This window comes from Arachis hypogaea, chromosome 20 (assembly GCF_003086295.3).
Source record: "Arachis hypogaea cultivar Tifrunner chromosome 20, arahy.Tifrunner.gnm2.J5K5, whole genome shotgun sequence".
Classification (NCBI taxonomy): Eukaryota; Viridiplantae; Streptophyta; class Magnoliopsida; order Fabales; family Fabaceae; genus Arachis; species Arachis hypogaea.
The window spans coordinates 21,507,342-21,562,703 of record NC_092055.1 but is presented as its reverse complement, the minus strand read 5'-3'; the positions used below and the strand labels follow the sequence as shown (position 1 = coordinate 21,562,703).

General features: G+C 33.5%; 2 protein-coding genes across 2 annotated transcripts; both read left to right on the top strand.

Moving 5' to 3' along the window:
• Positions 1 to 21,676: 21,676 nt before the first annotated feature.
• Positions 21,677 to 23,027, top strand: LOC112785582 (replication protein A 70 kDa DNA-binding subunit C-like). Its single transcript, XM_072230982.1, has 6 exons — positions 21,677 to 21,826; positions 21,942 to 22,156; positions 22,276 to 22,392; positions 22,491 to 22,619; positions 22,703 to 22,786; positions 22,880 to 23,027. The coding sequence occupies exons 1-6, from the start codon at positions 21,677 to 21,679 to the stop codon at positions 23,025 to 23,027; spliced, it is 843 nt and encodes a 280-aa protein (XP_072087083.1).
• A 2,536-nt stretch (positions 23,028 to 25,563) lies between these two features.
• LOC140182994 (uncharacterized) lies at positions 25,564 to 29,072 on the top strand. Its single transcript, XM_072230981.1, has 8 exons — positions 25,564 to 25,751; positions 25,988 to 26,907; positions 27,326 to 27,638; positions 27,722 to 27,779; positions 27,937 to 27,940; positions 28,060 to 28,215; positions 28,328 to 28,431; positions 28,491 to 29,072. Exons 1-8 carry the CDS (start codon positions 25,564 to 25,566, stop codon positions 29,070 to 29,072), a joined length of 2,325 nt encoding a protein of 774 aa, XP_072087082.1.
• Positions 29,073 to 55,362: the final 26,290 nt, after the last annotated feature.

Genomic DNA, 55,362 nt, shown 5'->3' with positions numbered 1-55,362 from the left:
TCTTCTCCTCACCACCAGCCACCAGCCTGAACGAAGAACCCAAACGAATTTCAGGATTAGGGCAGCAATGTAAACGACGTCGTTCTGGGCTCCAGGGACTTATTTGTCCACTTTCCAAATGCTCAATCTCCCTAACATGCCATGTTGGCAGCCGTCATGCCAGGTAAGCAGAAGGGGAGCCACGTCAAACTTTTTCGTTGGGTCTGACGGTGACTTTTTGACGCAGGGACTGATTCGTCCTATTTTTAAGGAGGTCAGGGATTTAAAAGTATTTTTCAATGGTCAGGGACGAAAATGTCCGCGGGATAAAAGGTCAGGGACTTATTTGTCCTTTTCTCTAAATTAAAAGTCTAATGGTTTCTCCATGGGCTTGGCCCTTGACCATCATATTGTCTTTTCAATCTTAGTAGTACAGGGATCCGTGCGGAATGAAAAAAAATTCATGTAAATGAATATATTATAGTAATAAAAATGAAGAAATAACATATTATAATACTTATGTCATGAATAACTTATTAAATGTATGATTTTTTTAATAAATGTAGTATTAATATTTTTAATTGTATGAATTAGATTTTAATGAATAATTAAAATGCTTAATGTAACCATATATGTTGCTTATGTTATTTGCTAAATCAACAATGTTTCATTAAAAAAATGATTTAGTGTCAGTTTGAATTGGCTTTTTAGTAAAAAAAAGTATTTTTTTAAATAAAATAATTTTATTTAATTCAAAACTTATTTGGATACGTCTTTTAGTTATTAAAAAAATAAATTATTTATTTTTTCTAAAAGCTAGCAAAATCTTATTTAAAAAAAAAACAAAACAAAAGACGTTTTTAATACTTAAAAATTCTTTTTAAAAAGCCTATATATCTAAATGTAAAGGGTAAATACCCTTTCCGGCCCCTGAGCATTTTAAATTGGGACATGTCGCACCTTTATCATCCAGAAACCTCAACCAGGTTTGGACTAGGGTAAAATTTTTTTCTAGGGTGGCAACTAAGGGTCGGCCAAAAACTAAGAGGGTTGGAGCTGATCTGGACAAGTCAATCAAAAAATTAATGCGGAAAAGAAAGAGAAGTTCATCCCTAGTATGTGTTAGACTTATTTAAATTTTAACATTTGTTGAGGTATCGTTATGGGTACTTATATATTTGATTTATTCGTGCTGTGTTTTCTTTAAGATGTTGATGAATCTTGGGTAGACAATGGTGTAGATGCTACTGCAAACGAAGATTTCAATGCTCTTATTAGGAAAAATGAATCGCAGGATCTCGACGGATTCATGTCTCTACTAAACTCTTTTAGGAATAGTTAGACGACTCTAATTTTGTTTTGTACATGCTTTTGTGTTGGTGCTTTACTTAGTTGGGTGTGGTGAATTTCGAAGAACAAGTATTTGATTTTTTATGTTCTTGGATTTCTTATTACTCATATGAGGCAAGCATTTACAATCCATAGTGAAACTAACATCCATTTAGTATAACAAAAGAAACATCCAAGTGCAAACCAGAAGATATATCCACAAGTCTCAAAAAGTAACATTCAGGTTTTAAAAAGAATACACACCCATTAAAGAGACATATCCACACTAGGCGAAGCTTCCAGGACTTAACCAAAAGAAATTCCACATGAGTCTCAATAGAAACACCCACTAATAAGTTCAATGAAGAAGAAAAATCCAGGTCTTAACCGAAAGACACATCCAAAAGTCTCAAAAAGCATAACTAAGTTTTAAAAAGAAGACACATCCATTAAAGAGACATCCAAGCATTAATCGGATAAAACAAAATAAATGTTTAACAAAAGTAAAAAGATACATTGATGTCTTAACAGAGAAGATACATTCACACAAGACAAAGCTTCCAACACTTAACCAAAAGAAATTCCACAAGAGTCTTAATAAAAATACCCACTAATATGATTATATGAATCCAAAAGAAACATTCAAAATGTGTAACACAAGGGGAACATCACTATGAGTTAAATGTAGCTCAAATGGAAAGGGTATCATAAGTCTAGTTAAGCAAGAATGTTCTATGCAACTTTCTTCTTCTCTTGTCTTTCTCCCTTGTAGGTCTTTTTCTTGGATAATCTGTTAACCTGCCGAAGCATGTTCTTCATGCTTGGTGCTTTGAATGGTGTCTTAACTTCTTTACGTTTGTTTTTGGGATGATTGTGGTGTATAACAGGTTGAGGATGACTTTCACAGGCCTTCAGTGCTCAATGGCTGAATTATTAGGATCCGGGATGATATCGAGCATTATTTCCTTCCTGAATTCCTTCAGCTTTTCCTGCATGTAAAAATCAACGTTGGATAACGGCGTTAGTTACGAATAATCATGTATGTTTAGTGAAAATTAGTTTTTCAGAGATAGGATTGGGAAGCTCACATATCCGATTCATGCAGTTTACCACCTTCAGTCTAGTACTCCATGAATTTTATGGCGTAGATGCCACAATCCGAACTACGTAATGGAAATAATGGGTTTTAATAGGACACTATGCATAAATTTCAAGTGAAATAAAAATTAAGGTATTGATAGGTTTTGAGGGAACTCACCTGTTTGGTTGTATGGGGACAGTGGCGTATACACGAGGTAGACCGCTTTAAGTGGGCTCATACGAGCGGATGGTCCCTTTAGCTATGTCTTCAATGAACCTCTCCTAAAAAGCAGATACAATTAAATCGTTATAAAATGTCATGGGTTAAATAGATGACAAGGGAGACTAGAGATCTTTTTTTTACCGCATATGTATCTATCGCCATCCGTGATGTATCAGGCAGTTTAGAGTGTAAACTATCTAGTACGAATAACCTTTTTCCTGAGACATTGAATGCATACACCCACCAATGACCGGACATACAGATGGAAAAGAACTACTGCAATAATATACATATCTAATTAGACAAATTACGTGCAAAGATTTAAAAAAATGACACATCCCATTTTTCCTTTACATTGATGATAGTATTTTGTCATCTAGCAAATAGACTTATCCAACTTCTCTTTGCGGCTGCTGCCTTGTCAAAGTACTTGGTGCCGGCACCGAATTGTTCACTTAAATCTACATATATGGGAGTTGGCCCGTCCTTAAAGTCCTTCAAATTTTTTGGGTGCATTACCGTTTTCTGTTCAAACAAAACTAGTGAGTTTTGCTAAGATTGCTATGTAAGTATCAATACCTATATCCCCAGATGCACGTAGGAAAGTCACGCATGAATCTTGATGATACTAAGTTGTTGAACGTGAAACACATCCATTACAAGACCTGCATGACCAAGTTTTCATATATGAATGGTGCCAAAATCTGAAAAAACAAATCGAACTGTTAATTTGACTACATACGTTGTTATTGACTCAGCGACAAGTTTGCAATGTGCACAAGTCCTCCCTTAACAGCATTGGATGTGGTCTACCATCATATGACACCAATGTTTGCTGTTTCTCGAAAGATGTGTTTACAATCCATCCTCGAATTTGTTGCTCATCACGCTCTATGAGTTTTCGTTCCCAAAGTAATGGATGCACGGTGCGAGGAGGTGACGATGTGGGTGTTTTTGCCAGCTGAGTCATTCCAAGAGAGAAGGTGGGGAGCTGTAGACTCGGTGTGTGGCAAGATGAACATTTTGGAATAATGGTTTGGATGGAATCCATGCTAATGGCTTGGCGTTGTAATACCATTCAATATGATACCGTTTGGTGGAGAGACAGAGACGAAAAAACTAAGACTGAGAGATAGAGACTAAGAGACAGAGATTGAAATAAATCTCAGTATTCTGTTTGGTGTAAAGTGGGAGACAGAAATTGAAACAAGAATAAAATTCTAATTTAATTTGTACAAAAGGTAAAATTGGAATTAATTAATTGAAATAAAGGTATTTTAAGTTTAAAGTGTTATTAAAGTTTCGGTCTCCATCTCTGAAAATTTTAATCCCCTGTGTCCCCACTTTTGGGAAGTACTGAAATACTGAAATTTTGGGGACAAAGACAAAAATTTTAGTACCAGTCTCTGAACCAACAAACATGATACTGAGTCTCAGTCTTCCAGTCTCTGTTTCAGTACCTCAAAACAAACGCTACCTATATGCAAATATTTTTTGGCACTCTAAATCTCGTTGAGACAAGATGTACGGATTACTGCGTCGAAAGAAACTAGTATTAGATGTGGGTAATCATTATGCATTTAAAGGAACAGAGATAAAAATATATGCATAATAGCCAAAAATAGATTTTTGCATCAGATACTTGCCTTTCGAATTCGCGAGAATAGTCATCCCATCCTGAATATTACACTAGTGCTGTTGCTGGAGTCTTGAGTTTGGGAATTTGGGGGTCTCTTGGTTTCTCTGGTGTTTTTTCCCGACGGATTTGGCCCTCGTCGCTCCCTGGCCTATGATGTTGAGGTGTTCTTGTTTGTTGAAAATTTCGGTGTATTCTCATGGAAATGGGCTCGTTGTCCTCGTCATCCTCGTCGAATACCACTAAAGGTGCCTCTCTGCGCACTAAGCTTTTGATAACTCCCCCTCCCCCATTTATCGCATCCCTGTATTGGAAACACCCAAAGAATCAGACAAGAAAACATCAAATTGCTTTTAAAATAAACAACTAATGAAAGATACATTAATCCAACAATACGATCATTGGTAACATGTCATCATACACTTGTAACAACATGGCATCATCTGCTAACTTAAAAGATAAAGAGCGAAAATTGTTCACACGGTAGTTTGCAATCATTTTTAGGGACCCTAAATGTTTTTCTGCACGAAGTGAGTCTTATTTTTTGGAAGATTGTTTCATTGTGGCCTTACGTGCGCGGCCTTTCACGACTCCACCCTTGTTCTCGCTGGTGCTGATGTACCCCTGTTTGGAAACACCAATTATTTAGAAAAGAAACATCGATACAGGGATATTTTGAAATGAAGCGTCAAACATCCATATATCCCTAAAAGAAATATCAAACTATGAATCCAAAACCTCTAGTTTATTCTGAATTAAAGATCACTTAGTCCAACCAAATAATCATTAGCTAGTTACCTAAGGATATTAGTCATGTAGCAAGAAAGTTCCATGTACAATAAAAATAAAGGCCCATTTAAGTGAATACCTCAAAAAGAAAATTTGTTACCCTATTCTCGAGTTCCTTGGCAGTCCATGTAGAAAGTCATGGCCCCGGTTCTCGACACTGCTTCAGTTGACCATGCTTTAGTCTTTGTAAGTACAATATCTGGAGTAGGGGTGTCAAAAATTTTCGGGAGGCGGGGATTCCCGCGGGGACTTCCTTGAATGGAGCCCCGATGGTGGGGAATTTTCCCTGCAGGGATAGGGATGGGGGACAAAATTCTTCCGAAGCAGGTGCGGAGACCTGAGCGAGGATCCTCGTCCCCGTCCCCACATTTTTCGCATTCTCCGAATATATTAAATTACTTAAACACCCTTTGTAGTTTATTATTTACTTTGATTTTTTAGTCATTTCCCTTTCCATATATATATTGAAAAGTTGAAAACCCTAATCCCTTTTTTCACTCACTAGCGCCGCTCACCCAGTCACCCTCACCTTCTTGCGACACCCCTTTTCTGCGTTCTCTCTATCCTCTCTGCACCTAGCGAGTTTCCTCTGAACAATTCCCTCGCCACTTTCCATCTCACCTTGTCGTCCCACTCACTGCGCCATCACCGGGAATCGCGGCGTTCTCTCTCCCGACCCTTTTCTCTGTCCAGCATAGTGCCATCACCGCATCGTGCCATTCCCCCTCCGCACCGCGCTGTTTCCTGCCTCGCTGTGGCATCCCCGTAACTTGTGGAAAGCAACCACCAAAGTGTCCCCCCCAATTTGTGGAAAGAACTCACCGTCGCGTTCCCCAACTCCTCCAACAAAGTCGCCATTGCATTCCCCCACCGCAGCCGCCAGTTGTCCATCCTCCTCCTCTTCCACTTTCACCTGATTTCAAGTTTGATGCTCCTTTTTCCTCTCTTTTTTTGCCATTTTTTTGACACATGGGGCTTATAATTAATTAATTATAAAATAGTTAAGGTTTGATTCTCCTCTTTTGTATAATCTTTGTTATATGTTCTCTGAATAATCTACTTGATGAATGGATTTTTGCTAGTAAAGAATTTCACAATAAATTCTCGTTGCTAGTATAGTTTCTAAACCAACAAAGAATCCTTTCATACAAAAATTTGGTTGTCACAAGTAACAAATCCCTATAAAAGTAATAACTGAAGTATTCAAACCTCGGGTCGTCTCTCAAGGAATTGCAGGGAAGTGTACTTATAATTGGTTATAAGATTGTATTTTTTTGGGGTTTTAAATAAGGAACAAGAAAAGTAAATTGCAAGAATTAAACTAATAGCTAATAAAGCTCTTGGCAAGGTATGAGAATTAGAAGTCCTATCCTAGCTATCCTTATCAATTGTGATGAGAATTGTCCATTGCTCCCACTTAGTTAATCTCTAACTATAGAGGAAAGTCAAGTGGATGAATCAATTTGATTCCTCAAGTCCTAGTTAACTCCTAAGGAAAGACTAGCTTTAGAGGGATCCAAATCAACTAGCAAATTTTAATTATCAGTCAACAAAGGAGTTTGATAACTCAAGAGTCTCCAATTACTCAACCATAGCCAAGAGGAGAAAAATCTACTCTAGAATCCAACCAAGCATTTTATCAAACACTTGGAAGGCATAACATAAAAACATAGAAATTAATAAGAGATAATAAATCGAAACAACCAATAATTGCAAGCATAAATGATAACAAATAAAGCAAGAGCCAATAAACATGAAATACCTCAAATTACATTAAATAAGAAATTGAATCTAACATGAAGGCTTCATAAATTAAATTGGAAAAATAAATAAACCAACAAGAGAAATAGATAAACTAAAGTTCTAGAAATAAGAGTAGAAGAAAACTAAATTAAAATAAAATAGAAATCTGAATTTGAGAAGAATTAAAGCTAAGAATCCTAAAACCTAGAGAGAGGAGAGAGTCTCTCTCTCTAGAAAACTACATCTAAAACTTAAAATTATGTGAATGAAAGTTGTATGAATCAACGAATGATTCCCCCACTCTGCAGCATCTAATCTATGTTTTCTGGGCCGAAAACTGGGAGCCCAAAATCGCCCCCAGCGTTTTCTGCGATTTCTGCACGTGGCGCATGTCACGCGTACGCGTCAGTCATGCGTACGTGTCAATGGTCTTCTTCGCGTGTCACGCGTATGCGTCAGGTACGCGTGCGCATCGCTGTGTCGATGCTCGCTGGTCATCTCCTTTGTTTCTTGTGTTCCTTCCATTTTTGCAAGATTCCTCTTCATCCTTTAAGCCATTCCTGCCCTATACACCCTGAAAATACTTAACGCACGGATCACGGCATCGAATGGTAAAAAGGAAAATTAAAAATATACAATTTAAAGGCTTAGGAAGCAAGTTTTCAATTATAGAACAAAATTGGGAAGGAATTGTAAAATCATGCAAATTATATGAATAAGTGTGCAAAGACTTGATAAAAGCCACTCAATTTAGCACAAGATAAACCATAAAATAGTGGTTTATCACTACTCTATTATGTTTTTTTGTTGATTTATTGCAGTTTATAATTTATCCCTTTTCTGTGTTTTGTTGTCGTTTTTGCTTATTTATTGCAGTTTAAAATCTCCTTTATATAATCTCTATTATGTATTCTCTGTATAATCTCCTCTATTATGTATTTTTTTGCTGATTTATTGCAGTTTAAAATCTCCTTTATATAATCTCTGTTATGTGTTCTCTGTATAATCTCCTCTGTTATGTGTTTTTTTTTGCTGATTTATGTATTCTTTTGTATTTGATTTAGTCTTTTTTTGTTTTATGAATTTTTTCTTTGTATCTAAAGTTAAGCTAGAATCTAATTTAGTGTTTCTGTATTAAATCTTAATTTTTTGTTTCTGTATTAAAACTTACTATTTATGTACAGGATGGATAATTTTAGCTCAACTCCTATTGAAAAGAATAATGAGACAGAACCAACACAAGGTGATGATGGTCAAGTAGTTGAAGCAAATCTTTAAGAAACACAAGAGGAAAGATAAGAAGAAACACAAGAGGGAGGACAAGAAGTTAGCCAAAGTGTGCAAAATAGTCCTAACAAAAACGGATTAACTTCCGAGAATTGAAAGCATTTTAGGAGGGAGCAAATAGACGAAAAGTGGCAGGCAATATGTAAATATTACGAAAGAAAGATCAGAGGTGACACAAAGCAACGAACTAAGAACTTGCATAATCACATTAGAATTTGCCCGATTCGTACTATTAGGGGACCAAAGCTATCAATATTAAAAACAATGCAACAATCAACAGGCTCGACAGGAACGGGAAGGCCAACGAATTCACTTTTGGTTAGAAACTTCACATTTAGTCAAGAGGTAGCACGACGAGCACTTTCAAGATGGGTTATTAGGAATGAACACCCTATGTCATTTGAATTTATGGCTGGGTGTCAATCTTTATTCAAATTTCATACAAGAAATACACTGGAAAGTGATGTTGAGAAGATGTATGAAGCTGAAAAGGCAAAGCTTCTGAAATTGTTGAGAAAAAATTCAAACCGCATTGCTATAACTTCTTACACGTGGAGTGCTGATTGTCAAAACAAATGTTATATGTCGATTACAGTTCACTTTATTGATAATAATTGGAATTTGTAATGTCAGTTTGTGAGGTATTATTCTAATTCATTTGTGCTTTTAATATCTTTTAAATATTTGAATTTTTAATGTCATGATTGTTTATTATATTTACATTACTTTAGGTTTGCATTTGTGCCTACACCCCATACTACTGAAATTCTTAGTAATGCTTTGGTGAATTCCTTGTATGATTGGAACATAAATAGAAAATTGTCAACTTTAACGGTTAATAATTATAGTACAAATAATGTCATGATTCATCTTGTGCTTGATAAGATTTCACCATCTAACATTATTAAGAGAGGGAAATTTTTTCACATACGTTGTTGTACTCGTATTGTTAATTTGATTGTGAAATATGATATGAATGCAATATATGGTTCCATTGAAAAAAATTAGAGAGTGTGTTTCTTTTTGGGTTGCAACACAGAAGAGCGAAGAAAAATTTGAAGAGACTTGTAGGCAATTGAATATTAATTATAGGAGAAAGCTTGCACTTGATTGTAGAACTAAATGGAATTTAACTTATCTAATTCTTGCTTCTGCATTGCCATATAGAGAAGTTCTTAAGCATTTAAGATACCGTGAATCTTTGTATAAAGTTGTATCATCTGATGATGAGTGGAGAATGGCAAATGAACTTGTTGATAAATTAGAAGTCTTTTATAGTATGATTGAATTGTTCTATGATACTTTATATCTAACTACAAATTTGTACTTTCCTAAAGTGTGTGAAATGAGATTGACATTGAATGAGTGGATGCTTAGTCCCAATAACATGATTCATAGAATGGCATTAAATATGATTAGTAAGTTTGAAAAGTAATAGGATCAAATTAATGAAGTCAGGGTTGTAGGAGCTATCATAGACCCTAGATATAAGATGTTGTTGAAACTTTTTCCCTAAAATATATGGATCTCAAAGCAAGAATCATCAGAGCAAGGTTATGAATATGATGAAAGAAGTAGTATGTGAATATCAACTTAAGGCTAGGGTTAAAAGAAGAGCTCCAAATGATGATAGTTCAACTTCTACTTTGAATGTTGGACATGATGAAGGATCTTCAAAGAGAAAATTTAACTCTATCTACTTGCAATTTGTGAAAGATACATCTGAGGACTATGCTGCGAAAACTGAGTTAGATTTCTATTTAGAAGAGAATGTTATGGTAGATAAAATAAATTTGAAAAAAAATTGACATTTTAGGCTATTGAAAAAATATTGGAGTGAAATATCCAACTTACAAAAGATTGTAAGAGATTTTTTATCCACTCTCATTTCTACTGTTAGGGATGGCAATACCACCCGAACCCGGGGGTACCCATCCCGCCCCTACCTGCTCGGGGCGGGTAATTAGGGGCAGGTTCTTGAGAGGGACGGGGGCGGGGTCGGGTTTAGGTAATACCTGCCCCACTATATATATAATATATATGAATTTAATATATAATATGTATAATATATGTAAAATAATTAGTAAATGATTAATAATATTGTATCATATTTAAATTTTTACTTTAATTTATGTTATGTATGTGATGATAGTTATATAAATTTTAAAATTTAATTTTATTTATTGAATTTTAATAATTATAGGGGCGGGGCGGGTACCCGCAGGGGCGGGTTAGGGTTCAATGTTTTACTACCCGCGGGTAGAAACAGGGCAGATTCTATGCGGGTTGTTGTACAGCGGGACGGGGTCGGGTAGAGCAAAAACCCGCCCTTACCCTCCCCGTTGCCACCCTTATCTACTGTTACCTCAGAGTCTGCTTTTAGTACCGGTGGTCGAGTTATACATCCACATTGCAATAAATTGCAATGTGAACTTGTTGATGCATTAATTTGTACTCAGCATTGGATATACTCTTTAGGTGAAAGTACTAGTAACTCAAGTTTTATTTGGTATTAAAGTTTAATTTTATGTTAAATTTAACTCTCGTGAATTGTTGATTGATATAATATAGGTAAATCAGGGTCAAAAATTCCAATTTCTCGGGACTATAAGATGGATGTGGGGGATTTAGGAGTTTAGGTAATTAAGTTTTTATTATGTTAAATTTTTATTTAATATATGGTATTCTTGTTTGTGATGTATGTTAACATATTCATGTTTGTGTTGTATTTCAATAGAGAGCATGGATATGTTTGTTGGAAGTTGTATTTTGACAATAAAAAAATATATATTTTGATGTTGAAGACTTTATTTTTTGGTTTTTTTTAGAATGGAAGTTGTATTTTAAGATTTTGTTTTATGGACTATGATTTGTTATTTTGTATTTCTAGACTTGTAAGTTGTAATCTTTAATAAGATAAGTTTGTGTGTTGTAATAATTTTTGTGGTTTTTTTTATTTTTTTTTAATTTTTCACTATAATTTCTATATAAATATTCAATATGATGAGATGGAGAATGGGGCCCCGCGGAGAATGGGATGGGGGCAATTATCCCCCCATGGCGGGAATCAGGGCGGAGACGGGGATCAAGGAGGCATCCCCCATCCCCACCCTGTCCCGCCCCATTGACATCCCTAATCTGGAGAGAACACAGACACAAGATATGTATTATGATGTAAATGTTGAGTCCAATCAAGTGGTAGTTTATATTAAGAAAATTACCAACAGGGCGAACATGCAACCCTTACAGGTTTTGTTATTTTTACGTTGATACTTATTGATCACCTGTTCTAACCACTTGAATATCTGCAACGGCCAACAGAATTTCTTTTGATCAGAAACATCTAGTATTGCTGGGATGTGTCATGGCGAGATTACATGTTGTACTGTTGGGCACAAGAATATATTCAGGACAACTAGGATGAAATGTTGCCTGAACTCCATCCTGTCCACTTCGGTTTACATGGGCAGCATTCTTGCTGTTGAAAGAGGGGAAGTCGTCGACTACAACATAGAGGTTCGTCAGTTTATAAACATTGGTACGCTTAAGTTTGGTAAAGGAGATGCATACATTTAACGATAGGAAAAAAATCATGGAAATTGAACGAATTGGTCCATAGAATGCTACTTAATATGGAAAGCAGTACTCACCACCGGAAGGGATCCCGAAAATACACTCAAATAGCTCAGCATTAATGCAGATGTATCCAGCATCTATCTGCAGTGTGCTTGTATCATGATTGTAGGACCTTACCAATGAAACCATGATGCTCTGCTTCACAGGCCACTTTGGGATTAGCCTCAGGAACCCGAATCCTATTGATTCTATTTTTGCTTGCTTCGCTTCAGCTTAGTTTCTTTCTAGATTGCTCATCATATCATCCATGTAACAGGATGAGCACCTTAACTCCAATAATTTGTGTCAATATAGGAAGCAACTGTAAGAAGCAAATATAATCACTAATTCAAAGGCAAGCACATAACAGTGACCAATAGAGTACCTTTCTTCCCATTTTGGTAGGCAATTTTAGCAACACACAAATAGGTAGGTTTATAACCAGTCAACTTTCGACGATGGTTGAGAGTACAAATAAGAGAATCCGAAAAATGCAATTTGAAATAAACATCTAATTAATACTAAATTAAACATACATCACAGCTCAAAAAACAACAACCCACATGTGGTTTAGAGAAATCGGCTTATTCATTAATAACCATTCAACTGCACGCACAGTAAAAAAATAACTCAACACGAAGAACATAAAATCAGTATCCAGAGAAACGTCAAACAAATTTACATAATTCTAACCATTGAATCTAAAATCACTAAATTATAAACCAACATCAATTCAACAAAAAAATAATCTAAATTCCAACTAATCTTTTTTCAAAGACTCCAAACTACTGAGAAAGTATCAACTAACATGAACATGGGAGAAGTTAGAACATATTATATAATCATTCATATAAAATGGCTTAAAAGAATCCTCTAGTAAAAAAGAACATAAAACCAATTAAAACAAATAAGCATTAAATAACATCCATTTTCAAAGGAATCAAAACCAGTAGCAACGAAAATCTGAACCACTAATTCATCAAAAATCAAGGTACAATAATAAGAAGACCTAAAATCATTCAAAAGCAATATCCATTAATCAAACAAAAATCATAGAACATCCATAAAAACATAACTAACTTGAAGAAATCAGTCAACATTAGTTACTAACAACTATAGATAGATTCTAAACTATGGAACGGAGCAAAAACATCAACATTAACCTAAAACCCTAAAAACTTTCTAATAAAAAATTTTACTTTCATCAAATAACATCCATATGAACCACTAATTATACTAAAATCAAGGAACACATAAAAAATTACTAACCAATGAGTTGAATTGGGAGCAGCTACATGTGACGGGAAAGGAAGAAACCCGACGCGGCGTGCATGGAGACAGAGCAAGGGGAGGTGCGGTCGGATGGTCGATTGGAGATGGTAGCGCGACGTCAATGGTTTCTAGAGAGGATGACTCGGCGTGGCGAGGGTGACTTACATCAGAAGCAGCAGCGGCTGCGGTTCCGAAGTGGCGCGTTTGCTTGCAAACGGAAGCGACGACAACGCTGATCGGGGTTGTCAGCGGTGATAGACACGACATCTAAAGGAGGTTGGTCGGTGGCACGGCTGTCATGGGTGGGAGGTGAAAATGAACTGCAAACTGGTAAAAATTGGGGTAGGTCAAAAGTCAATAGTAACTTCTGAATTAGGATGAATTAAGGTAACTATGGTAATTGAGGGATGTTTTTTCTATATAAGGGGCTATGGGGTCCAGCCCAATAGGAGTTGGGAGTTGGCTGGACCCCCTCTTAGTTACCTAGTGCGATTGTAAAAGAATTGATATCCAAATACATTGATCACATGGTGTAATTATGAAGAACAACCAATATTCAATTTGTTAACAAAAAGGAAAATAAAATTCATAATAAACTAATACTCAAATATCTTGAAAAAAAATTAAGATTTAACACAAAATCAACACAAATATTAAGAATTGAAATGGAAGAAAACCGAAATTATTAAAAGAATGGCACACAAAAAGTGTTAAAAAAATATCTTAATAGAAAGATGTCATCATCTTCAATTCTACTATCTCTAATTAAGGTGTCAAATTTAGCTAAGTTATCGTTATCCTCACAATCAAAGAAATCGAGTTCACTTGTTTGAGAAGAATGAAATTACAAAATATAGATGGGTGCATAAAACCAAAACTACTTTCTATGTATTTGTATGTGTTAATTTTTTTTATTTTATATATATTTATTTATTTTCAACTAAGATTTTAAGCCCAAGAACTACTGCTACTATAATTAATAGGATATAATGATAAATCTCAAGAAAGATTTTGTTATAAATCAGTTAAAATTTATTCATTTCTATTAGTATTTAATAGTACTACATATTGAATCTTCAATTTAAACAAAATCTAATGAATAATTGATGTGTTGATTAGGAAGTTAAGCATTATTCCAAATTATTAGTGGCTAGTGCTAACATATATGTTTTACTAAATTAAGTACAATGTATGTAATCTTTTTCATGTTACTGTTATTAAATATTTATATGTAGTTATTAGTGATGTGTTGTTATGATTATTATAATATAGTTAGATATATATATACGGTATAATTTGGTTTTGCTCTTATGATATTACATTATGTGGTTTAGTAGTTTTACTTATTAATAATTAACCTTTTTCCATAGCAAATTGATTCAACAATTGATTTCAATAGTTGTGCCGAATTATGAGTTACCAAAAAATGATCCGATCCCAACTTATTTGAATGTTCTTGGACAATTAAATAAGTAAGCATAATATATTTGGAATTTTTTAATTTAAATTAATTAAATATATTATTTACCAAAATTCGTAAGGCACAATATTTATTGATATACACAACTTTGCACATCTAGGGTACTGTGACACATTAAACACATATTTCAGATACTCTGTCACCGGATTATGTTTTAACAAAAATTGAATACATCTCAAATGCGATATGGCACAACTGCAAAGTTGTGTATGAATCGAATACTTTATATCCCAGATATAGGCACAATGAATTCAATGCCAGTGTATCAGAATACGTGTATTATTACAATGATTTAACTACTTGAAAATAATACGAATACGTAATATTGTAGTTAATTAAATCGTTATAATAATACACGTATATCGAGTACAATGCATTAAACTCATTATGCCTATATCTATACAAAGTACTCGATTTATGCACAAGTTCGCAGTTGTGCCATATGCTGCACTTGGAATACATTTAGTTTTTGTTAAATTATAGACTGAGTATACGAGATATGTGTTTAATATGTCTTGGATCATAATATTCGAGATGTATGTGTATATCAATAAATATTATGTGCGTTATGAATTTCAGTAAATAATATATTTAATTAATTTAGATAAAAAAATTATAATATTAATTATGTTATAAAATAACATAAACATGCTCATGATAAGACTAACCAAATTCTATTTCAATTATTTTTTCATCCCTGATTGTGGTTTGTTTGCAATAAAATAGATAGAAACATGGAATCCTAGTGGTATTTGTGCAAAATGTTAAAATGAGAGGAAGTAAATATTTTTTTCTATATTTTTTTTGTTTTTTATGATTTTGTCTTTTTATAATTAGATTTTCTAAATAAATATAATATTTATCAAAATGTGTAATATAAGATAATATATCATTTTAAATATTCATGCACATTCTAAGTATAGAGACAAAAAAAACTTGTTAAAACCACAACTTGAAAACTGTGTACCTAAAATTTGATAGAAGTAAAAAAATATATCTAGGAACATAAGTTGAATATTGAGTACCTGGAATAAAAGCATAGTAGTTTTGATCATAGTGTACCCGCGCATATATTATTTGGCCAATTTAACTACAATATTATGTACATTGTACTCGTATGGTTAATTAAATATTCGATATAAAAAAATTATCGATTTAAATTTTTTAAATTAAAAAATTGATAATTTAAAATTCAGATAGATATAATTAAAATTGTACTAATATTTTATATGGATATAATTAAAATTTAAATAGATACAATTAAACTTTAGATGAATATAATTAAAATTAACTACTAAATTTAATCTAATAAAAGTAAATGTATTCGTATTGTTGTACAAGTATGGTTAATTATGAGTATTACTTAATTAACTTTTAAAAATACACTAGTATTATTGTACTAATATTTTAAATAGATATAATTAAAATTTAGATAGATACAGTTAAAATTTAAATAGATATAATTAAAATTAACAACTTAATTTAATCCAATAAAAACAAATATACTCGTATTATTGTATAAGTATGGTTATTTATGAGTACTACCTAATTAATTTTTAAATATACACTAGTATTATTGTACTCATATTATTTTTACTAATATGATAGATTGATACAATTAAAATTCAAATAGATACAATTAAAATTTAGATGGATATAATTAAATTAACTATTTAATTTAATCCAATAAAAGCAAATGTGCTCGTATTATTGTATAAGTCAGTTATAACTCATATTATTTAATTTAATCATAAGTACTGTCTAACTAATTTTTAAAAATATACTAATATTATTATACTCGTATTTATTGTATTAATATTTTAGATGGATATAATTAAAATTACGACTTAATTTAATCCAAAATATTATATCAAATGTAACACTATCCAAAATATTACATCAACGTACAAGAGATTTTTAACATATATTTGATAATTTGATGATTTTAAAATATTAATTTTTTAATTTAAAAATTTAAATCATTACTTTGTTTCTAAATTGAGTGTTTAATTTACCATACGAGTACATAATATTAGAGTTAAATTGGTCCAATAATATACGTATCCAGGTATACTATGATTAAAGTCATTATGCTTATATCACGGGTATTCAGTACCAATTTATGCACAATTTTATAGTTGTATCATATATTGAGTGCACCCGATATATATATATTACTTCTATCATATATATAGTATCCAATTTGTGATTTTAATGAGTTTTTTTCGTCTTTGTACTCGTATGTGCATGCATATTTAAAACGGTAAATTATCTATATATTTTATATTTTGTTAAATATTATATTTATTTAATTTAAATAATTTTTTTATAAATATGATCTATGTATATTGTTATTGCAGTTTGAGTGTATTAGTCTAAGAAAAGAATTGGTGATGCAAGTTCTTACATCACTTTTAAATGGCGTTCTTGAGGATGTTATGAAGAGTTCAAAAAAATATATAATGGTAAAGCCAACTCCGGCTCAATGAAGTCCTTACTTAGTATGTAATAATGAGAAAATGATGAAATATCTTAGTTCAGCTGGAAAAAATTTTAAAAAGAAGTGGGTTGCTAAAAAGTGCAAAAATATAACTAAGATGCAATTAATGTTTGGGTGTTTTTTTTTTAATATATATGTTACTTTAACTTATAGATGCAACAAACTGAAATTGAAATATTCAATACTAATTCAATTTTATTGAGGTTAGTAATTAAGGTCCTGATATCAGTAAAATTGGACTAATTTCTAAAAAAAATCTGTCTCGATTGAAACTTAGAGTTAGAATTACTAACTCTTTTTTTTTTTAATTTGGATATGGAACTACCAACACTTTGATTTTTAGGATAATTGTATATACTTATTTTGTATATAATAAGATTTGAGATTGTCTCTCATGTATAACTGATTTTCAGAGTAATATAGTAATACTCACTTTTTTTCTTCTTTTACAGAATTAGTTCATTAATCTAGTTTTTTTTTTAATTAAAGTACTTAATTCCAAACTTATTATCAAACAATCTCACATAAAGTATAGACTACTACTAAAGTTTTAATATTATGGACATATATACTCGATTAAATTTATCATGAGTACACGTTTCTAATTAAGCTTAACTCAACTTAATAGTGATCGAGGTTTTGGTAGAGCAACTTAATTTAATAGATATAGTAATTTTAAATTTTCTTGTTATTCATATTACAAGCTAATTTAGTACTTATAAACAAGTTTAATTTACACCCATATTTACTTAATTTTGTACCCAAATAGATAATAAAATTGTTTAAATTTCTTCTTTAAATAATTTTAATTCATGTAGTTGTACATCATGGATTGTAAATTATTTATTATTACTATTTTATTTTAATTCATGTAGTTGCACCCTACATATTATAAATCTATATAACTATAGATAGCCTTGGTTTCATCTCCGAGCTGGAGACCTCCCTGCAGTCCACGCCAATTCCAGTCCAGGTGGAAGCTCTCCTCCACGGTGGCATCCCCTCCAGCGTGGCTTCTCATCTTCAGGGGTGCATATGCTCTTGTGTCATTCTGCCGTCAGCCATCCCTTTCACCTTCTCTCTCACGCAACCTACGTTTCCTTTCACCGAATCGCTCACGCAACCTGCCTTCTTGATGGATTTGTTTGAACAGGTAATGATTAGTTGGAACCCTAGGAGCTTTGCTTTCTTCTCCTACCTTCGTTTCGTCTGCCCTATGAAACTCTGTGTACGAGCTCTATTTCTTGGTACTTTGCTTTGGCACCGTTCATCGCAGGTTAGGGATTTTCCGATAGAGTCTCAAATTGAAGATCTCCAATGAATCAATCAGGTGTATCCAAACCTATTTTCCTCTTCATCCTTTTTCTTTTCCTTGATTGTGTACATCTTTGTGATCAATTTTGGTATCTGTTCTACGGTTAACCCAGATTTTATTCTCTAGGGTTTGTGAAATTCCTAATTATAAAAATTGTGATAATTTTTCGTATCTGTTTGACGGTGAAGCCAGCTCTTATTGTCTAAGGTTCGTGAATCTTTGTGATCAATTTTGGTATCTGTTCCACGGTTAACCCAGATTTTATTCTCTACGGTTTGTGAAATTCCTAATTGTGTAAATTGTGATAATTTTTCGTATCTGTTCGACGGTGAAGCCAGATCTTATTGTCTAGGGTTCGTGAAATTCCTAATTTGCAAATTGTGTCTATGTGACTTGGTTTGTTTCTGGGTTCATGTTCTTGGTTACATTCTTTGGAAGTTGCTGTTAATTTTGAGGATGGTCTATGAATCTGTTTCCTCTTCTTCATTTCGTTATTTAGATTTTGTTGGTATGATTATCATTTCTCCTTTTGCTAGCTGTTGAATTGTTTGTTGCATCTGGTTTGTGTATTTCATCAATTGTTGGTATTTTATAATGATTATAAAGATTGTCTTCTTACTTACCTTTTCTTATATTTATTGATCACGGGTTTGGCTTTCTGAATCATTTTCTAGGTATGGGGTTTCTACCTAATCTACTTTCTCCATGGTGATGTGAGTGACAGAGTTTTTTCATCAAAGTCAGTTTATAGACCCAGCTTCTCCTATTCAAGTTTTGCATTCCCAATTTCATTATCTCCTATTCAAGTTTTACATTTGAATTTTCATTCTCATTCACTAATCCCTTTGAATTGTTTGGGCTGAATGTAGCAATTTATAATTTTTTCTGCATTCAGAATCATGTTCTCTTATCTAAATTGGTTTGTTTTTAGGTTCATGTTCTTCGTTACATTCTTTGGAAGTTTTTGTCAGATTATTTGAAAATTGATGAATCTATTTTTAATTTTTTACTTTGTGTATATTCAACAAATCCATTGAGTTTTTATACTATTTTCTGCACTGTTTGTGTCACTGGGGAATTCTCTTCTATATAATCTACCATATAATCTATTTGATGAGTGGTGATGTGATTGATAGGACTTGATTCATAGCTTCTTGCTGATTTATTTGCATCTGATGAAACCTTTTGTTAGTTAACTCAGTTGCATTTCAATTCATTCCCAATTCCATTCCTTTCTGTTCAAGGTATTAGGTTTTAATCTCATCGGTTTCATGAATATTGATGTGATTGACAGATTTTTATTGATGTTTGTCTATACTTTTTTTCCCATTCAGCTGCTGTTTCGAATGTATCCCTACCTAACACATTTACCAACTCTCATTGCCATGAGTAGAATCATTGTTTGGGGTAGTTGATGACTGCCTTCCCTATGGTATAATGACATGTAGGTGCACTGTAGTAGGTATGGTGTGATATCTCAATTTTTGGTCCCTATTTGTTGATTTCTTGAAAGTTTCCCAATTTCATTCTCTCCTATTCAAGTTTTGCATTTGAATTTCCATTCTCATTCACTAATCCCTTTGAATTTTTTGGGCTGAATGTAGCAATTTATAATTTTTTCTGCATTCAGAATCATGTTCTCTTATTTGACTTGGTTTGATTCTGGGTTCATGTTCTTGGTTACATTCTTTGGAAGTTTCTGTCAGATTCTTTGAAAATTGATGAATCTATTTTTAATTTTTTACTTTGTGTATATTCAACAAATCCATTGAGTTTTTATACTATTTTCTGCACTGTTTGTGTCACTGGGGAATTCTCTTCTATATAATCTACCATATAATCTATTTGATGAGTGGTGATGTGATTGATAGGACTTGATTCATAGCTTCTTTCTGATTTATTTGCATCTGATGAAACCTTTTGTTAGTTAACTCAGTTGCATTTCAATTCATTCCCAATTCCATTCCTTTCTGTTCAAGGTATTAGGTTTTAATCTCATCGGTTTCATGAATATTGATGTGATTGACAGATTTTTATTGATGTTTGTCTATACTTTTTTTCCCATTCAGCTGCTATTTCGAATGTATCCCTACCTAACACATTTACCAACTCTCATTGCCATGAGTAGAATCATTGTTTGGGGTAGTTGATGACTGCCTTCCCTATGGTATAATGACATGTAGGTGCACTGTAGTAGGTATGGTGTGATATCTCAATTTTTGGTCCCTATTTGTTGATTTCTTGAAAGTTTCCCAATTTCATTCTCTCCTATTCAAGTTTTGCATTTGAATTTCCATTCTCATTCACTAATCCCTTTGAATTGTTTGGGCTGAATGTAGCAATTTATAATTTTTTCTGCATTCAGAATCATGTTCTCTTATTTGACTTGGTTTGATTCTGGGTTTATGTTCTTGGTTACATTCTTTGGAAGTTTCTGTCAGATTCTTTGAAAATTGATGAATCTATTTTTAATTTTTTACTTTGTGTATATTCAACAAATCCATTGAGTTTTTATACTGTTTTCTGCACTGTTTGTGTCACTAGGGAATTCTCTTCTATATAATCTACTATCTACTATATAATCTATTTGATGAGTGGTGATGTTATTGATAGGACTTGATTGATAGCTTCTTGCTGATTTATTTACATATGATGAAACCTTTTGTTAGTCAACTCAGTTGCATTTCAATCCTTTATTGGTTATGCAAAAGTTGCTGTATATTTCACCTCTTGCAAAATAGTAGAGCTGATTTTCATGAATTTGTTTGCTTCTTTGATAAAGGAAAATGCTTATGCCACTCCCATTCAACTTTTGCATTCCCAATTCCATTCCTTCCTGTTCAAGGTATTAGGTTTCAATCTCATCCGTTTCATAAATGTTGATGTGATTGACAGATTTTTATTAATGTTTGTCTATACTTTTTTTCCCATTCAGCTGCTGTTTCGAATGTATCCCTACCTAACACATTTACCAACTCTCATTGCCATGAGTAGAATCATTGTTTGGGATAGTTGATGACTGCCTTCCCTATGGTATAATGACATGTAGGTGCACTGTAGTAGGTATGGTGTGATATCCCAATTTTTGGTCCCTATTTGTTGATTTCTTGAAAGTTTTAACTTTTTTTTCCTGTTTTTGTGTTGGTTCAGGTTTTGCTCCTATGATTAGTTGTCTCTATACCATTGAATGGAGATGCATATGGACTCAGATTTTGTTTTCCCTCCATTTCCATCCTCAATTTGAATTCAAAAAGGTGAGCCTTGTGTGCTGGATTTTTTCTATAAAAAGATGGTTGGTGAACCACATTCAATGCACAAACATTCTGCTGTGTTCTATTTCCTCCTAAACTTTGTCTATTTCAGAATTTTTTTTGTTCATATTTTTATCTATTTCATCAACTCTGTTTATCTCCTTTCTTTCCTCTGCAATGCCTCCTCCATTTGATATGATTTCCAAGATACATCTTCCTAGAGAGGCTTGGAGGCTGAAAGCTAGGGTTCTAAGGCTTTGCGTTGTACCCTCTTTTGGTAACCATGAGGTTCCTAACTCAATGGAGATGATTCTCCTTGATGAGCATGTTAGCCCCTATTAGCTTCTCTTTTAAATATGGTGTTAGTTGTTGTTTTTTTAAGTTTTCAAGTTTAAATTATGTGTTTCACTAATCTGATTTTGTTCTTTTGTTGGATTTCCAGTGTAAAAAACTTCAAGATACAGTTAAGAAACCACTCCTTAATAGGTTTAGGGATCATATAATTGAAGGTCAAGTTTATAGAATGGCATACTTTACTGTTGTGTCAAATCATGGTAGTTATAGAGCAACTTCTCATGAATTCAAATTGGTTTTCCTTCACCGAATCACTGTTGTAGCTGTTGATGAAGATGTTATCCCTAAGACTTGTTTCAACATGTTACCTTTTTCTGAGCTGTTGAACATGACCCAAGATTATGATTTTTTAGTTGGTGTGTCTATCTTCTTGGTCTACTGTTATTCAAGTTTTTTTAACAAATGCTTTGAATATTTAATAGGTTGTGTTTATCTGGAATAGATGTCGTTGGTCTTTTAACTTCAGTGGGAGAAGAGAAAGAATATGCAAAAGAGGGGAAAATTGTGAAAATGATTGTGCTGGAATTAACTTCAAAAGAGTATGTTGATTGAGTCATTTCTCCTGGTTTTTCTTTATGTTTTAATCATCGTTTTTCCTTATTTTCTGTTTCATTCTTTGTCATGTTTTGAGTTTCAGTCTTACAGTGCGATGTGCATTATTTGGGGACTATGTTAATCAAGTAAATCATTTTCTTGCCTCTGGCTATGTGGAGCAGCCTGTTTTAGTCATTCAACTTGCAAAAGTCAAGTTCTTTAGGGGTACATTGTTTGTTTTCTATACATCTCATTGCTACTCTAGGTGTTGTCTCCAATAAAATTTGCTAGACTCTTTCTGTGTTGCTGTGTAAGTCAAGTAGGCCTTCAAAATGTGATGTATGCCACTCAAATGTTATTTAATCCTGATCTTCCTGAAGTTGTTGAATTCAGGCAGAGGTTAGCATGGTTTATTTTGTTGATTTTTATTGTATTCTTTATTTAGAACCAATCTGGAGTAACAAGTACAAATGTTTGCATAATTTTTTTTAGTATGGTTGAGCAAGGTGTCAATGGTACCCAGCCACTCTTTATTGCAAATGAGGGTAAAGTTGTTTCCTTGGAAGATGATTTCATGCGTTTAACTAGAAAATGCACTATTGAAGAGCTTCAAGATAACAATGAGGTTGTCTTCTTTTGAGTTAGTTGTGTTTATGTTTATTTTATACACAAATGAACTGAAAAAGAAAATCAAAGAACAATTTCCAGATCTGTTTTTTCATTCATATTGTTAACAAATTTTGGAATGCCCATTGCATAGGAGGGTTCTTTTATCATTTTTGGTACAATCCAAGGTATTGTTGAGGATGGAGGTTGGTGGTATTCTGCTTGTGTCTGTGGAAAGGGTATCTATCATCAAAATGGTGCATATTACTATGATTTTTGTTTAAAGCACATAACTAATGTGACTCCAAGGTTAGAAATTTTGTTCAAAATGTCTTTTCATTTTGTCTTGTGGATTGTTTATAAAAATAATGTTTCTTGGTATTATTTATTCCGAATCATTGTGTTCCTTTTTTGTTTCTCTCTGCAGATTTAAAATTAAAATAACAGTTGAAGATCATAGTGGGGAGGGTATTTTCCTTCTCTTTCATCGTGAGGCATCTTATTTGCTTAAGAAATCATGTGCTGACTTGTTTACTGAGGTTCAAAGAGATGCAAGTGTATGCTCTTAGTTTTCTTTTGTGTGTTGTTCACTTTATGGGATGTGATATGTGTTATTTAAACTCTACATTTCTTATGCATTACTTTTAAAATAGCTTGTATGTGGGGATACTTATCCTCCCATATTCCAAGGACTCATTGGAAAGAAGTTACTGCTGAAGGTTGATACCAAAGGTGTCCCACATGATACATTTTATGGCACTTTCCGAGTTAGGAGAATATGTGATGATCCCACCATTATTGCCATGTTTGAACTTCCTGATTATGATGCTGATGACGAGTCTACTCCAAAAAAGGTTACATATACATATAATTATTTTTAGATTGTGTAAATTCATGTTTTGTTCCTTTTTTTTATTGTGCTGTGGTAAATTTTTCTTATGGTCTTATGTATTTTTAAACTCTTATGTATTTTTATCTTGTTGAAATAATTAATGCCATTATAAAATTATTTATGGAATCATTTAGATCAGTAGATAGATTTAATTTATATAGTTGTTTCAAACATACACAAGTAATAGAGGTTATTAAATTGTTTAATTAGTGTTTATTCTTGTTTTGGACAATATGAAGGGTTTTTTGGTTATCTAATTGGATTCATGTAATTAATTAATTAATTAACTTTTCTACCTAAATAATAGACAAGGGGTATTTGCTGAAACTTTCTTAATTTGATGTCATAATCAATAGTTGTATCTTAAAAAAAATTTAACTATTCTGTGGGTTCCTCTAATTTTTGAAAATCTTCTATTAGTTCCATATAAATATTTTTTCTTTTAGTTCTGTCCGTCAATTTTTTTTTAGTTTTTTCAATTATGCCTTTGTTGATAGTGATTCGGTCAATTGTATAAGGAGATGTTTACAACAAAGAATATGGTGCATGGATTCAATTAAAAGAAAAGGAAATTCTTGGCAGCCAATTCAGAAAAAAATTGTGGAATGACTCAATTAAAGTAAAAAAAAATATAGGCACTTGGTTCAAAATTTTACAACATTCTATTGACCAATTGAGTCATTAAAGTCTAAAAAAAATACAAGATAATTCTAATAGTAATTTAGATTATTTAATTTGAACCTTGATAGTTAGTATGAGTGATTAAAATAATGAAACAAAGTTTATTCTAATGTTAGCACAAATCAAACTGTTCTTGAATGTGCATTTAGCTTTATTTATATTTAGTTATTTGATAAATCAATGTTTAATTTTCATTGGTTTTCATAGTTTATTACATTTTTAATATTCAATTTGGATGCTGATTATTAGATAATTAATTGATTTCTTATTTCATCATTAATTTTTTTATTTTTCGTTGTCGAATATATATTTACATAAGTTTGTGTTATTTTAAATCAAAATCGATGATATAGACTAGTCAGAAATATATGATCATTCGATAAATTCATTCAGTCAAGTTGGCTCTGTTATTGATCATCCTTTGTTCTTGCAAAGTGAGATACAAGGTATGTTCTCTTTATTAAAACATTTATTATTCAAGAATAGTAAAATATTATTCTTATTTGCTTAGTGCTAAAAGATTCCATTGTGCTTCTGTGATGAGATATTATTCAGTCAGTATAAAATAGAAGTAGTGTTTTGTCATATATTTTTTTGACAAAATTTAAAAGAGTCAAGTATTTAGTCTATATTATATCTGTATGCTAATGGTTTGTTCATTTTATGTTGAATATATTTCGTGCCACATAATTGAGATGAAATTCTTTTGTTGTTGTGCATATTTTTTTCGACTTTATCTTTGCCAGGTTGCCTTGATGTTGGTGATCCTAACTATGAATGTTCACTTTGTGGCGCGTGTTTCTGGTTATTAGAACGTGTTGAAAGAGACTCTATAGTTAATCGTCCTATTTTTACTGTTTGTTGCTCAAAAGGAAAAATTCAGTTACCTTATCTCCGAAAGCCCCCAGATCTGTTATATAATTTGATTAACGGACATGATAGCAAGAGTTTGTACTTCCAAAAAAATATTCGATCTTAGAATAGTATGTTTGCCTTCATGTCTCTTGGCGGTAAGGTATTGGATTCAGTGAATGATGGGAAGGGTCCACCGCAGTTTATAATAAGTGGTCAAAATTATCATCGGATTGGAAGTTTGCTCCCAGATGCTGGTCCGAAGCCTAAATTTGCCCAGTTATATATATACGACACTCAGCATGAGATAATGCATAGGCAGCGAATCTTTGGGTATGTGTGTTTGAAATTTTGTTGCTCGGCCTTTTTATTGTATTTTCCTGATGTTTTAGTGTTATTTGTATTGGAAAACAGGTTTATAGCTGTGATCTGATAGTTATACTGTATTTTGTTCCCGTTATAAAGTCTTATTGGTCTTTTTTGCTAATAATGATATATCAAAATATATGACATTTGTATTCTGTGTGGTTTTTAAATATATTTTTGTGGTTAATGTATATTTGTTTTAGGCAAACATCTGAGATAGATAAAGAATTGATAGCTGAGTTATTACAAATGATCGATACTCATAATGTCATAGCACAGTCATTTCGAAGAGTTAGAGAATTCTATCAGTGTCATCCATCTGAGATTTTCTCTTTGAAGTTGTATTCGCAAAGGAAGGTTGATCGAAGAATTTACAATGCTCCTTCTTGCGATGAAGTTGCTGCTTTGATTGTTGGAGATTTTGATTCATCGGATCATGGCCATGACATTATTGTTCGATCTACTGGTGGTCAGTTGCAACGTATTTATGAAACTCATGCTCTGTATTGGCCCTTACAGTATCCTTTGTTGTTTCCATATGGTGAGGATGGTTACCAACTGAACATTGGTTATCGAGGTGAACAGCCTGGATATGTTCCTGGAAGGAGAACAAGGGTTTCCCTTAGGGAATTCATATGTTTTCATCTCCAGATTAGGGAACACGAAGATAGAATTATTCACAAGTGTAGACGGTTATTTCAGCAATTTGTTGTTAATTGTTTCACCATGATTGAGTCCCAAAGGTTGCATGAGATTAGAATGAAGAAAAGTACAATTAGAGGAAAAGTCCTTCAAGGAATAGAGGAGGCTATGCATCGTGGCGATGATGAAGCTTCTTCAATTGGGACACGAATCATTTTTCCTTTTTCCTTCACTGGTGGTAGATGTTATATGTTTAACCGTTGTCAGGATGCCATGACAATTTGTAAACATTTTGGCTATCCAGATTTATTCCTCACTATTATGTTTAATCCAAATTGGCCTGAATTTCAGCGATTCACAGAGCGAGAGCGAATTCCCATCACTGATCGTCCTGATATCTCTTGTCGTGTCTTTCTTGCCAAGTTGAAGTGCCTCCTTAGCGATCTCAAGGAAGGTGTGTTTTTTGGTCCACTTAATGCAGGTATGTTCTTTTCTCACTTAGCATCTCAATCTCTGTCTGTTGTCTTCGGACATGTAGTTGTCTGGCTTCTGTAGGATGTTTTTGTAGTTTTTAGGTATGTATACTATTGAGTTCCAAAAAAGAGGTCTACCGCATGCACACATGTTACTTTGGCTTAACGTGGAAAACAACTTACAAAGTGTTGAAATTGTTGATGAATTCATCTGTGTCGAGCTACCCAATCCCCAGAAATTTCCATCTCTTTATAATGTCATCACCAAGTACATGATCCATGGTCCCTGCAGTCGACTTAGACCGAGTTCTCCTTGCATGAAAGATGGTAAGTGCTCAAAATTTTATCCAAAAAGATTTGTTGACCAAACGAGCTTTGATGAGGATGGCTATCCAATATATAGACGTCGTAATACGGGTGTCACAGTGAAGATCAACGATGTTGATATTGATAACAGATTTGTTGTGCCCTATAATCCACTGCTGTTAATAAAATATCAAGCTCACATAAATCTTGGGTTATGTAACAAGTCAAACGTGATTAAGTATCTTTTTAAGTATGTCAATAAGGGTTCGGATCGGGTGACTGCAACTGTTGGAGAAACATATGATGTTGGTGAATCCTCCCAGGTGGTTGATGAGATTAAACAGTATTACGATTGTCGTTATTTGTCACCGTCTGAATCCATGTGGAGAATTTTTGCTTATGATATTCATCATAGATGGCCGGCGGTACAGAGGTTGACTTTTCACTTGCCAAACTAGCAACATGTTGTATTCGATGATGCTGATATCACTACTCATGTTTATTTGCGCAACAAAGATTTGCTGACGATGTTTACGGGTTGGATGATGGCCAACAGGCGGTTCTCGGAGGGGCGGTCTTTAACATATGTTGAATATCCAGGAAAATTTGTCTATTGTTCGAATAGCAGGGAGTGGAAGCCAAGACAGAGGGGATTCTCAATTGGAAGATTGAGTTCCGCTCATCCCTCATCTGGTGAACTTTTCTACATGCGGATGCTTTTGAATGTGCAGAGAGGTTGTACCAGTTTTTGAAGTATAAGAACCGTGAATGGTGTTACTTATGATACATTTCAAGAGGCATGTTTCGCCATGGGATTCTTGATAGATGATAAGGAGTATGTTTCTGCTATTAAGGAAGTCTCCGAGTTAGCGTCAGCTGCACAGCTAAGGAGGCTTTTTGTGATGTTGTTGCTATCTGGTTCCATAGGAAGATGTCAGTTTGGGAACAAACTTGGGCTTATTTGTCTGATGATATTCTTTATCGCAGAAGACATGAGCTGCAATATCCCGGTAAGAATTTTGTTCATCATAAATTTATTATATGACAGGCAGGCACACACACACACACAGTACAGAAATCATATTATGGTGCTAATATTTTATTGATTATCGTTAAACGTAGATCTAACGATGAGTCAGGATGAGTTGGAAGCATTTTGTTTGTTGGAGATTGAGAAACTATTGCAGAGTAATGGAAAATCATTGAGAAATTATGCTGGCATGCCGGTTCCTAATAACTCTTTAGTCTCTCAATTAGCAATTTGATGTTGTTGCGTGAGTTGCAGTATGATACTGTTTCTTTGACTCGTGAGCACGATGCAAATGTCTCCAAGTTAAATGAAGAACAGAGGGTGGTCTACGATAAAATTATTGATTGTGTTTCGAATAAGAGGCATGGATTCTTTTTTGTGTACGGGTTTGGTGGCACTGGAAAAACTTTTTTATACAGAGTTTTGTCAGCTAGATTGCGATCTGAGAAAAAGATGGTTATAAACGTTGCTTCTAGTGGTATTGCTTCTCTGTTGTTACCTGGTGGTAAGACGGCGCATTCTATGTTCAATATTCCTGTTGAGCCGACTGAAGATACTATTTGTCGGATTAAGAAGGATAGTCCAAAAGCTGAGGTAGTCCGATTGGCCGATTTGATTATTTGGGATGAGGCACCGATGACTAACAAATTAGCATTTGAAGCGCTCGATAGGACGTTGCAGGATATAATGGTTTCGGTCTCTGATAGGAATAAAGATTTACCTTTTGGTGGGAAGGTGGTCGTTCTTGGTGGTGATTTCAGGCAGGTCTTGCCAGTTATTCCAAAAGGTTCTCGTGCTGAGATTGTGATGGCGTCCATAAATTCTTCTGTCCTCTAGAAATACTGTGAAGTTTTGCGATTGACCAAAAATATGAGGTTAGCAAGTGGATTGGAACAATCAACTGCTCAGGAGTTAAGGTCGTTTTTAGATTGGATACTTCATATCGGTGAAGGTCTATATGGAACTCTGGTCAATGACAAACTTCTTGTTGATATTCCTTCTGATCTAATCATTCTTGTTTTGGAAAATCCAGTGGAAGATATTGTAAATACAATCTATCTGAATTTGGTTCAGAATTTTCGTGATCCAAGCTTTTTCCAGGATAGGGCAATACTGGCTCTGACTGTCGAGAATGTTGAAGAGATAAACAATTATATAGTTGACTTGTTGCCCGGTGAGGAGAAAAATTATCTCAGTGCTGATTCGATATGTGGTAGTGATGCCTATTCTGATGTTGAAGTTGATTGGATAAATGTTGAATTCTTGAATTAGATTAGGTGTTCTGGTCTACCTAATCATTCGTTGAAGTTGAAAATAGGCGTGCCTATTATTTTGTTGAGGAATGTTGATCCAGCTGGGGGTTTGTGTAATGGGACTCGACTTGTTGTGCGAGATCTAGGGATAAATGTGATCGGTGCGGATATTATTTCTGGTAGCAATGTTGGGGATAAAGTTTTTATCACCAGAATGAATTTGATTCCCAGTGATACGGTTATACCGTTTAAATTCCAACGCCGTCAATTCCCAGTTTCTTTGTCGTTTGCGATGACAATCAACAAAAGCCAGGGTCAGACATTATCAACAGTCAGTTTGTTCTTGTGCCGTCCTGTGTTTTGTCACAGTCAACTTTATGTAGCTCTTTCTCGAGTTAGGAATAGAAATGGTCTGAAGATTTTACTTTGTGATGAAGGATTAGTTGATCCTACCAAGACTGAAAATGTTATATTTAAGGAAGTTTTTGATAAGATATAATGTAATTTTTTGTTATTTTCTAATCTTATCCGTGTTATTTATAGTTTTGTTTTGGTGTACGTTTTCTTTAGAGAGGGACATCTTCTTTGGGGTATGTCTAAAATCGTCTCAACCATTTTGTGTGCACTAGATGCACCATTTTTTATGGACGATTAGATTCTATTAAATGAATATTAAAGATGTTATGAAAGAAGAGTATTCATACGCTTTATAAATGTAGAGTATATTCGTATATATATGTATAAATATATTTTAATACATAGTATTTTAAGAATGGCAAGTATAATCTTTTACTTTAAAATGAATATAAAACATATCAATACATATCAAAATATTTTTCATTTATTAAAATTAATTATTATACTATACTATTCTTAATAACAAAAAATTTATTCAAAAATAATTTCATAATTACCTATTAAGAAAAAAGATCATCAATCATAATTATTTTAACATGATTATCCAGATTTTATGTATCAATTTTTCTTGGTGCCTTTTGTCTTCTATTTTTTATTATTATTTTGGTTTTAATATTTAGGCCAAATTCTAATTTGATGTCTGATATTTTAAATATTTTATTTTAGTGCAAAATAATTTTGCACGAGTTTAATATTATTTCACTCTTAAATTTGATACAAATTCTTTGTATCAAGAAATATTTTGTATTAGAGTATTGACATTTAAAGTACTTAATTATGCACTAAAATGTATGCATTTATTAGAGTCTATCAATGTTCTTTTTTTATATTAACCTTTGATTTCTATGTAATATAATCAAATGGTCTATATAAATATGGGATATTCTATAAGCACATAATTGTTGTGCTAATTTAAAAGATACCCTCTTCTTTAGTGGATGAATTTGATTTCATATTTTATTTTGATTCTTTTTTTTTTGTTTAAAAAGCCATTTTTTAAATACAGTTATTTTGTCTAATATCAAAAAGTTATTTGACTATATGATTTTGAAAATATTCAATTTTATTAAAAAACTTAGTTATTTACTTTTTTTAATCTGATATTGTTTTTTCCAAAAAAACATAAAGAAAATATATCGTTAATATATTAATAAAAATAAGATATGACCATTTTATTAATAAAAAATAATTATTTATTTTTTGTTAGAAAAAAAAGTCAGATGATATCAATGCAAATTTGATTTTAATCTGTCAAAAAAAAAATTGATTTTATTCTAGATTATATCTTTTGTTAGAAAAAAAAGTCAGATGATATTCTTTTTTAGTGGATAAAATTGATGCTTCATATTTTCATATTTTATTTTGATTCCTTTTTTTTTGTTTAGAAAGCCATTTTTTAAATCCAGTTATTTTATCCGATATCAAAAAGTTACTTGATTATGTGGTTTTGAAAGTATTAAAATTTATTAAAAAACTTGATTATTTATTTTTTTAAATCTGATATTGTTTTCTCCAAATAAATTGAAAGAAACTATATTGTTAATATATTAATAAAAATAAAATATTATGATTTTATTAATAAAAAATAATTATTTATCTTCTTATATAAAGAATAGTCGGATGATACCAGTGCAAATTTAATTTTAATCTGTCATAAAAAATTTGATTTTAATCTAAATTAGACTCTATCCATACAATTTTATTTTATTTTTGTTATTTCTAACATATATATTTAAGTAATAAATATATTATTAGTAGTAACTTTTTTATAATGTCATATATCAATTTTTTCTTGGCACCTCTTTACATAATTTGGTTAATTTATCCAGATCTCAATTGATTTTGTTTTTTTTTGTTAGTTAAAACGTATCCCTTTTAACAGATGAACCAGATTTTTATTTCTTAAAAAAATCAATTCAAATTATTTTTTTTAATACATTGAATTTGCATAAAATTAAAAAATTAAATATCTAAAATTATTGATTTTTTTTTACTATGAGTCTAAAAACACTTGGTTGCAGGATTTTGTTTTTATTAATATAATCCTCTCAATTCAACCATAAACATAATTAAAGTCAGATAATGTGAGTTATTCTAATTTTGTTTTACCAAATTCATCAGTTTCAGTTCATTAGGATCTCTAAAAGACGTTTCGACCTCACCCCATCTTCTTCATCCCTAACCCAATCTCCATCCGTCGCACCATGTCCGCACCCCCTCCCTCGACTGAGTTTTTGCTTCTCTCCTCGGTTTGGGCCACATGCAGAGAAGGTATGGGTATCTCTACGATTCCATTCGATCCCACCATGAGGGTGTTATTCTCTTCGTTGCATCTGTTCCTTCTCCCCAAGGTTCCTCTGTCTCTCTCTGTCGATCATACCTCATTCTCCATCTCGATTTCTCCGTTTTGGATAGCAGACGTTGCCACCGCGGTTCAAGAGGTATATGTGGGCTATGGTTCCATTCTCCTCCTTTCCAATCTCTTTCTCGATTCCTTCTCCAGTTTCAATTTTTTTTGTGTTAATTGTTACTGTTTTCTGGATTCATCGTTTAATTTTGAGTTGTTTGGTTTCTGATTTAATCATGGTGATTGTTACTTGTTTTTCTAAATCAATGGTTCTCTCCTATGTTTGTGCTCTTGGTGTTTCTGTGAAATAATTTTCTTCTTGGGGGGGGGGTTGATACGTGCTTCAAATGTTCGTGATATGAAGAGCTCAGGTGTTATTTAGAAGATATTAGTTTACATTTTTAGAATATTTTAATTTAATATAATGTATTTTGATTTTGTTTATTTAATTACTAGATTGGCCCTTATGTTTATGCGCTTTAGGGTTTTTCTTTGTTTTAATCTAATAAGAGGTTATAAATACCTCCTCAGCTATTGTAGTCGTAGTATAGAATGATTTAGAGGTTTAAACCCTTTTTTGGTTTCGTGATGAAACCATGGTGTGGACAACTGAGGTTGAGGAGTCCCTCTTTTGTTACATCGGGAAATTGGGTAGAAGGTTGAGGAGTCCCTTCGGTTCAATTCCTATACTATGGCGTTGACAAGTTAGGTTGAGGAGTCCCTTTCTTGTGGCGTCAAGAAATTGGGTAGAAAGTAGAATGATTCTCTTTGTATTCAATTTCAATCTATCATTTTTGTTTCTATTTCAATTTCAATGTATCTTTTTTATTCAATTTCAATTCTTGTCTTGTTTATCGTTTATTTCCGTATCAGGTTTGCTCATTATAAATTATATAATTTTCTTTCTGCTATTGGACTGATGTTAACTGTAGTGTTAGGTATACTTGACTGATGAAATTATGTTTTTGCTTTATTGTGAATTGTCAAATCAACTATATGTGGTAGGTATTTGGTAATTTATAACAGGCCTCTTCCCATATTGTTTTTGCTCTTTCCCTATGAGTATTTGGTTACTTGTGATATCTTCCTAAATGATGTGTGTAGCCATATCAATCTATATATGCCTATTAGTCTATTTCTGTCCCATATGTGAAGCTTACATTGTAAGCTTTAGTGTTTGTTAACTTTGGGAGTTTATAACTCCAACTCATCTGTTTATCTTCTCATCTTAGTTCTGAATTTTTCTCTGTATATTTTCTCCTTTTGGTGTTCTTATCCTATATATATTGGGAATGAATAACCGTGTTGATCTGGTGGAGAAAATCACTCCGTGGAGAGAATCATGGAAAGTTCATGTTAAAGTTGTGAAGTTGTGGTACCACAAGAATCCTGCTTTGGATCCTTCTCAAAATCTGTTGCATATGGTCTTAATGGATGAGAAGGTCAGTTTTATTTTATGTTAGCATTTCCTTAAGTTGTTGCAACTTTTCTTTTCTTTTTTTTTAAATATGCAGAAGGGAATTTTTATTTTTGGTTGCAAAGTGATATGTTTTTGTTGTTTTATTTTTTTTAATCAATTGTTTTTATGCTGTTTGGATACCTAAATACGTTAACAAATTCAAAATATGAAGCATTTTTTTTCAATTGCAGTTACACAAGATCCAAGCAACCATTAGAGATCAGCTTATATCAAATTTTGCTATGTCTCTAAACTAAGGGATCTGTATTTGATGACCCATTTTACAGTTGTACTAAACACAAGTTTGAACAGAGTGACGAAACATCGCTTCAGACTTTTGTTCCAATACAAGACCTCTGTTGTTTCTGTGGTATCTCCAAGGATACCTCATTCGGGTTTGTGTTTTACATCAATAGATGAAATTGATCAAATGACAAAGGACCACAATTTCCTTATTGGTTTGTACAAGTTTCTTACTCTTCCCTTTTAGGATCATAGTATTATGTTTTAAAAAGTGTGGTTTCTGATTCAAATTTGTATATGTTTCAATCTAATTATTAGACTTTGTTGGGATCATTACTGGTGTTCGAAAAGAAAGAGATGTAGCATCATATGGGAAGCTAATCAAAGCAGTTGTGCTAGAAGTTTTTACTGATGGGTAATATCTCTCTGACTTTCTCCCATATCAGTAGTTATCTTCTATTAATTCTATTTTTTTTGGTTCCAGCCTTTATGTTTATAACAATAAATATATAGTTAGATCCTTTGGATCTTTTGAAACTTATTTGTCCAGCAAAAAGGTACAATGCAATGTGTTTGGAAATGCTTGTGATCTGTTGGAATATGATAACTTACAAAAATATCCAAGATCTCCGCTGATCGTCCTCGAGTCTTTTAAAATCAAAGCAATTGAAGGTTAGTTTCAGGCATATTCAGCGAATTTTTACTCTAATATTTACTTTTCTGATTTTTGACCTTTTAATTTAAATATGGTTTGAGGCTAATAGAATAGGATTCTTGCATGCAGGTGGGGTAATCCTACAGAATGTGATAAATGTCTCTAGGTTATTCATTAATCCCGACATTCCTGAGTCTGTTGAGTTCCTAAGCAGGTTAGTTGTGATAAAAATATTGTAAAGCTACAACCTGCTATGCTTATTTTGTTGGTATTCATGTATATGTTTTGTGTTATGAAGATTAGTTATTGTATCATGTATGTAGATTTAGTGTAGCCAGTTATGGATTCTCAAGACTTGTGATCAATGACCTTGGATACTTAGTTTCCAAAGTTGATGGTGATTATTTCAATCCCAAAGAGATCAGTAATATTCAAGATCTTCATGCAGATAACGGGGTACTATTTTAGATTGGCAAACTCTCCATTTAATACTTAAACTTGAATTTCTTAAACATGTGTGTTGGGTTTCGTAATCTGGTTTGTTAATCATTATTCTATAATATATCATTGTTTTTAAAATTTTACAAGATGCTCATTACTTTGTTATTGGGACAATTAAGGAAGTTATGGATGAACCAGATTGGTGGTACTACTCATGTGTATCTGGTCATGCCGTTGTTGAGCATGAGGATCTCTACCTTTGTGATGCTTGTGGTTCATTTGTTGAACATGTTATGGTCAAGTAAGGTTCATATGTAACTCTATTATGGAATAGATTAATTATCAATCTTTTGGATTTTTTGGTTAGTTCTTTGTTATGCGCCACTCTATGTGTTGTTAAGCAAATTTCTTGGTTTTAGTTATCATTCTTGGTTGTTAATTGTGTTAGATATGGGATTCGGGTAAAGATTCACCATGATGGGTGTGCTGTTTTGTTTGTTCTGCTTGATAATGCGGCAACAAAACTATTTGGAAAAACCTGTTCTGAAGCATTTCTCAGGATAGAAGAAGAATTTCCTGTTGATCCTAGTGTGCTTGCAGTATGAACTCTTTCATAGCGAACCTCATTTAATCTTTATTATTTTTTTTGTGTTCAAGTTTATTGAGATAAAATCTCTTAGTTCTTTTGTTTTTGTTATTCTTGTTATATCATACGCTGAAAAGTTAGTAATTGATAGTTTTGTAAATTATTTGAAATTTGAAATGCTGTAATAATTTTTTCTTTACTGGCAGGGTAGTTTCGTTTTTATTCTGGGAACTATATCATCTGTTTTGAAGAATCATAAGTGGTGGTTCTCAACTTGTTTATGTGGTTCTCTTGTGTCAGCTAATAAACAAATTTTATCATGTGATCTATGTCAACTTCAATGCATTGATGCTGTCCCAAGGTGTTTTGTTCTTTAATTTTATTCTGTTTTGGTAACTAATTATTATTTCAATGTTAACTCAAATTTTCCTTGTTTTCTCCTGGTTTTCAAGATTCTACTTGAAGATTGTAGTGTCTCATGCAAATGGAAATAATATATTTGTTCTTATAGATCGTGAGGTCGTGCAAATAATAAAGACAAGATGCTCGAGCTTTTTGGATAATCACCCAAAGTTGAATCAGGTTGTCATCCAGTTGTGGTTTTAATTAGTATATAGATATAGATATAGATATAGTTAGTTTGTATCTATTGACATTCCTAAGGAAAACCTAAATTATTATTATGCTATTTTTTAACTATTTTGTTTTTTTTTTTCGTTTTTAGGGATCTTATTGCAAAGTTGTTCCATTGAAACTCATTTCAAGTCTTTTGCACAAAAAAGTTGTATTCATGGTTGATGTTAGGCCTGTGGGTTATGAGATGAATCGATCTGTGTATATTGTTCAACAGATTTGGGATGATGCCTCCGTTATTAATGTTTTTGAGGCTACTGCTGAGATGAATGAGCATAAGGTTTGGTTGTATAGTTTTTATAATTTGTTCAATTATTAGTATTTAAAAATATCAATAACTGAGAGAATTTTAATTTTGTTCAGATTCATGATCTGGTTGATTTTATGCCTGAAGTTGAAGATGCTTTCAGCCAATGTGGAAGCGATCATGAGGCTGTGGAGGATCTGCATGCTTTTTAGTTTGATCTTCATGCTTTTTAGTTTAATATGTTCAGATACTACTTTAAATTATTGTTTGATTTGTAATACAATGTTAGTGTCTTTTGAATTCTAATGTGGATATAACTATGATATTTATGTATTTAATGAAATTCCTTTTTAATTACAACAAAAAAATATGCGTTTATTTTACCAATTTCGAATAAACCGATGCAATAATTAATTAATTATTAATCAGTATTACAAAAATGATAATTGGGGAAAAAATAAAGATACTGGTTAATAAAATGGTTTTCATTACCATTTTTAAATGTATTCAAGCTAAGGTTAAATTTAATTGTTATTAAAAAATATATATCTCCTCAGTTTTTTTAATTTTCTTTTTTGGCAAAAAAATGTCAATTCAAGGGTGCCATACTCCCATTAACACATAACTCATCTTCTTCCTTTTCTTCACTTTCTTCATTTACGGGTCCCTTCCTCTCTTTTTCTTTCTCACTTTGAAACCCGATTTCATTTCTGTCACTTCAAGGATCACTCGCTCGCACTCGTCTTCTCCAGATTCAGAAAGCCAAGTACCCAGAGCTGGGAACTCTTCTCTAGAGGTCATCGATTTTGTTTGTTGGTTGTGTGATTCAAAGAAAGTCGCCATGGATGCTGTTCATCAATCAGGGGGCTTCTCTCTCTTCCAATTATCCCAAAAATAGGTTTTTACACTTGTCACAAGGCTTGAAGCACATTACCTAACATTTATCATGGGTTATTATTCCCCAAACTGATTAATGGGTTTCCCGCAGAATCTAACGTTTATCATGGGTTTTCTAGAAATGAAAAAAATTTGCTCCTTTGCAAAGCTGAGGCTGCTTCTTCTGTTGCTGATGGGTTTGCCAAAGGCTTGATGAGTCTGATTGTATCTACTATTTGAGGACTGGATTCTGTGGCTATGGTTCTCGCTACCGTTTCAACCATCTCCATGACCGTGCCTTGGTAAAATTTATTGTTCGTTTGAGTTTTAAGTTTGTGGAGGGTTTTTTGTTGTGTTATTTTTGCGCTTGATGTGATCATTGGTTTTTCTTAGTGTAGTTTGATTTGATATTGGGTATGATCAGTGTGATAGTGTGGAATATTTAGTATTGGTTTATTCTGCTTTAATTGCTACGTTGCTGATTTTTTTTTTGTGATAATTATTAAGAGGGGATGTTGCTTTTGTTTGGTTAATTATTCATGGTTGTACTTTGCATCTGTTAGTTAATTTTGTACATCCTCTAATTCAGTGCTACTTTGGTTTCATTTTCTAGGTTTAATTGATTCGTTTGGATCAAATATTTTTGCTGTACTTTAGCTGAGTTAATTTTCTTGGTTTCTTATTGTTGTCTTGTTGATTTAATGATTGGGCTCAAGAGTTGATTATCAATTTTCAGTTTCAATAATGCAATCTATGTTTCTGATTGCCAATAAGTTGACATGTCTTCTATTTCACCAGTCATACTTATTGGGAATAGTATTATTATATACTCAAAGATAGGATCAATCAGTAGGTATGGTTTCTTTATAGATAAATAGATAGATGTATATAGATTCATAGATAGGTTGATATGACATAGCTATATTATATAGAGGTATGAGTATATCTAATTTAATTACCTATGGACACATTGAATGTCATATTTCAATCAATCAATCAATCAATCAATCTAGCCAAGGAGTTCAATAGAAACGTATTCTACAAGCTTTGCCTTACAAACTTGCTCATTTCTCTGCTATAAGTAGTAATGAGGTGATGGAGTATTGTGGAGATTTTTCAAGAGCTATCACTTGTTCCTTACTTGCCTTTTTTCCCTTGCATTCCCTTCCTTTGAGATAAGACTCAGATCCCACACAGTTTTCTCTTGCCGAGATTTTGTTCTTTGTTTTTTTCATCCACATTCTTTCATCTTTACTATTAATTTATTGATAAGATGAGTCTTACTATTGATCCTCTTCAGAAAATCTCTCCATGGAAGGAATCTTGGAGTATTGAGGCTAAGATCTTGACCATTTGAGAAGATGCTAGCATTGTTAATGAAAATATGCAGAAACTCTTACATATGGCCTTGATGGATAAGCAGGTAGGGTGTGTATGTGTGTGTGTGAGTTTTCTATCAAAAACTCACTTTTTAGTTAACTAAATTCTGTATTTTAAAATTGTGTATGTGATCAGTTTTAGCATGTAATATGTCATGGTATGATATTTAGAAATGCTCAGATAATTTTTTTCTCTTTTTTAATTTCCAGCACCACAAGGTCCAAGCAACTGTTGAGGATGATTTGATCACAACTTTTATTCATCAGTTAAAAGAAGAACACGTATTCATTATTTCTGACTTCAAAGTGATACCTAATGGTGGATTGGTTAGGGTTACAAGACATCGGTTCTACATCCTTTTCAAGTGTAGTACCTCTGTTGTTGCAGCTTGATGAGCGGATAATTTATACGCTTTTTGGCACTGTTTTTAGGTAGTTTTTAGTATGTTTTAGTTAGTTTTATTATATTTTTATTAGTTTTTAAATAAAAATCACATTTTTGGACTTTACTATGAGTTTGTGTGTTTTTCTGTGATTTCAGATATTTTCTGGCTGAAATTGAGGGACCTGAGCAAAAATCTGATTCAGAGGCTGAAAAAGGACTGCAGATGCTGTTGGATTCTGACCTCCCTGCACTCGAAGTGAATTTTATGGAGCTACAGAAGCTCAATTGGCACGCTCTTAATTGCGTTGGAAAGTAGACATCCTGGGCTTTCCAGCAATATATAATAGTTTATGCTTTGCCCGAGATTTGATGGCCCAAACTAGCATTCCAAGTCAGCATAAAAGTTTTGGTGTCAAAACGCCAGAACTGGCATAAAAGCTGGAGTTAAACGCCCAAACTGGCACAAAAGGTGGCGTTTAACTCCAAGAGAAGCCCTACATGTGAAAGCTTCAATGCTCAGCCTAAGCACACACCAAGTAGGCCCGGAAGAAGATTTCTGCATTAATTACTTATTTCTGTAAACCCTAGGCTACTAGTTTTCTATAAATAGGACCTTTTGCTATATACTTGATATACTTTTTCAGACGTTACACACTTTTCATCTTTTGATCTCTTGATCACGCTTTGGGAGGCTGGCCTCACGGCCATGCCTGAACCTTGTTCTTATGTATTTTCAACGGTGGAGTTTCTACACACCATAGATTAAGATGTGGAGCTCTGCTGTTCTTCATGAATTAATGCAATTACTACTATTTTTCTATTCAATTCATGCCTACTTCTTCTCCAAGATATACTTTCGTACTTAATTCAGTTAAGTCAGAATGAAGAGGTGACCCGTGACAATCACCCAATCTTCGTTACTCGCTTAGCCAAGGTCGCGTGCCTGACAACCACAAAGCGATCTACATGATGTTCAACATAGTCATTGGACGACAGCTGGAGTATACTCTCTTGGATTTCTAATCTAAGATTAGAACCTTCGTGGTAAAGACTAGAATTATTGGCGGTCATTCTTGAGATCCGGAAAGTCTAAACCTTGTCTGTGGTATTCCGAGTAGGATCTGGGAAGGGATGACTGTGACGAGCTTCAAACTCGCGAGTGTTGGGCGTAGTGACAAACACAAAAGGATCAACAGATCCTATTCCAACATGATTGAGAACCGACAGATGATTAGCCATGTGGTGACAGCGCATTTGGACCATTTTCACTGAGAGGACGGGAGATAGCCATTGACAATGGTGAAACCCAACATAAAGCTTGCCATGGAAAGGAGTATGAATGATTGGATGAAGACAATAGGAAAGCAGAAGTTCAGGAGGAACAAAGCATCTTCATACGCTTATCTGAAATTCTCACCAATGAATTACATAAGTATCTCTATCATATTTTATGTTTTATTCATATTTTAATTATCAAATTCTCCATAACCATTTGAATCTGCCTGACTGAGATTTACAAGATGACCATAGCTTGCTTCAAGCTGACAATCTCCGTGGGATCGACCCTTACTCACGTAAGGTTTATTATTTGGACGACCCAGTACACTTGCTGTTTAGTTGTGTGGAATTGTGAAAAAGAGTTGAGATTACAATTGTGCGTACCAAGTTGTTGGAGCCATTGATGATCACAATTTCGTGCACCACAGCTGCAAGTAAAGTCATACCTAATCCTGGTTTAAGTCTAACTTCTATGGACGAGATTCTTCAAAAGCGCACTGATTATGAGTACTTAATAGGTAAGTTTCGCTTTTTCAAATTTGACCCAGTATAAAGGTGTTTTAAATTTAGATTAATAACAACTCAAGGAAATGTCTCGTGGTATTGTATTTGACGGTTTAATCTTTTCTGCTATAATTTAACTAAATAGATTTTGTTGGGGTCTTGTGCGGATTGAAAAGGAAAACGGATGTTGAGTGTAATGGAAAGATATTGAAAGTTATCATCCTTGAAGTTTTTGCTGATGGGTATCCATTGCCTTTCTATTTTTCATCCTTTTTTTAAATTATGTTATGCCTGTTTTTCATGTTTTTTTATTACTGTTGAATTATTCTATTGTTGTCGCTCATTTATTATAATCATTACCCAGGAAGAAAATCCCCTGCAATCTTGTTGGTGACTATTTTGCTCTTATAGACATTAATAGTTTGAAAAAGTACCAGAGACCACCCGTTCTTATTTTGCAATCTTTCAAGATCAAAGTCAATGGAGGTGAAAAGTTGTCCATGTTGCACACATGTCTCAATTTGATTTGTTTATATATTTTTTGTTTACCAATGAATTGTTTCTTTATGAATTAATTTCTTCTTATTGTGTTTTGTGATTTGTAGATAAAGTTAGTCTCCAAAATGTGATCAATGTTTCTCGGGTTTTAATCAACCCTGATATGCAGGAAACTGTGAATTTTCTGAATGAGTTAGTTGGATTCAATTCTCCTTAAATTTAGTCCCTCTGAACTAAAAATTTCTGCCTCTCTCTCCATCGCTCACTCACTCAATCACTCTCTCTCTCTCTATTGCTCACTCACTCACTCACTCACTCTCTCTCTCTCTCTCTCTATCTCTCTCTCTCTCTCTCTCTCTCTCTCTCTCTCTCTCTCTCTCTCTAGCTGTCTTCCTGAAATTTTTTTACCCTAATATTAATTTTTTTTCATAGATACCGTATTGCAAGCCACCATTTCAGTAGACTCCGTAGTAATGAGATTGGAGATTTAGTATCTGTAATTGATGATGAATCTTTTGATTGGAAGCTAATACAGACTATTGCTAATCTTAAGGGAAACAATGAGGTGTGTACTATTAGGCTTTTAACATCTTTTAGTGCTATGTAAGAAGTACTTATGTTAATTGATTTTTGCATATTGTAGACATGCTTTGTCCATTCAATTCATAAATTTTTTTGTTTTAATAGGATGGACAATTCTTTATGGTTGGAAAAATTAAAGAGATTGTTGAAGATCCAAAGTGGTGGGTCTTTTCTTGTGTTTTTGGTCATCCAATTATAGGTGATGATAATGTGTTTCATTGTCAGCTGTGCAGCAAAGAGGTCCAGCATTTTATGATCAGGTAAATCCAGGTTATGATTTAGAAATTTTCTTTCATCTATTCTGATTCAATAATATAAGTAAGCTTCACGTATCAGCCTCTTGTGAGACTCTTAAATAGATTAATCTGATATTTACTTTCTTGGTTATAGTTATAGGATTAAGATACTTGTTGAAGACGGGACTTCTTGTGGAATGTTTGTCTTGTTAGACAGTGCAGCCACTAAGCTATTAGGGAGAACCTGTTCTGATGTGTTTTTATTGTTAGAAGATGAAATGGAGGTATGGTTAATGCTCTTAAATTTTATTTCTGTATACTGTATCAATAACTATTTCTTATTCTTCAATTTCGTCCATTAATTAGTGTTCACTTTTCAATATCTATGACAGAAAATTGAGCACCAATACTGTCCACAGTTTTTTCATCAACTCATTGGGAAAGAGATTGTTTTCAAAGTTCAAGCAAAGAGGATTAACACTCTGGGTTATTGCGGTACCTTTAAAATCATCAATGTCATTAGTGATGCACGTTTTTTCAACAAACTTCAGGCTGATTAGTGCATCAAGGTTAGTACTCTTTCTTTATGTTAGATATGAATGAATTGGAGGAATCATTTTTAGATATAGTTTGTTGATCCCCAGTTTCTAATTCTTTGGCTGTTGTTTTGAATGGTATCCTTTACATGCCAACATGATTTTGCCTCATACTTTACAAAGTTGGTTGTGTTTTGTAATTCATGTTTTCCTTCCAAATTTTAAGGATGTTAGTTCTGATTCGGCCTTTAGCCCAATACTTGAAGACTTCTCTCAATATGGACAGCTTAGAAGTAATGACAACCAAGTCATATCCGGTGTTCCAATACAACTGCATAGCATTAAAGAGATGCTTGCTGACATTCTTTGTGCTAAAATATATTCTTCTGCATCAAAAAATGTTAGTATTTATGTTTATGTTTTCAACCATCTGAACTGTATTTCAACATGTGTAGTATGATAAAACATGTATCATAATATACCAATTACTGTTTGTCTACAGGATCAGATTTATTTTTTGATCGGTGAGATTATTGATGTGCTGAAACATCAGAAGTGGTGGTACTACTGCTGTTTGTGTAATGCACCTGTTTGTCATGTTGGGAATGTATTTTATTATTATCTGTGTAGAATTGAGTGTGTTGATGCCATAAGAAGGTATCTATTTTATCTCTCGGAGTTGTTGGTACCAGTTTTCTTTTTGCTTTATTGCATCTTCTGCACATGTTTCTCAATGTATATTTTTCTTTTGTTTACATTATTTAGGTATCGCATCAAAATTATTGTTTCCCATTCAAATAGCAGCAATATTTTCATACTTGAGGATGATGAGGTGATGCAAATACTCAAAAAGAGTTGTTCAGACTTTTTGATAGACGAAAGAAATTTCTCCCAAGTAATCATTTTGGTTTTAATTTAATTTAATTGTCCTTCTTTTCAGTTTAGTATTTATGGTTCAGGTATGTGAATTTTGCTAATGTACCTTTTCTTTTTTTTTTTCCTTAGTCAAAGGATGATTACACTGTTCCGAATAGCATGATTTCTCAGTTGATGAATGACGAACTGATTTCTGCCGGTAAAAAATTTTATAGAAATAATCGCGTTGTAGATATAGTTTCTAAACCAACAGAGAATCCTTTCGTACAAAATTTTTGGTTGTCACAAGTAACAAAACCCAATAAAATTTATAACCGAAGTATTTAAACCTCGGGTCGTCTTCTCAAGGAATTGCAGGAAGGTATGATTTATTATTGATTATGTAAAAAGATATGTTTTTGGGTTTTTGAAATAAGGGGAAAGTAATTTAAATGATAAGAAAAATAAATTAATAATTATAAAGAAAAATCTCTTGGCAAGGTATAAGAACTTGAGGTCCTATCCTAGTTATCCTTATCAGGTGTGATGAGAATTGGATTCTGCTCCCACTTAAATTAATCCTTGATAAACAAAGGAGAGTCAAGTGGACTAATTAATTTGATTCTCAAGTCTTAGTCAACTCCTATGGAAAGACTAGAGTTATTGGAGTACAAATTAACCGGCAGAGAATTCCAATTTCAATCAACAGCTGAGTTTGATAACTCAAGTGTTGCTAATTACTTAACCAAAGCCAAAAGGGAAAAATAAATCTAAATTGAATTGAAAGCATCATAAATAAAATAATCATTAATCTGAAATACCTCAAATTGCATTTAAACATAAATTCAAATCCTAACATGGAAAGTTTGTAAATCAATAATGAAAAGATAAATGTCAATTAAAGTAATGGAATAAATAATAGTAGAAAATAAATTTAAAGGAATATTGAACCTGTGATTGAAGAGATCATAGCTTAAACATAATAGAAATCCTAAATCCTAATCCTAACAGAGAGGAGAGAGCCTCTCTCTCTAAAACTAAATCTAATCCTAAAATTATGTATATGAAAGCATGATTTATGAATGGATGGATTCCCCCACTTTATAGCCTTTAATCTATGTTTTCTAGGCTGAAAACTGGGCCAAAAACAGCCCAAAAATCGCCTCCAGCGATTTCTGGTACGTACAGGTCGCTGCAAAGTCACACGAAAGCGTCGTCCACGCGTTCGCGTGGATTGTGTTTTTGCCAGGTCACGCGTCCGCGTGATCCACGCGTTCGCGTCACCTGAATTCGGGGCAGCTATGGCAAATTATATATTGTTGTGAAGCCCCGAACGTTAGCTTTCCAACGCAACTAGAACCACATCATTTGGACCTCTGTAGCTCAAGTTATGATCGATTTAGTACCAAGAGGTCAGGCTGGACAGCTTTAGCAGTTCCTTCAGTTTCTTGTATTCCTTCCACTTTTGCATGCTTCCTTTCCATCCTCTAAGCCATTCCTGCCCTATAAATCCTAAAATCACTTAACAAACATATTACGGCATCAAATGGTATAAAGGGAGAATTAATATTAATAAAATTAAGGTCAAAGAAGCATGTTTTCAATCATAGCACAAAATCAGGAAGGAAATCTAAAACCATGCGAATAGTATGAATAAGTGGGTAAAGAGTTAATAAAAACCACTCAATTGAGCACAAGATAAACCATAAAATAGTGGTTTATCAACCTCCCCACACTTAAACATTTGCATGTCCTCATGCTAAGCTCAAGAGAAGCTATAAAGAATGAAGAGGAATGGTAAAATGTATGAAATGCAACCTATGTATATGAATGCAACTATATATGCTAAGATGTTTCTATCTACTTGGTTAAAAGTAAACAAGTTCTCCAAGACAAATATAAATCAAATTCAACTAATTCAAATCATACAATAAAAGACAAAGTAAACTTGTAAGAAGACAGCACATGAAAGCAGGGAACATAGAATCAAGCATTGAACCCTCACTGGTACTATATATGCACTCTAATCTCTCAAGTGTCTAGGGTTAATTCACTCTACTCTTCTCTAGTCATGTTTTCTAAACTTTATTCTTCATCTAACCAATTAACTAAAATTTAATGTACCAATGCAAACATCATGAGGTCTTTTCAGGGTTGTAATGGGGCTAAGGTAAGGGTGAGGATATATGTATGGCCAAGTGAGCTATAATATGAATCTTTAATTAACCTAAGCTCTCACCTATACACACATACATTCTATATAACTCTAGAATCATGCCTAGCTACCCAAAAATTCCCATTTTTTTCATCTCATACTCATGCATCAACCCTTCTTTTATTTTTTTTTATCACATATGCATTGATCTTTTCCTTAACTTAACTTAGCATTGGGGTAATTTTGTCCCCTTATTTATTTATTTATTTATTGAATATATATATATATATTATATATATTTTTTAAATAGAAAAATAAACATAACTTATTGATAAACCACTATTTTATGGTTTATCTTGTGCTCAATTGAGTGGTTTTTATCAACTCTTTACCCACTTATTCATACTATTTGCATGGTTTTACTTTTGCCTTCCTGATTTTGTGCTATGATTGAAAACATGCTTCTTTGGCCTTATATTTGCTAATATTAAATCCTCTCTTATTACCATTCGATGACTTGATATGTGCGTTAAGTGATTTCAGGGATTACAGGGCAGGAATGGCTTAGAGGATGGAAAGGAAGCATACAAAAATGGAAGGAATACAAGAAGTTGAAGAAATTGCTAAACTGTCCACCCTGACCGCTTCGTACTCAAATGATCATAACTTGAGCTACAGAGGTCCAAATGATGCGGTTCCAGTTGCATTAGAAAGCTAACGTCTGGGGTTTTGATTTGATATATAATTTGCCATAGTGGCCATACAGATATGCGACACGAACGCGTGCTCCACGCGGATGCGTCGCAGTGACAAAAATCAGCGTGGCAGATTTCGCCCCCAGCAATTTTTGGGCTATTTTCGACCCAGTTTTCGGCCCAGAAAACACAGATTAGAGGCTATAAAGTGGAGGAATTCATTCATTCATAAATCAAGTTTTAATATACACAATTTTAGGATTTGATGTAGTTTTAGAGAGAGAGGTTCTCTCCTCTCTCTTAGGATTTAGGATTAGGATTTCTCTTATTTTAGGATTGCTTCTACAATCACAGGTTTAATGTTCCTTTAATTTATTTTCTACTTTTATTTATTCTATTACTTTAATTGTTATTTATCTTTTCAATCTGGCTTATGAACCTTTCCATGTTAGGACTTGAATTTATGTTTAAATGCAATTTGAGGTATTTCAGATTTAAAATTTCCTTCTTTTATTTATGTTACTGTTGCTTCCCATCTGAAGGCATTTTTATTCAAGTAGAATTATTTTCCCCCTTTACTTTGGTTAAGTAATTGGTAACACTTGAGTTATCAAACTCAACTGTTGATTGAAAAATAGAATTCTTTGCTGATTGATTTGAATTCCAATAACTGTAGTCTTTTCTTAGGAATTGACTAGGACCCGAGGAATCAAATTGATTCATTCACTTAACTTACCTTCATAGTTAGAGGTTAATTAAAGTAGGAGTAAAAAATCCAATTCTCATAACACCTGATAAGGATAACTAGGATAGGACCTCAATTTCTCATACCTTGCCAAGAAATTTTATTATTATTAATTTATTTTCTTGTCATTTAAATTACTTGCTCCTTATTTCAAAAACTCAAAAATATATCCTTTTTACATAACCAATAATAAATCATACCTCCCTGTAATTCCTTGAGAAGACGACCTGAGGTTTAAATACTTCGGTTATAAATTCTATTGGGTTTTGTTACTTGTGACAACCAAAACTTTTGTAAGAAAGGAATTCTTGACGGTCTAGAAGCTATACTTACAACGGTAATTTATTTGTGAAAATTCTAGATCGCGGAGAGTTTCATTCTTAAAAAATGGCGCCGTTGCCGGGAAATTGCAAACGTGTGCCTTATTATTGGTTATTGTAAATATTTACTTTTAAATTGATTTTTTTCGAAAAAAAATCAGATTTTTATTTTAAAATTTTTTATCTTATCTTATCTTAGTTTTAAATTTCAAAATTCAAAATTCAAAATTCAAAATTTAAATTTAAAATTTTAAAAATCAAACCTTTCAAAATTTAAATCTTTTTCAAATCTTTATCTTATATTGTTGACTTTTTCAAAATTCAAATTTCAAAATTTAAAATTCAAATTTCAAATTTCAAATTTCAAATTTCAAAAATTCAAAATTTCAAAATTCAAATTTCAAAATTTCAAAATTCAAAATTTAATTTTCAAATTCAAAAATTTAAATTTCAAAACCTTTTAATTTAAAACTGATCTTCTCTTACCTAACTTATCTTTTCTAATCTTAAAATCAAATCTTTTTCAAACCTTTTCTCTTATTTATTTTACTTTATTTTATTTTCCTTTGCTTGTTTATTTGTTTTTGTTTTTAATTTTTATTAATTACTATGAGTTCTCACCCCCGTCGCTTTGAGTTTGGTTCTAATGTTGTTGTGAAGAATGGAAACTATAATGAAAATAGGCATCAAGGTTAGGAAAATCAAAGATGGGAGGAGCCATAAGGATTTGATCAACCTTCTTGGTAACAACCCCCTCCAATGCGCTATAACCAACAACCATTCTACAATGCATGCCAAGACAATAGTTACGGTGGACCACTTCGTGACAACCAACCTTCACCAAATTACTATGGTCAAGAGCCATTCCAGGGAGCGTACCAAGATGATGAATATGGTGGACCCCCTTGTAGTTACCAACAAGCCCTGCCATATGCTTATGAACTGCCTCCCCAACATACCTTTGAACCACCATACTCACAAGCACCTTACCACCAAACACCTCCACGTGACCCAACCCACATCAACCACACCAACCACCACATGAACCACACCCAGAACCACCACCTCAATATTCACCATCTCCATTGGATAACAACACACTCATCTCTAATATCATTGGTCTCACATCTACACTCCAAAATCTTATATCCCACATGGAACAACCCTCTACCTCCAATATTCAACCCTCAAGATTCAGTGCGCTTCCTTTTCAACCACAAAATAATCTTCCCATCCTATCACCACCCTCCATGGAAGAGCACCCACATCCATCAATCCAAGAGCAAGATTATCCCAATTATGCTATTGATATGGAACAAGAAAGAAGGAATCATCTTCGCAAATCCATACTTCATAAGAAGCTAGAGGAGGCCCTACAGATGAAGGTAGTGGAGACCCTTGAAGTCGAAGGAGTAGTTGAAGAATTAGTGAAGGAAGACATCAAGGAGGAGTCTGATTTTGTCTTAATGCAATAGGAGACCCAAAATGTGGAGGTAGGAGAGACCCTTGAAGATGAAGGAATAGTTGAAAGGAGCTATCATGGAAAGGAAATCATCAAGGATGAGTACGATTTTATACTAAAATAACTGGACAAAGCAGTAATTATTGAAAAGGAAGAAGTGGTTGAAGACTTGGGAGATGCAGAACCTCCATGGGAAAGTCCAGTCATAGAACCTCCTTCCAAGACATTTGAATTTGATGCCAAAGAGGGTGTACAACCTCCAAGGCATATCATGGCTAAAGACTTTGAAGAGGTTGATCAAGAGATGGAAATTAAAAAAGAAGAAGCACAACCTCCCATGCCCTTGGTAAGCCATAAAGAATATCACAAGGGAGTGGAGCTTGAAATCACCATGCCAAACTTGTTGGAGACCTCTCCCCCAAAACCATCATCATCCATCCCTTCATTCAAGTGGGTAAATATCTTATCTCTATGCTTAATTAGCTCACTTGAATATGCTTTACTTGAGACAGATGGCCAGCTTAGAGCTCTTTGTGGCATTAAAAGTAAGAGGAAAATAGTTAGTGGTAGGAGTTGCCATGCAAGGTTCAATATGGTTGCATGCTCCAAATTGAAGTATAAGGGTTGGTATAATTCTCAATTGAATGGGTCTAGGAAATTGTTTGGATGTCTCCGTGAGAATTCCAACTATTCACCACCCAAGTGGAATCATCATGATCCACTTGAAGACGGGTGTAGAAACAAGATTTGGGATCCAGGCATACATGAGGATCCACTTTGGGAGCTCAAGGCTTGTGAAGAACTCCTTCAAGGCTTGGAAAATTCACTTGAGAATAATGAAGATTATTGGAAGTCCAAGCATTGGTGGCAGTTTCAGGATGAGTTCAAGCACAAGCCACCATAACAAAGGACTCCCCAAATGTCCAACTTAATGACTTTAACTAAAAGTGCTAGGTGGGAGACAACCCACCATGGTATACTCTTTCCTTTTTGTTCTTAGTTTTATTTTATTTTATTTTCATTTGTGTTCATACATAATTTCTGCATAATCATCTGCATTCTGCATATTGCATACTGCATAATTGCATATATATAAAAAAAAATTCCGCACGCGACGCACGAGCATCGCCGACGCGTCCGCGTCACAAGTGCGTTAGGAAGAAAAGAAAATTGAACAGTAAGTCATGCAAAATTGTGGCTGGAGGCGTGCTTTAGGCACAAATAAGCCCATGCGTCCGCGTCGCCCACGCGGCCGCGTCATTTGAAAAATAAGCCTCCCACGCGTTCGCATCACTCATGCAAACGCGTGACCCTAAAAATTTGACGTAAATAGGTGTATGGCAGCATGTTGCGATGGAGCTGGGCTGGACTGATGCTAGAAGCACCAGCTACATCACGCGACCGCGTGCCTCATACGGCCGCATCATTTTCAAAACATCACCATTCACGTGATCGCGTCACCCAAATATTTTGGCAAAATGAGTTTAACACAGAGAGTTGCGCGAACGCGTCGCTGCCCTCGCGCCATTCGCACATTTCAGGTCACGCGACCGTGTCACCCACGCGTCCGCGTCACCTGTATTTATCGCACATCACGCGTCCGCGTCACTCACGCGTCCGCGTCACATGCGGCGCACAGAATATCCAGATCAGCCAAAACATCTTATCTTTTCTTTCCCAAATCCTAATTTTTCTTTTCCTTTGTTATTTCTTTCTTTTTCCTTCTTCCTTCTTACTCTTTCTTATTTTTTACTCTCCCTCTTTTCTTTCTTTTTCACCACCATTATCAAGGTTTTTATTTTCTTCTTCCTTCTTTACTTTCCCATTATTATTCTTATTTTTTATTATGTTTTATTCTTCTTTTTCTTTTTACTTTCTTTAGTTATATTTTCTTTTTCTTTTTCTTCTTCTTTCTTTTTTATTCCTTTTAATTGGTGTTGGAAACTTATTTCGGTCTTTATTTTCTATATTTTACCTGTAGATTATCATGGATTTGTTTGACAATTATTCTTACTCTTTAAAGGGTTACTTGCATGTCTACTTTATATTTTCAAAAACATATTTACCATGCATGCCAAGTGTTTGTGAAAAAGCCCGTATGGCATCTTGCACTACTTTCATGTTATGATACTACCTTAATGCTTGCTTTTCACAAAACTCCTTTTATATTTTATTGATTAAAACATATTTGTCAATACAAACAGGTTATTAGTTTGAAAGACTTGGTAATCTAACTTGGACATTGAATGCTTGATCTATGCTACTCATGCCTTTGTCGGCATGCCAATAAACATCTTGCATTTAATTTTTATCACATGCATTTATTAATCTTACCTTTGATGAACTTTTCACATGTAGTCTAGACCATGTGTTAACGACATCCCTCTTTACCGTGCATTGATTACCACTCATAATATTCGCTCCCTTGCTCGAATCCTTAGCTTTACATGTTACTTTCTTTTTTCCTTTTCAGGATGGCCACCAAGAAGGATAAAGTGAAAGCTACTCCCAAACAACCGGCACGGAGAGGAACCAAGAGAACTCCAGCTAAGGCACTTCTATCTACAAGCGTCAGTTGTAGCAACCCGTCCACTTGTACATCTCAGCATGCACCGAGGACGGTGCAATCTTTAAGTGTGGGGAGGTTGATACCGACTTCCGTGGGTTAGTTACCTTCTTTTCAACACCAATATTCTATTTTCTTTGTTTGTCCATTGTTTCATTTGCATATTTGATTGCATGTTTGTTTGATTTTATGCATTTAGTTACTACTTAGTTGAAGTAATATTTTTTTTTCAAGAAATTTTTATAGTATTTCACTAATTTAAATTGAAAATTTTTTATGTTAAAACTTGTTTGAAGACTGGAAATTGGAACATGGTTTAAAGCTAGAACACACAACTTGTAAGATTTTGAGTCTAATTACATGGTTACATTATTTAACCATAAATTTTTATTCTTGTGTGTTTTCTTCCCTATGATTGCAATCTTTGCTTTGTTCCATTCTATATGTCCACTATTTAGTGTATTTACATGCTTGCATATGATTGAGGCCATTATTTGATTTTTGCTCACTTATCCCAAATAGCCTACCCTTTTATGTCACCCTTGTCAGCCACTTTGAGCCTTTTAATCCCATTTATTCTATATTTTACCACATTACTAGCCTTAAAAAGAAAAACAATTAAATATCCTAATTGAATCTTTGGTTAGCTTAAGATAGAGATTGTGTAACAATTAAGTGTGGGGAAACTGTGGGAACATGGGTTAATAAGGGAATGTGTTATGTTTTTACTTTGATAAAATATTGGGAATTTGGGTACCTACTCATGTGAGACTAGAAAAATTAAAAATCCATGTGCATTGATAAGTTATGTTTATTTTTCAGACTAAAAAAAAAGAAAAAGAAAAAAAATATTCAATAAATAAGTAAATAAATAAGGGGACAAAATTACCCCAATGTTAAGTTAATGAAAAATCAATGCATATGTGATAAAATTAAAGAAAAGTTGATACATGAGTATGTGATGCAAAAGTGGGAATTTTGGGTAGCTAGGCATGAATTAGAATTATATATAGTATATGTATGTTAGGTGAAAGCTTAGATTAATTAAAGATTCAATTTATAGCTCACTTAGCCATATATATACCCTCACACTTACCTTAGCCCCATTACAACCTTGAAAAGACCTCATGATGTTTGCATTGGTACATTAAATACTTGTTGATTGGTTAGATGAAGAACAAAGTTTAGAAAGCATGATTAGAGAAGAGTAGAGTGAATTACCCTATACACTTGAGTGATTAGAGTGCATATACACTACCAGTGAGGGTTTAATGCTTAATTCTATGTTCCCTGCTTTCATGAGCTATCTTCTTACAAGTTTACTTGTCTTTTATTGTATGATTTGGATTAGTGGAATTTGATTTATATTTGTCTTGGAGAACTTGTTTACTTTTAACCAAGTAGATAGAAACATCTTAGCATATATAGTTGCATTCATATACATAGGTTGCATTTCATATATTTTACCATTCTTCTTCATTCTTTATAGCTTCTCTTGAGCTTAGCATGAGGACATGCTAATGTTTAAGTGTGGGAGGTTGATAAACCACTATTTTATGGTTTATCTTGTGCTCAATTGAGTGGTTTTTATCAACTCTTTACCCACTTATTCATACTATTTGCATGGTTTTACTTTTTCCTTCCTGATTTTGTGCTATGATTGAAAACATGCTTCTTTGACCTTATATTTGCTAATATTAAATCCTCTCTTATTATAATTCGATGCCTTGATATGTGCATTAAGTGATTTCAGGGATTACAGGGCAGGAATGGCTTAGAGGATGGAAAGGAAGCATACAAAAATGGAAGGAATACAAGAAGTTGAAGAAATTGCTAAGCTGTCCAGCCTGACCGCTTCGCACTCAAACGGTCATAACTTGAGCGACAGATGTCCAAATAACGCGGTTCCAGATGCGTTAGAAAGCTAACGTCTGGGGCTTCGATTTGATATATAATTTGCCATAGTGGCCGTACATCTAAGCGACGCAAACGCGTGCTCCACGCGGACACATCGCAGTGACGAAAATCAGCGTGGCAGATTTCGCCCCCAGCGATTTCTGGGCTGTTTTCGACCCAGTTTTGGGCCCAAAAAACACAGATTAGAGGCTATAAAGTGGGAGAATTCATTCATTCATAAATCAAGCTTTAATATACACAATTTTAGGATTAGATGTAGTTTTAGAGAAAGAGGTTCTCTCCTCTCTCTTAGGATTTAGGATTAGGATTTCTCTTATTTTAGGATTGCTTCTACAATCTCAGGTTTAATGTTCCTTTAATTTATTTTCTACTTTTATTTATTCTATTACTTTAATTTTTATTTATCTTTTCAATCTGGCTTATGAACATTTCCATGTTAGGACTTGAATTTATGTTTAAATGCAATTTGAGGTATTTCAGATTTAAGATTTCCTTCTTTTATTTATGTTACTGCTGCTTCCCATCTGAAGGCATTTTTATTTAAGTAGATTTATTTTCCCCATTTGCTTTGGTTAAGTAATTGGTAACACTTGAGTTATCAAACTCAGCTGTTGATTGAACATTAGAATTCTTTGCTGATTGATTTGAATTCCAATAACTCTAGTCTTTTCTTAGGAATTGACTAGGACCTGAGGAATCAAATTGATTCATCCACTTAACTTACCTTCATAGTTAGAGGTTAATTAAAGTGGGAGCAAAAAATCCAATTCTCATCACACCTGATAAGGATAACTAGGATAGGACCTCAATTTCTCATACCTTGCCAAGAGATTTTATTATTATTAATTTATTTTCTTGTCATTTAAATTACTTGCTCTTTATTTCTAAAACCCAAAAATATATCCTTTTTACATAACCAATAAAACAAAACTTTAAAACAAACAAAACGAAATAAAATTAAAATTGAAAAGGAACGATCATACCATGGTGGGTTGTCTCCCACCTAGCACTTTTAGTTAAAGTCCTTAAGTTGGACATTTGGTGAGCTCCTTGTCATGGCGGCTTGTGCTTGAACTCATCCTGAAACTTCCGCCAATGCTTGGACTTCCAATAAGCTCTATCAATACCAAGTAAATTTCTCAAGCTTTGATGGAGTTTGTCACAAGTTTTGAGCTCCCAAATTTGATCCTCATATATGCCTGGATCCCAAATCTTATTTCTGCACTCGTCTTCAAGTTGATCATCATGGTTCTATCCGGGTGGCAAGCACTCTGAATTCTTTACGGAGTACCAAACTCTTCTTTTAGATCTAACCAAATTATCACCAGTTGAGCCCTTACATCTTTCTCTTGAAGTATCAACCTTGATAAGCTTTGATTTGCAACTCCAACCACTAAACATTCTTTTCTTATGCTTAATGCCACAAAGGTTCCTAAGTTGGCCGTCCGTTTCAAGAATACCGTACTCAAGTGGGATAGGAAGACGAACAAAGATAAGTTTTACCCATTCAAGTGAAGGAGTCGATGACAACCTAGGTGGAGAAGTCTCCAACGTTCTTGACAAAGCGTACTCAACTCCCGTTCATCCTTTTCGAAGGGCTTCTACTTCCACATCATTTGCAGACTCAATCAGAGAAGAGTCTTCATACTCAAGGAGTTCGTTTGCGGATGTAGATTTATCACTAGGAGGACTTGATGCATGATTCTCATCACCAAAGGAACTTACTTCTTGATCTATCCCATCCAAGTCTTCATAAGGAATATGCCATGGAGGTTGTGCACTGGCCTTCTTGACATCAATTTCAATCTTATTGGAGGGGTACTCTACAATTCTAGATTCCCATGGAGGTTCAGCATC

What these genes read in the sequence shown, in the direction of transcription:
- LOC112785582 (XM_072230982.1), top strand. Translation starts at nt 21,677, where the DNA reads ATGCCTCCTCCATTTGATATGATTTCCAAGATACATCTTCCTAGAGAG. An exon ending in TGATTCTCCTTGATGAGCAT is followed by an intron (nt 21,827 to 21,941) that starts GTTAGCCCCTAT and finishes TTGGATTTCCAG; the next exon opens with TGTAAAAAACTTCAAGATAC. An exon ending in CTGGAATTAACTTCAAAAGA is followed by an intron (nt 22,393 to 22,490) that starts GTATGTTGATTG and finishes TTTGAGTTTCAG; the next exon opens with TCTTACAGTGCGATGTGCAT.
- LOC140182994 (XM_072230981.1), top strand. Translation starts at nt 25,564, where the DNA reads ATGTCTCTTGGCGGTAAGGTATTGGATTCAGTGAATGATGGGAAGGGT. An exon ending in ACATGAGCTGCAATATCCCG is followed by an intron (nt 28,216 to 28,327) that starts GTAAGAATTTTG and finishes CGTTAAACGTAG; the next exon opens with ATCTAACGATGAGTCAGGAT. An exon ending in GAAATTATGCTGGCATGCCG is followed by an intron (nt 28,432 to 28,490) that starts GTTCCTAATAAC and finishes CGTGAGTTGCAG; the next exon opens with TATGATACTGTTTCTTTGAC.